Here is a 71,245-nt window from a genome sequence, read left to right as displayed (position 1 = left end):
TCCTGATTGAGCCTTGTAGAAAGGTAGAAAGGCTTTGGGGAGTCAAGAGGTGAGACACTCGCCGCAGAATACCCGGTCTCTGACCCGCTCTTGTTACCACAGTATTTATGAGAGTGGTCCATTTACGTTTCTGGTCAATGGTGGGCCCCAGGTATTAACAGTGGGGGATTCGGCAATGGTAATGCTGTTGAAAGCAAGGCCAGGTGGTTAGACTCTCACTTGTTGGAGATAGTCATTGCCTGGCACTTGTGTGGCTCAAATGTTACTTGCCACGTATCAGCCAAAGCCTGAATGTTGTCCAAGTCTTGCCGCCTGTAGGCATGGACTGCTTCATTTTCTGAGGAGTTGCAAATCCAACTGAACATTGCGAACATCAGCGAACATCCCCACTTCTTACCTTTTGATGGAGGAAAGGTCACTAATGAAGCAGCTAAAAATGGTTGGGCCTAGGACACTGCTCTGAGGATCTCTTGCAGTGATGTCCTGTGGCTGAGATGATTGACCTCCAATAAGCACAACAATCTTCCTTTGTGCTAGGTATGACTTCAGTCAATGGAGTTTCCCCCCTGATTCCCATTGACTTCAATTTTACCAGGGCTCCATGATGCCACACTCGGTCAAATGCTGCCTTGATGTCAAGGGTACTCACTCTCACCTCATCTCTGGAATTCAGCTCTTTTGTCCATGTTTGGACCAAGGCTGTAAGAAGGTCTGTAGCCGAGTGGTCCTGGCTGAACCCAAACTGAGCATCTGTGAACAGATTATTGGTGAGTAAGGGACATTTGATAACACTGTCGACGACACCTTCCATCACTTTGCTGATGGTTGAGAGCAGACTGATGGGGCAGTAATTGGCTGGATTGGATTTGTCCTCCTTTTTGTGGACAGGTCATTCCTGGACAGTTTTCCACATTGTCGAGTAGATGCCAGTGTTGTAGCTGTGCAGGAACAGCTTGAATAGAGGCGCTGTTAGTTCTGGAGCACAAGTGTTCAGCAGGACAGCAGGATGTTGTCGGGGCCCATAGTCTTTGTTGTAACCAGTGCATTCAGTTGTTTCTTGATATCATGTCAAGTGAATTGTATTGACTGAAGATTGGCGTCTGTGATGGTGGGGACCTCAGGAGAAAGCTGAGATGGATTATCCGTGAGGCACTTCTGGCAGACGATGGTTGCAAACGGCTCAGTCTTGTCTTTGCACTTGTGTGCTGGGCTCTGCCATCATTGAGGATACAGATATTCATGGAGCTTCCTCCTCCCGTTAGTGGTTTAATGATCCACCACCATTCACAGTTGGATGTGGCAGGACTGCAGGGCTTTGATCTGATCCATTGATTGCGGGATCGCTTAACTCTGTCAATCAACAGAAACTGTTTCAATAATCAGAGGGCACAGAATTAAGTTGATTAGCAAAGTAACCAGAGGCGAACGAAAAAAAAGTTTTAACTCGATGAGTGATTAGGATTCAGAATGCACTGCCCGATAAGGTGGTGGAAACAGATTGAAACAGATCAAAAGGGAATTAGATAATTACTTGAAGGAGAAAAATTGCAGGGTTTATGAGGAAAGAACTGGACTAAATGGATTGTTCATTGAATGGCCTCCTTCTGTGCTTTACTATTATATGATTCTGTGGAGACCAGAACTGTGCACAGGACTCCAAGTGTTGTCTAGCCAAGGTTCCATACAAATTTAACATGCTGAACACGGATGTGGTTCAGCTGCAGGCATTCCACACTCTGAGGAGTGCAGCAGCATAGAGTGGCATTTGTGAGTTTGGTAAGTGGGTGCGTTCGGGCAAGCGGGGGTGGCAGATGCTGTTTTGTCTTGTTTTTCCAACCAGTGCTGACACTAGAGCAGCTGATAAGGAATGCGAGAGTAGGAGACGGAGGCCCAGAGACCAGCCCAACCAGCTGCAGACAAAGATATAGAGAGGTGAGAAATCGAGAGGTGACGTCAGAGTGTGGGGAGGAGCAGCGTTAGGGGCAGTCTGGGGTCAGCGGCCTACAAAGGCCCAGCGGCAGTCGGTGAGCGAGCAGTGCGGGGAGGAGGGACAAGAAATCAAAAAGTAACGTCACAGCCAAGCTGGTAAGTGGTTGGCTGATCGGCTGGTGAGTATATCTCTTTGATTTTGTGTTCTAATAGATAAGAGGATAAATTACTAAATAGCTGTTTAGTGTGTGTAGTGGGAGTCAGTGTTTTTGCTGTGTAATTTAAGGGTAACTAGTGGGATGGCAGGGCAGCTCGTTCTAATGGAATGCAACACCTGTGCCATGTAGGAATTCCTGGATGCTTCCCGCAACGGGGATGACCACATGTGCAGGAAGTGTCTCCAGCTCCTCCAACTTGATCACCAAGTCTCGGAGCTTGAGCGAGGACTGGAGGCACTGAGGAGCATCCGAGAGAACGAGAGGTACATGGAAAGCTCGTTTCAGGCATTGGTCACCCCACAGATTAAAAGGGTACATGAGGATAGGGAATGGGTGACCGTCGCACACAAGAGTATGGCGAGGCAGGTAGTGCATGAGTCCCCTGAGGCTATCCTGCTCTCCAACCGGCACTCTATTCTGACTACTGGCGAGGGCGGTGATGCTTCTGGGGAGTGCAGCCAGGGCCAAGTCCACAGCACCATGGGTGGCTCAGCTGCACAGCGGGGGAGGAAGAAGACGGGAAGGGCTATAGTGATAGGAGACTCAATAGTTAGGGGAGCAGATAGGCGCTGCTGCAGCAGCAAAAATGACATCAGGATGGTGTGTAGCCTCCCTGGTACAAGGGTCAATGATGTCACTGAGCGACTGCAAGGCATTTCTAGGGAGGGAAGTGGAACTGCCAGTGGTTGTGGCCTACATTGATACCAACGACATAGGTAGAAAGAGGGGTGAGGTCCTGAAAGCTGAGTTTAGGGAGCTAGAAGTAAGATTGAAAGCCAGGACCTCAAAGGTGGTAATCTCGGGATTACTGCCAGTGACACGTACTAGTGAGGGTAGAAATAGGAAGGCTAATCAGATAAATATGTGGCTGGGGCATTGGTGTAGGAGGGAGGGCTTTAATTTCCTGAACAATTGAGACCGCTTCTGGGGTAGGTGGGACCTGTACAAGTCGGACAGGTTACACCTCAACAGAGACGGGGCCAATGTTCTCGCGGGTGGTTTTGATAGTGCGGTTGGGAGGGTTTTAAATTAGCTTGGCAGAGCTAGTTAGAGTGGGTGAGAGCTCAAAGGAACAGAACCCCAAGAAAGGATGCAAAAGGCAGGAGGCAACAGAGCAGAGTAGCACTGGGGTAAGTGTAAACCATAAGCTGATAGGAAGGGACAATATGTTTGAATATAAAGGGGCTGCAGGAGGGGTCAAAACTAAAAATCATGGTTTGAAAACTAGTATTAAAACACTCTACCTAAACGCACGTAGCATTCGAAACAAAGTAAATGAGTTAACGGCACAAATCATGACAAATGGGCATGATTTGGTGGCCATTACAGAAACGTGGTTGCAGGGTGGCCAAGACTGGGAGTTAAACATACAGGGGTATCTGACAATTCAGAAAGATAGACATGAAGGGAAAGGAGGTGGGGTAACTCTGTTAATAAAGGATGATATCAGGGCAGATGTGAGAGACGATATTGGCTCAAATGAACAAAATGTTGAATCATTGTGGGTGGAGATTAGAGATAGTAAGGGGAAAAAGTCACTGGTGGGCGTAGTTTATAGGCCCCCAAATAATAACTTCACGGTGGGGCGGACAATAATCAAGGGAATAATGGAGGCATGTGAAAAGGGAACGGCAGTCATCATGGGGGATTTTAACCTACATATCGATTGGTCAAATCAAATCGCACAGGGTAGCCTTGAGGAGGAATTCATAGAATGCATACGGGATTGTTTCTTAGAACAGTATGTTACAGAACCTACAAGGGAGCAAGCTATCTTAGATCTGGTCCTGTGTAATGAGACAGGAATAATAAACGATCTCCTCGTAAAAGATCCTCTCGGAATGAGTGATCACAGTATGGTTGAATTTGTAATACAGATTGAGGGTGAGGAAGTAGTGTCTCAAACGAATGTACTGTGCTTAAACAAAGGGGACTATAGTGGGATGAGGGCAGAGTTGGCTAAAGTAGACTGGGAACACAGACTAAACGGTGGCACAATTGAGGAACAGTGGAGGACTTTTAAGGAGCTCTTTCACAGTACTCAACAAAAATATATTCCAGTGAAAAAGAAGGGCGGTAAGAAAAGGGATAACTAGCCGTGGATAACCAAGGAAATAAAGGAGAGTATCAAATTAAAAACCAATGCGTATAAGGTGGCCAAGGATAGTGGGAAACTAGGAGATTGGGAACATTTTAAACGACAGCAAAGAATGACTAAGAAAGCAATAAAGAAAGGAAAGATAGATTACGAAAGTAAACTTGTGCAAAACATAAAAACAGATAGTAAAAGCTTTTACCAATATATAAAACGGAAAAGAGTGACTAAAGTAAATGTTTGTCCCTTAGAAGATGAGAAGGGGGATTTAGTAATGGGAAATGTGGAAATGGCTGAGACTTTAAACAATTATTTTGCTTCGGTCTTCACAGTGGAAGACACAAAAACCATGCCAAAAATTGCTGGTCATGGGAGTGTGGGAAGGGAGGACTTTGAGACAATCACTATCACTAGGTGGGTAGTGCTGGACAGGCTAATGGATCTCAAGGTAGACAATTCCCCTGGTCCTGATGAAATGCATCCCAGGGTATTAAAAGAGATGGCGGAAGTTATAGCAGATGCATTCGTTATAATCTACCAAAATTCTCTGGATTCTGGGGAGGTACCATCAGATTGGAAAGCAGCTAATGTAACACCTCTGTTTAAAAAAGGGGGCAGACAAAAGGCAGGTAACTATAGGCCGGTTAGTTTAACATCTGGAGTGGGGAAAATGCTTGAAGCTATCATTAAGGAAGAAATAGCGGAACATCTAGATAGGAATAGTGCAATCAAGCAGACGCAACATGGATCCATGAAGGGGAAATCATGTTTAACTAATTTACTGGAATTCTTTGAGGATATAACGAGCATGGTGGATAGAGGTGTACCGATGGATGTGGTGTATTTAGATTTCCAAAAGGCATTCGATAAGGTGCCACACAAAAGGTGAACTGCAGAAGATAAAGGTACATGGAGTCAGAAGAAATGTATTAGCATGGATCAAGAATTGGCTGGCTTACAGAAAGCAGAGAGTCGGGATAAATGGGTCCTTTTCAGGTTGGAAATCGGTGGTTAGTGGTGTGCCACAGGGATCGGTGCTGGGACCACAACTGTTTACAATATACATAGATGACCTGGAAGAGGGGACAGAGTGTAGTGTAACAAAATTTGTAGATGACACAAAGATTAGTGGGAAAGCGGGTTGTGTAGAGGACACAGAGAGGCTGCAAAGAGATTTAGATAGGTGAAGTGAATGGGCTAAGGTTTGGCAGATAGAATACAATGTCGGAAAATGTGAGGTCATCCACCTTGGAAAAAAAAACAGTGAAAGGGAATATTATTTGAATGGGGAGAAATTACAACATGCTGCGGTGCAGAGGGACCTGGGGGTCCTTGTGCATGAAACTTTTTTTGGGAGTAAACAAAACATTAAACCGTGCCCCCCCAATCTGGGGGAAACACCAACCATTTACAAGGCTTTTTTTTTTCCCCTCCAAGTGCCCCCTATAAAAGGGGAGGGGGACACTAAAAGCACCGACAATTAAAACAAATTAACTTAAAAACATAAAATCAAATTAAAATTTGGTTGCCGGGCGTGATGATGCACTCCAGTCCCTCCAGTGCCCAACTCTCGTGGAAGGCCGCGAGCGTACCGGTGGATACCGTGTGCTCCATCTCCAGGGACACCCTGGTCCGGATGTAGGCGCGGAAGAGAGGCAGGCAGTCTGGCTGAACGACCCCCTCGACCGCCCGCTGCCTGGACCGGCTGATGGCACCCTTGGCCGTGCCCAGGAGCAGTCCTACGAGGAGGCCATCGGACCTACCCGCTCCCCTCCGCACAGGGTGCCTGAAGATCAGGAGTGTGGGACTGAAGTGCAGCCAGAATTTCAGGAGCAGCCCCTTTAGATAGCAAAACAGGGGCTGCAACCTCGTGCACTCAATAAAAACATGGAACACGGACTCTTCCAGACCGCAGAAATTGCATGCGGCCTGGGAGCCCGTGAACCAGCTTAAAAATTTATTGCATGGCACTGCTCCGTGCACCACCCTCCAGGCCAAGTCCCCGATAAATAGTGGGAGGACCCCCACGTAGAGTGCCCTCCATCGGGGACCCCCGACTCCTCCGGACGGCAAGATGGTACGCCATGGCGTGTCCAAACGGCAGGCGAGGATGGCAAAGTTGAGAGTGTGCAGGAGCAGCCCATACAGGAAACCCCTCCGCGTGGAACTGAAAGGCACGGAGGGGATTTCCCCGAGGTGGCTCAAGTTGTGAGGCGCCGGCCCCCGAGGGAGGTTCCGGGGTTTGGCGCCGATGAGGAATTCCGTCCGGACGGGGGTCAGTTCGGACGGGATCTCCCCACGTGCTTGAGCCTCCTCGATGCACCTAACGGAGTCGGGGCCCAGAGCTCTTTTTAGCGACTCGATGGCATCGGCCGCGCGGCGGACGTTGGCAGAATTTAGGCGCTGCGCCAGCGTGTCTGGTGCCATCCAGCCCGCTCCTCCGCCATCGAGCAGGTCCCTGACCCTGGTCACCTCACCAGCCACAGCCCTCTCGTCCGATCGCCACCCAAAACCTCGGTCGTGGAGGTACGGATTCCTGAGCAGCGGCTCCTGCAGGACGGCCGCCACTCCAGCCGGCGGAGAGCTGCGCTTGGTGGAGACTTTGTTCCAGATCCTGATGAGTTCCTTGTAAAAGACAGGCAGCTTCCGGAGGGCAGTCCTGACGCCCCCCACACTCACAAACAGGAGCTGCGTGTCGTAGTTGTGGCCGTGCTGCTGGCGGAAGAAATACATCGCCAGAGCACGCCACCTAGGAGGGGGCTCAACGTAAAGGTATCTTTGCAGGGTCAGAAGACTGAAAGTCGCAAGCTGGGCGCTGACGCACACCAACGACTGACCGCCCTCCCCAAGCGGGATACTCAAGACCGCGGCAGAGACCCAGTGCTTCCTGTTGTTCCAGAAGAAGTCCACCAGCTCCTTCTGTATCTTGGCGACAAACGCAGGGGGAGGGGTCAAAGTGACCAGCCGGTACCACAACATGGCGGCCACCAGCTGGTTTATGACTAGCGCTCAACCCCTGTAGGACAGCACTCGGAGCAGTCCTGTCCAGCGCCCTAGGCGAGCAGCGACCTTGGCCTCCAGCTCCTGCCAGTTCGCCGGCCAGGCTTCCTCGTCGGGGCTAAGGTAGGCTCCCAGATAGAGGAGATGGGTCGTGCTCCAGGCAAAAGGCCTGAGCTCCTCCGGCAGGGAGTCCACCCGCCACTGACCCACCAGGAGTCCGGAACATTTCTCCCAGTTGATTCTGGCGGAGGATGCGGCCAAGTAAATCTCCTGGCACTCACGCATCCTCCGCAGGTCAGCGGGATCCTCTACCGCGAGGAGCACATCATCGGCGTCAGCCGAGAGGACGACCTCCACGCCCGGCCCTTGCAGAGCCAGTCCCGTCAACCTCGTCCGCAGGAGGCGCAGGAAAGGCTCCACGCAGACAGCATATAACTGGCCGGACATGGGGCATCCCTGGCGCACCCCTCTCCCAAAGCGAAGGGGCCCCATCAAGGACCCGTTAACCTTAATCAGACACTCCGCGGCGGCGTACAAAAGTCGGATCCGGGCGACGAAGTGCGTCCCGAACCCGAAAGCGCGCAGAGTTCCGAGCAGATAGTCGTGATCCACCCTGTCAAACGCCTTCTCTTGGTCGAGGGATAGGAAGGCGCCCGACAGACCAGCCTCCTGGGAGTAATGGATGAGGTCCCGGACCAGATGGATGTTATCGTGGATTGTCCGGCCTGGGACCGTGTAGGACTGGTCGGGGTGGATCATGTGGTCCAGCACGGCGCCAAGGCGAGCAGACATCGCCCTGGCGAAGATTTTGTATTCCGTGCTGAGGAGGGAGACCGGGCGCCAGTTCTTAAGGAGGCGGAGATCGCCCTTCTTAGGCAGCAGGACGATGACTGCCCTGAGCCAAGAGAGGGGCATCTCCCCGGTTGCCAGACTTTCCCCCAGATCCCGCGCGTAGTCGCCCTCCAGGACGTCCCAGAACGCACTGTGGACCTCCACGGTCAGCCCGTCCAGCCCCGGGGATTTTCCCCTCGAGAGCCGGGCGAGGGCGCCGGTCAGCTCCGCCAGGCTTAGCGGAGCTTCCAGATTTTCGGCGCCCTCCGGGCTGACCTTCGGCAGGTCCTCCCACAAAACTCTACGCGCTTCCTCGCTGGACGGCTCCGGAGAGAACAGGGCCCCGTAATATTCACGGGCCCTGTTGTTGACGCCCTCCGGATCCGAGACGAGAGAGCCGTCGTCGGCCAGCAGCATCAAGAGCTGCTTACGGACACCCTGTCTTTTTTCCAGCGAGTAGAAGAAGGGGGAGCCGCGGTCCAGATCCCGCAGGAACCGGATCCGCGACCTCACGAACGCGCCTCGGGACCCGACGAGCTGCAGGTCCTTCAGCGCGGCCTTCTTCGCTTCGTACACCGTCCGCAGGGCCGGGTCCCCGACGACTTGACCGAGACGGGACTCTAGGTCGAGCACCTCTTTTTCTAGGTGCCCGACCCTGGCCGCCCGCCTCTTGGTCGACCCCCTTGCGTACTCTTGACAGAAGACGCGGACGTGAGCCTTGCCCACGTCCCACCATAGCCTCAAGGAGGGGAAGCCCCCCTGCTTCCTTCTCCAGTCGGCCCAGAAATGATGGAACGAGTCCTGGAACCGCACGTCCTCCAGCAGCCGGTTGTTAAAGTGCCAGTACGCGGACCCCGTCCTCGCGCGGAGCGAAGCGATCTCCGCCCACACCAGGTGGTGGTCCGAACACGGCACCGGCCGCATGGAGGCCGCCGGGACGCAGGAAACGTATGCCCGAGACACGTAAAGGCAGTCGACTCTGGACCATCCAACTCCAGGCCTCACCCAAGTAAAGGCGCTGGAGTCGGGGTGGAGATTTCGCCAGACGTCCACCAAGTCGAAGAACCCGACCAGGTCCCTCAACTTCTCCATCGCCGTCATGCTCTGCGGGGCACCGGAGCGGTCCCTCGCCTTGAGGGTGCAGTTAAAATCCCCCCCGAGGACAATGCAGTCACCGACGTCGACGGAGCCAAGAAGAGTGGACACCTCTTCGAAGAAGCGCGTTTGCTTCGGGCCGGGCTGAGGGGCGTACACGTTCACGAGATTGAGCGGCACGTCCCCCAGGTGAACCGTTACGTGCAGCAAGCGGCCTGGCGTGGGCTCCTCGACCCCCAAGATCTCCGGCTGAAAATGCGGGCCCAGCAAGATGGCCACCCCACTAGAAGTGGCGGTGAGGTGGCTCATGCGGACCTCTCCTTGCCATTCCAGGAGCCACGTGGCTTCGTCTCCCGGAACGGTGTGGGTTTCTTGCAGGAAGCACGCCGCATATTTCCCCTCCCGCAGGAGCGAAAAATTGTTAAATCTACGGCGTGCCTCTCTGCCGCCGTTGATGTTGAGGCTGGCTATGGTTATCTTCATGACAAAAGCATAGTGCAACCTCTACCTAACCTATTGTGGGGGGGGGGAGTGGAGTCGGTTGTTGACCTCCACTCCTTCAGCAGCCCAGCGAGGAACTTTTTGAGCCAGCGCAGCTCAAGGCCTTGCGCCTTTGATAAGGGCCCGCCCGCGGCCATGGTTTTAGCGGCGACGCGGACGGAAGCGATGAGCAGCCCCGGCTCGGACCATCTTTCCCGGGCCAAATGGGTTCGGTTGCGGCCACCCTGGCTCTGGACCAAAAAGTCCCGGAGTTCCTCTACGGGAATGATGGGGGACTCAGCGGCGGGCACGAGGAGATCCACCGCCTCACTGGCGATGGACTCGAGATCTTCACCCGCGTCCTCCACCGAGTCCCCGTCCTCCTCCGGGAGGTCGCCGCTAGCAGCCGGCCTGTCGACCGCACAAGGTACGGCAAACGGCCCGGCCGCTCCATCCGTCCCTGGCTCTGCCCCGACCCCACCCCCAGGATCGTCGGCAGAGGAGTCCCCACTGGGATCTTTTAAAAGTGGTGCTGGGTCAGGAAGCGACAGCGGAAGGGGTTCCTCCTCCGCCCCAGGAGCCGGGGAAGGCGGAGAGACCTGGTGCAAGTAATGTTCCAGGTCCTCTAAGTACCTCAGCTCCACAGTAGGGGGCGAGGGTTGTTGTTCTTCCCCCTCCCCGCTGCCACCCCCCAGCCCAGCGTGTACAGATTCATTAAAATTGCTAATACTTTGTATTTCTGCCGGGTCGAGCAAGTCCCGGGGGAAGTTGGATATTGGCTGGGCGGGCTCAGGTTCGGCCTTTTCGGCCCCGCCCGCCTCAGTCCCCGGGATGCTCGACCCGGTAGCTACGCATTCCTCCGCTGGCCCCACGGCCCCCACGACAGGCAGATCCTCCACGCCATCCCCGGGAGGCAGCGGCTGGGCAGCCTCGACTGCCTCACCCTCCCCGGGGACAGATTCCTCCCGTCTACGGCGCAGTTTGGGGGCGCTGGTGGGGGACGCGGGACACGCGGCGGACACCGACTCCTCCGCGGAGGGATGTTGTTCCCCCTCCGCCTCATTGGAGCGGCGCCTCCTTTTGTTCTTGGGGGTGCGCGGAGGCAGGGAGACCTCCATGTCTGCCGAGGCCTCCCGCTCCGCCCCCCCATTTTTCTTATCTTGCCCGCGCCCGAGCCCCTCTGCGGTATTGGTCAAGGGCTCGGGCACGGGCTCAGGGCACCCCGCGCTCGCCGATGACTGGGTTGGGCTGAGCGCCGTGGTCAAGCTTCCTGGCGCACTGAGGGGACCCGCCTCGAGATGTCTCGCCTTCCTCCGCGCCTTCTTTCCGATCGGACGCTCTCCCTCCCCCCCGCCAGAGGCCGTGAAAACAAAGGCCCCCGACGATGCCCGCGCACCTACGGCTCCCGGCACGCGGACGCTACTAGGGGGAGGGGTGGCGGCGGCGCCAGCCTTGGCCGCCTTCGGTGGTTTGGCGGCCTTGGAGGCGGGGCAGTTCTTGCAAACGTGCCCCACCTCCCTGCAGGCATGGCACCGCACACCGTCCGACGTCCAAAAGACGCGGTAGGCAGTCCCCTCTTGCACCACATTAAAAGTGCCCTCTGTCGTCTCCTCCCGCGCCAGCCGGACAAAGAGCTGGCGGCGGAAGGAGAACACGTGGCGCAGGCTGCTCTCCCTGAGGCCGAGCGGTATGGGGTTGATCCCTGACCTTACCTCCCCCAGCTGGTGTAGGTGAGGGAGGAGGAGCTCAGCGGGAACAAAGCGCGGGACGTTTGAAAGGACGACCCTCTGCGCGGTGTCCTCAAGAGGGTCCACCGACAGGAACGTCCCGCCCACCGTGAGCCCCTTTTCGAGGGCCAGGGACACCGCCCGCTCCGACCCCAGGAAGAACACAACCTTCCCAGACATCTTGGAGACTGCGACAATGGCCGAGGGGCCGACTACCCCAGCCATCGCCCGCACGCACTCCTCAATGCTCATTATGGGGTGAATGTAGCTCTTGACCCTGTTTTTCTTCGTAATTAGTCTGAATGGTGGCTGGGCAGCAGGTGGCGCAGGAGGCGCCATGGATGTGGACGCCGCCTGCGCATAAGTCTTTGCTGGCCCTGCCACCGGCGTGGATGGGGTCGCCATCACGGGGTCCCTTTAAGGGCTGCACCCACCCCAAAGTCACAGGCCTTAATGGTCTTAAATTGGCCTCTTTTGAATTTATGAGCAGAGGAGCTCTCAATGAGGCACACCTCTCCCCTAGTTGACAAGTGGGGAGGGGCCTTGCTCCCTCTGCTCAGTTGTCTTAATTATTTTTCCAATTAAGGAGGAAAGGAGCTCTCAGAGAGAGAGGGGAGAGACAGAGTGAGTGACAGAGTGAGAGTGAGAGGGGGTGGGAAAGAGGGAAGCTGTGAGGGCAGGTCTCCCCTCACAGCGATGGGTGGGTGTTTTTCTGGGGCGCACTCCCCAGATGATGGAAAGCAAAACAAGGCACAGTCTTATGGGATGGTCTTCGGGTGGGAGGAGAAGATGTCTTCACCTGGGACAGCTGGAGCCACCCAGGCACACACTCCCAACGATGTTTAATAGGGTGATTTAGTAAATCTTCAGCCAGGTAGCTCCAGCTATCCCAGGCTAGGCAATGGGGGAGGGGTGCTTCAGTGGTGTGTGGGGCCTAGCTGTAAGCAAGACCCCACACACACTTCCACACACACATACCCCCCGCGATGTTCCGGGCCTCGAAGAAAATCTTCTTTTCTCCCCCACCAATAAAACAATGTCTTTCGGGGAATGCACCAACACCCACCTGTAGAATGTTGTTGAATCTCCCTCCTTCCACACAGGTTGTTTCTCTTTTCCCACTCTCTCCAACTCTTTGTAGAAGTAAATAAATTTGTTGAGTTTTTCAGCTCTCCTCCTCTCCCTCCGGATGTTGTATTGTAGCAAGCCAGCCCTTTCCTCCTCTTCCTGGGCTGGTCTCAGGGCTCACTCCAGGCCTTCCAGACAGGAGCTAAAGCAGGGAGTTCCTTCTCTCACAGCAGCCAGGCTCCAACTGATTAGGCCACGCCACCAAAGCTCCATCATTGATCCTTGTGCATGAAACTCTTTTTCGGAGTAAACAAAAAACATTAAACCGTGCTCCCCCGATCTGGGGGAAACACCAACCATTTACAAGGCTTTTTTTTCTCCTTTTTTTTTCCCTCCAAGTGCCCCCTATAAAAGGGGAGGGGGACACTAAAAGCACTGGCAATTAAAACAAATTAACCTAAAAACATAAAATCAAATTAAAATTTGGTTGCCGGGCATGATGATGCACTCCAGTCCCTCCGGTGCCCACCTCTCGCTGAAGGCCGCGAGCGTACCGGTGGACACCGCGTGCTCCATCTCCAGGGACACCCTGGACTGGATGTAGACGCAGAAGAGAGGCAGGCAGTCTGGCTGAACGACCCCCTCGACCGCCCGCTGCCTGGACCGGCTGATGGCACCCTTGGCCATGCCCAGGAGCAGTCCTACGAGGAGGCCCTCATACCTACCCGCTCCCCTCCGCACAGGGTGCCTGAAGATCAGGAGTGTGGGACTGAAGTGCAGCCAGAATTTCAGGAGCAGCCCCTTTAGATAACAAAACAGGGGCTGCAACCTCGTGCATTCAATAAAAACATGGAACACGGACTCTTCCAGGCCGCAGAAATTGCATGCGGCCTGGGAGCCCGTGCAGCGGCTTAAAAATTTATTGCATGGTACTGCTCCGTGCACCACCCTCCAGGCCAAGTCCCCGATAAATAGTGGGAGGACCCCCGCGTAGAGTGCCCTCCATCGGGGACCCCTCCTTGTGCATGAAACTCTTTTGAGTTTACCTGCAAAACATAAAAACATTAAACGGTGCCACCCGACCTGGGTGACACAGCAGACATTTTCAAGGCCCCTTTTTTTTTTTTTGTTTTTTGGTTTTTTTTTGGGGGCGCTAAAATCAAATTTTCCAGTGCCCCCTATAAAAGGGGAGGGGGACACTAAAAGCACCGGCAATTAAAACAAATTAAACTTTAAAACGTAAAATCAAATTAAAATTTGGTTGCCGGGCGTGATGATGCACTCCAGTCCCTCCGGTGCCCACCTCTCGCGGAAGGCCGCGAGCGTACCGGTGGACACCGCGTGCTCCATCTCCAAGGACACCCTGGACCGGATGTAAGAGCGGAAGAGAGGCAGGCAGTCAGGTTGAACGACCCCCTCGACCGCCCGCTGCCTGGACCGGCTGATGGCACCCTTGGCCGTGCCCAGGAGCAGTCCTACGAGGAGGCCTTCGGACCTACCCGCTCCCCTCCGCACAGGGTGCCCAAAGATCAGGAGAGTGGGACTGAAGTGCAGCCAGAATTTCAGGAGCAGCCCCTTTAGATAGCAAAACAGGGGCTGCAACCTTGTGCATTCCATAAAAACATGGAACACGGACTCTTCCAGACCGCAGAAATTGCAGGCGGCCTGGGAGTCCGTGAACCGGCTTAAAAATTTGTTGCACGGCACTGCTCCGTGCACCACCCTCCAGGCCAAGTCCCCGATGAATAGTGGGAGGACCCCCGCGTAGAGTGCCCTCCATCGGGGACCCCTCCTTGTGCATAAATCCCAAAAAGTTAGTTTGCAGGTGCACCAGGTAATCAGGAAGGCGAATGGAATGTTGGCCTTCATTGCGAGAGGGATGGAGTACAAAAGCAGGGAGGTCCTGCTGCAACTGTATAGGGTATTGGTGAGGCCGCACCTGGAGTACTGTGTGCAGTTTTGTTCACCTTACTTAAGGAAGGATATACTAGCTTTGGAGGGGGTACAGAGACGATTCACTAGGCTTATTCCAGAGATGAGGGGGTTACCTTATGATGATAGATTGAGTAGACTGGGTCTTTACTCGTTGGAGTTCAGAAGGATGAGGGGTGATCTTATAGAAACATTTAAAATAATGAAAGGGATAGACAAGATAGAGGCAGAGAGGTTGTTTCCACTGGTCGGAGAGACTGGAACTAGGGGGCACAGCCTCAAAACACGTGAGAGCCAAATTAAAACTGAGTTGAGAAGTAATTTCTTCTCCCAGAAGGTTGTGAATCTGTGGAATTCTCTGCCCAGGGAAGCAGTTGAGGCTAGCTCATTGAATGTATTCAAATCACAGAGAGATAGATTTTTAACCAATAAGGGAATTAAGGGTTATGGGGAGCGGGCGGGTAAGTGGAGCTGAGTCCACGGCCAGATCAGCCATGATCTTGTTGAGTGGCAGTGCAGGCTCAAGGGGCTAGATGGCCTACTCCTGTTCCTAATTCTTATGTTCTTATGTTCTTATGTTCTTATGAGCTCAGAACTGCGCTAATGGTTAACTGTTTACGTACGCATCACAAAATATATCAGGTCAATGTTCACCCCACTCCATGCTAATAACATAAGAACATAATTAGGTGCAGGAGCATGCCCAATGGCGCCTTGAGTCTGCTTCGCCATTCAATAAGATCATGGTTGATCGACAACTGCACTTTCCCGCCCGATCGCCATATCCTTTGATTCCCTGTGCTGATACCTTCTGTCTCAGGGACAAGAGTGTTAGCAACTGAGCCAGGGCTTGATCAAATCTTGCAGTTATATGATGCATTGTTATCAGGGCAGCCCAACGCACTTCATAGCCAATTAAGTTTTTTTGAAGTTCAGTCTCTGTTTTGTCGCAGCCAATTTACACACAGAAAGGTCCCCCATCAGTGTGTTTACAATAGGGAGATTTGGATTTGGATGAATGTACACAGATGGATTTGTAACACTGCTCCAACTAAAAGACACAGTCAGCACCACTCAAAATAAATGCAAAGTCATATATGTATGGAGTCTCAAATTGTAATTCCCCTTCCAAATGTATTCATTCACAATACAGGGAGGGACAAGCAATGAAGGGCCGCAGCAACTGAGGGATGTGCCCACAGTCAGTCAGTCAACAGTCAGGTTGTGGATATCACCACCAGTTTAAACATACCTCATGGAAATTAGTGTGAAACCTAAATTTGAGGTGCTTGTGGTTTGTAGATTTTCAAAGTTTCTAAAACTCAAAATTATTTACATTGTAATCAAAGATGCAGCCTGGATTTTAGCCTGCTGTCCACGGCCAGATTAGGCACAATCCTTTAAAGGAGGTCCACCTCTCGCTCTCCACGGTCAAATACTATTATTTGAAGCTCATCCTGGATAAGGACAAATCCAAATCTCCAGTGCTAATCGCCTCCTCTAACATCACTTGCACCTCAATTTTCTCTTCATACTCAGTGTGAGCTTATAGACTGCTTTGCCCTAATATAGTCTTCTCAGCTGCTTCTGCCTCACGTTCTTCCACACAGGCCAATGAGGACAAAACAAGGAAAGAGAAAATATCCAAGAAAGTTGAGTATGTTCCCTTGTCTCTTACACTTGATATGTCTAACCTCACAATGCCCCATGGTTCAGTGAGTGTTAACATTCTAGAACATGGTGTCACAATAGGTCAATGTCATGCACTATTCTGTAACATTTCTAGAGTGCGGTCAGCTCGGATTAGAACTGCACAAAAAATGTTGTACATTGACCGAACTAAAGTGTTACCCACATGAATCAAGCACTTACTTTTAAAATAAACTTCCCTGCCACAAACTCTGTTCCCTAGCCACCAACTCCATCCCTCTTCCAGGCCATTATTTCATGCTGAACCAGACAGTTCATAACTTGCCATGCTATTTGACCCCGAGTTAGCTTCTGACCACATATCTGCTCTATCACCAAATCTGCCTACTTCCACCTTTGTAACATCACGTGTTTCCACCCCTGCCTCAGCTCTTCTGCTGCTGAAACCCTCATCTGTGCCTTTTTAACTCGAGAATTGACTATTTCAATGCTCTCATGTCGGCCTTACATGCTCCATGAACTTAAGCTTATTGAAAACTCTGCTGCCCGTATCCTAACACACACCTAGTCCCATTCGTCTCGAATCCCCTTGCCACGGGACCAAACTCTGTCAAGCCCGTGTGTTAACTGGTGTGCAACGGCCACCTCACGTTAAAAGAAGCTCAGGAACAGGAACATCAGGACCCTCATGGACAACCCCAACAGCAACAGACCGGAAAGCTGCACCGCAATTGTTGCCCGGGAACTCAGGCGCTTCGCCATAGACATCGCTGCCCTAAGCGAGACCCGGCAGGCAGGGGAAGGCCAACTCAAAGAACAAGGAAAGGAAAACCAGAAGCAGAATGCTGCCTCCATGGCGTAGGTTTCGCTGTAAAAAATGAGCTTGTAGGCCGTCTCAGAGACGCTCCCATAGGATAAACGAATGCCTCCTGACTCTTCGGCTCACCCTAGCCCGGAACCAGTGATTACGATTTTCCATGCATACACCCCAACACTGGAAGCTCCAGACAAGACCAAAGAGGAATTCTACTCCAGCCTCAAACAATCCCTGTCCCGAGTCCCAACGGGCGACAAGCTGATCCTCCTTGGTGACTTTAACGCCAAAGTCGGTCAGGACACAGACCTCTGGGGAGGTGTGATCGGCAGAGAAGGTGTAGGGAAAGTCAATCCAATAGCACCCTTGTCCTGATGAAATGCTTAGGAGACAGCCTCATCATAAACAATACCCTGTTCCATCAGAAGTACAAATATAAAGCCTCATGGCAGCAACCTCGCTCAAAGCACTGGTATCTGCTAGACTACGTCATCGTCCGATCGAGGGACCGCAAAGTGGTGCATATCACCCGCGCCATGACAGGACCTGACGACTGCTGGATGGACCACTGTCTAATTCGTTCTGTCATCACCATCAACATTGCCCCAAATAAACAGAAACAATGCCGCAGGAAAATCAACGCCGGAGCACTCAAAGATCCTGCTAAGAAATCCCTATTCAGCCAACGCCTCGCTACCAACCTGATGAATCCCAGTGACCCAGAGACGCAGAGTGTCCACAGTGCCTGGTCTGCCCTCAAGGCTTCCATAATTAGCACCTGTGAAGAGACACTGAGTCACTCGACCAGGAAAGACCAAGACTGGTTCAACGAGAATGACCAGGAGATCCAGGAGCTAATATGCCACAATCACAAGGCATTCTTGGACTGGAAGCAGCAACACAAATCAAGGGCATGAAAACAGATCTACAGTCTGAAGGCCGAGGTCGAACAGAAAACCCGTGACCTAAAGAACAGATGGTGGGTGGAGAAAGCACAAGAAATCCAGTAGCAAGCCGACAACCACGACTTGCGAAGATTCTTCAACGATGTCAAGATGACCGACAGCCTAAGCACCTAAGGACGTTCCCCACTGCTGGCCAAGAATGTGGAGAGGTGCTCATCAAGGACAGAGAGGCAGTCAGTGGCTGCTCGAAGAGCATTTCGGGGATCTCCTTAACGGAGGCTCTGTCTTCGACGTGAGTGTCCTCGACTTCATCCCACAGCATGCCACCCGCCACCATCTCAGCACAACCCCAGATCGGCAAGAGGTGAAAAGACCATCCGACAATTGAAGAACAACAATGCACCAGGAGCAGATGGAATCCCCGCCAAAGCACTAAAACATGGTGGAGAAGCACTACTGGCACGGATTCATGACCTCATCTTTCTTATCTGGAAGGTAGAGACCATGCCAGGAGATCTCAGAGATGTTGTAATCGTGACCATTTTCAGGAAAGGTGACAATTCCGACTGCGGTAACTACAGAGGAATCTCCCTGCTGTCGACCACCGAGAAAATCATTGTAAGAATTCTCCTCAATCGCCTTCTCCCTGTGGCTGAAGAGCTCTTCCCAGAGTCGTAATGCGGATTTCGCATACTAAAGGGCACAATGGACATGATCTTCACTGTGCGGCAGATACAAGAGAAATGGAGGGAATAGCACCAACCCTTGTACGTGGCCTTCTTTGACCTCACAAAAGCCTTCGACACTGTCAACCCTGAGGGATTATGGAGCATCCTCCTCAGATTCGGCCGCCATCAAAAGTTTGTCACACCCTGCTCCACGATGACATGCAAGCCGTGATCCTGACCAACGGATACATCACAGACCCATTCCACATTCGGACCAGGGTCAAGCAAGGCTGTCATCGCACCAACGCCCCAGGCCAGATCCAAGTTCATCCCGGGAGTCAGTCTGGTGAACCTTCGCTGCACTCCCTCAATAGCAAGAACGTCCTTCCTCAGATTAGGAGACCAAAACTGTTCACAATATTCCAGGAGAGGCCTCACCAAGGCCCTGTACAACTGCAGTAAGACCTCCCTGCTCCTATACTCAAATTCCCTAACTATGAAGGCCAACATACCATTTGCCTTCTTCACTGCCTGCTGTACCTGTATGCCAACTTTCAATGACTGATAAACCATGACACCCAGGTCTCATTGCACCTCCCCTTTTCCTAACCTGCCGCCATTCAGATAACATTCTGTCTTCACATTTTTGTCCCCAAAGTGGATAACCTCACATTTATCCACATTATACTGCATCTGCCATGCATTTGCCCACTTACCTAACCTGTCCAAGTCGCCCTGCAGCCTCCTAGCGTCCCCCTCACAGCTCACACCACCACCGAGTTTAGTGTCATCTGCAAATTTGGAGATATTACACTCAATTCCTTCAGCCAAATCATTGATGTATATTGTAAAGAGCTGGGGTCCCAGCACTGAGCCCTGCGGCACTCCACTAGTCACTGCCTGCCATTCTGAAAAGGACCCGTTTATCCGACTCTCTGCTTCCTGTCTGCCAACCAGTTCTCTATCCACGTCAGTATATTACTCCCAGTACCATGTGCTTTGATTTTGCACACCAATCTCTTGTGTGGGACCTTGTCAAACGCCTTTTCAAAGTCCAAATACACCACATCCACTGGTTCTTCCTTGTCCACTCTACTTTATATCGTCATAAAATTCCAGAAGATTTGTCAAGCCTAATTTCCCCTTTATAAATGCATGCTGACTTGGACTGATCCTGCAACTGCTTTCCAAATGCACTGCTATTTCATCCTTAATAATTGAGTCCAACATTTTCCCCACGACTGATGTCAGGCTAACCGGTCTATAATTACCCGTTTTTTCTCTCCCTCCTTTTTTAAAAAGTGGTGTTACATTAGCTACCCTCCAGTCCATAGGAACTGATCCAGAATCAATAGAATGTTGGAAAATGATCACCAATGCATCCACTATTTCGAGGGCCACTTCCTTAATTACTCTGGGATGCAAACTATCAGGCTCCGGGGATTTATCGGCCTTCAATCCCATCAATTTCCCGAAAACAATTTTGCGCCTAATACGGATATCTTTCAGTTCCTCCTTCTCACTAGACCCTCGGTCGCCTAGTACTTCCAGAAGCTTATTTGTGTCTTCCATCGTGTAGACAGAACCAAAGTATTTGTTGAATTGGTCTGCCATCTCTTTGTTCCCCATTATAAATTCACCTGAATCCAACTGCAAGGGACCTACATTTGCCTTCACTCATTTTTTTCTTTTCACATATCTATAGAAGCTATTGCAGTCAGTTTTTATGTTCCCGGAAAGCTTCTTCTCGTATTATATTTTCCCCTCTTAATTAAACCCTTTGTCCTCCTCTGCTGAATTCTAAATTTCTCCCAGTCCTCAGGTTTGTTGCTTATTCTGGCCAATTTATATGACTCTTCCTTGGATTTAACACTATCCTTAATTTCCCTTGTTAGCCACGATTGAGCCACCTTCCCCGTTTAATTTTTACTCCAGACAAGGATGTACAATTGCTGAAGTTCATCCATGTGATCTTTAAATGTTTGCCATTGCCTATCCACCATCAAACCTTTAATTATCATTTGCCAGTCTATTCTAGTCAATTCATGCCTCAAACCATCCCCAAGTTCAGGACCCTAGTTTCTTAATTAACTGTGTCACTCTCCATGTTCATAAAGAATTCTACCATGTTATGGTCACTCTTCCCCAAGGGGCCTCGCACAACAAGATTACTAATTAATTCTTTCTCGTTACATGTCACCCAGTCTAGGATGGCCAGCTCCCTAGTTGGTTCCTCGACATATTGGTCCAGAAAACCATCCCTAATACACTCCAGGAAATATTTACTGGACATCCTGTTCCAACAGAAGACATTCACCACTCTCCTCACCTCTTTCCATTTGTGCTTTTCCCGTGGACAGTCAAACATCAAGAGAGATTAATCATTACCAAACACAGGAAAAAACAAATATTCCCTTCACACCAGTGGGATAATGTCTACACAACCAACACTACACACAGTGTTTCTCTCTCTCTTCCCACAATCCCTCCAATCCCTTCAGCTTGACACAAACATCCTGCCCTTTAACCTCTGCGGATAGAACAGATTACCACAGCACATGTAAAATACATCGAATGTACTGGTACAAATAGGTGCCTCCTCAGATATTTAAGACATTAAAGAAAACACACTCAGTTAACCATCATTTCAAGTTTGCATGAATCTAATAATAGGGGTGAGGCAAACCCAATATAAAGGGACCTGGATAGGTGTGCTGCTGGTGGAAAATGGTATTTAATGTGGGAAAATGCAAGAGAATGAGACTAGGGTAGGGAAATCAAGAGTGGCAATATAAACTGAATAGTTCTTGGCCACAAGCCACCAAAATGGGAGTTGAGTCTGGGGATCCCAAAAGCAGATAGCATGGAGATTTTACGCATGATTGAGATAGATATCGGCGGACTGGGTGACTGAGAACTTTTAGTATCAGGGATCAGATGGACTCAGTCTGTAGCACTCTCATCTCACAGTCAGAAAATTATGGGTTTGAGTCCCCACTTCAGAGAATTGAGCACAAAATCTCGGCTGACACGACAGTGCAGAAATGAAGGAATGCTGCACTGTTGGAGATGCCATCTTTTGGATGAGATGTTCAACCGAGGCTCCGTCTGCCCTCTCGGGTGGACAGAAAAGATCTCATGGTCCCATGGCACTATATCGAAGAAGAGCAGGGGAGTTATCCCCGATATCCTGGCCAATATTTATTCCTCAACCAACATCACTGAAAATAGATTTTGTATTCATGATCACATTGCTGTTTGTGGGACCTTGTTGTGTGCAAATTAGCTCCGCATTTCCTACAACAGTTACTGTGCTTCAAAAAGTACTTCATTGGCTGTAAAATGCTTTGGGACATCCTGAGATCATGAATGGCACTATATAAATACAAGGCTTTCTTTCTGGACTGCAGTCTATCTCATTGTTACTACAATTTCATGGTAATAAAACATGAACTGTACATCCCATATTCCCCTCCACATCTAGCTGATGTGTGTACAGGTACTCAATAAACTTAGAAGTGATGGAGTATCTGAGCACTTGTGTTTGACACATTCATCACAAGCACTTTTCATGCACCTGACACACTGTTGGTTGCTTTGCAGACTCACTGAAGGGCAGTTTTCGGTGGCAGGCGGATGAGAGGGCTGTGTTTGTCAAGGTGACCAGAGTCAGGGACATACTGGATGGCGGAGGAGCGGATTGGATGGCGCCAGAGGAGCTGGTATGGTGCCTATCCTGGGCCAAAGTCCGGCGCGCGGCCAATGCCATCGAGTCGCTAAAAACAGCACTGCATTCTGACTCTGTTACGTGTGTCGAGGAGGCCCAAGCACGTGGGGCGATCCCATCCGAACTGATCCCTCTCTGGACAGAATTTCTCATCAGCTTCAAGCCCGTCCTCCCTTTATTCTTTGGGGACTTGGCCTGGAGGGTGTTGCATGGAGCAGTCCCATGCAATCGATTTTTAAGTCGGTTCACGGACTCCCAGGCCGTCTGTAATTTCTGCGGTCTAGAGGACTCCTTGTTCCATATCTATGATGAATGTATGAGGTTGCAGCCGCTCTTTCAATATTTGAAGGTACTGCTCCTCAAATTCTGGTTGCACTTCAGTCCCACGATCCTGATTTTTGGGCATCCTGTGTGGAATGGAGTGGGCAGGTCGGAAGGCCTCCTCGTAGAATTGCTCCTGGGCATGGCCAAAATGGCCATTAACCAGTCCAGGCAGCGGGCGGTCAAGGGGGTCATTCAGCCTGACTGCCTGCCTCTCTTCTGCGGTTATATTCGAGTGAGGGGTGTCACTGGAAATGGAGCACGCGGTGTCCACGAGTACGCGCGAGGCCTTCCGCGAGAGTGGGCACCGGAGGGACTGAATGCATCATCACTCCCAGCAACCAAATTTTAATTTGACCATTTATTGTTTCGAAAGTTTTATTGGTTAATTTGTCAGTTCTAGTGCCCCTTTAAAGGAGGCACTTGATTTATTGTTTTACAAAAGTAGTTGCAGACTCACTGATCTGTTTGGATGTTGCATCAAACCGGCAGATACCTGCAAATGACCAACCCACAGAACCATTCAGAACTATTAAAAAGACACTGACTCGCAAACAACAGAGGATGTCAAGGTGGCCATTAACTGGTCCGATCAGAGCGTGGTCGATGGGCTAATCTCTCCGTCTGCCTGCCTCCCTTCCACGGCTATGTCCGTACCCAGATGTCCCTGGAGAGGGAGCATGCGGTGTCTGCCGGTATACTTGAGGCTTACCGTCATCGGTGGGCACCAGAGGGACTGGAGTGCAGCGTGGATACAGGGAACTAAATTATAATTTGAAAGATTTTTGTAGTATCCTTACACACTACTATAAATTCACACGAGGCACATTCTGCAGACAAGGTCACTCTGTGACCCAAACCTTTATTCACAGGACCAAGAAGTGATGACCCTGCGTGGGACCTCCCTTTATATACCTGGATGACCAGGTGAGGAGTGTCTCCCACAAGAACAACCCCTGTGGTCAAGGTGTGCATTTCTTGGGTGTATACAGTATGCAGTGTTGTTACATGAAGGTTACAGTTACATGAAGGTTACATATATGACATCACCTGCCCCCCAACATTTTATTGGGTCAAAAATTAAGTCGTTCGGGCAGTCGACGCTCTCTCGTGGAGCGCTGCAGTTGGGGCTCTGGTTGTTGAGCTTGGCATGAGCCTCTGTCACCTGTGGTGATTCCGGCTTGTCTGTGCTGGTTGTAGGAACTGTGCCTGCTGCTGAAGGTTATTGTTGCTCATTCACTGGCGATGGTGTTGGCAGCATCTCATGATTTTCCTCAGATTCCTCAGTGTCCATGCTGAACCGTTTGTTTACTTGGTCCAGATGCTTGCGGCATATCTGTCCATTGTTAAGTCTGACCACTATTATCCTATTCCCCTCTTTGCCAAATACAGTACCCTCAAGCCACTTGGGCCCCAAAGCGTGATTAAGAACAAATACAGGGTCATCGATTTCTATACATCTCCCCTTTGAGTTACGGTCATGGCACTCATTTTGGGACTGGCGCTTGCCCTCAACAATGTCTGACAGGACTAAATGAATGAGGGACAGCTGAGCTTTAAGTGTACGTTTCATGAGTAGTTCATGACTCCTATGACCGAATGCGGTCGGGACCTGTAGACCAGCAGGAGGCGCGATAGGCGGCATTGAAGGGAGGGTCCTTGAATCCGGAGGATGCCTTGCTTTATGATTTAGACTGCATGTTCCGCCTGGCCTTTGGAAGGCGGATTGTGCTGACATGTTTGATGCCATTACCCGACATGAACTCCCGGAATTCATAGCTAGTGAAATACGGGCCGTTGTCGCTAACCAGAATGTCCGGCAAGCCGTGAGATGCAAAGACCGCATGCAGACTCTCCACAATGGTGGATGTCATGCACAAATTCAATATGATGCACAAATTCAATATGATGCACTCGATCTATTTCGAGTATGCATCAACAACAATGAGGACCATTTTTCCCATGAATACGTGACTATGGCCTGGTGTTCCAGGTCTGAGTCAATTCCCGGCCACCATACATGTGACCGGGCAATGGCCTTCATTAGCACAATGCCTGGGTGCTCGCTGTGGAGTTCCCTGATGAATGCTTCCCTTCCCTTCTGGGGCATGACTACCCAGCTGCCCCATGGTAGGCAGTCGGCTTGGATGGAGAGCTCATCCACTCGTCTGTGAAACGGTCTGACCTCCTCGGGGCATGCTCCGTGTGTGGGCACCCAATCCCCAGTCAAGACACATTTCTTAATCAAAGATAGGAGGGGATCTCTGTTGGTCCAGATTTTGATCTGGTGGGCTGTGATGTGGGAGCCTGCGCTGTCAAAGGCATCGACAGCCATGACCATCTCAGCGCTTTGCTCCGCTGCCCCCTCAGTGGTGGCCAATGGAAGCCTGCTGAGTGCGTTAGCGCAATTTTCAGTGCCGGGCCGGTATCGTATGGTGTAGTCATAGGCAGCCAGCGTGAGAGCCCATCGCTGTATGCGAGCTGACGCATTGGCATTGGCAGCTTTGCTGTCTAACAACAGGGATGTTAATCGCTTGTGGTCCGTTTCGAACTCGGACCTTCTGCCGAAAAGGTACTGGTGCATCTTTTTCACCCCGTAGACACATGCGAGTGCCTCCTTTTCAACTATCCCATATCCCCTTTCTGCTTGGGAGAGCGACCTGGAGGCATAAGCCACAGGTTGGAGTTAGTCCTCATCATTACTCTGCTGCAAACCGGACCCAACCCTATAGGATGATACATCACATGTCAAAACCAATTTCTTACAGTGGTTGTACAGGGTCAACAGCTTATTAGAACAAAGCAGGTTTCGCGCTCGATTGAAAGCCCGTTCCTGACAGTCCCCCCAAAACCAATCGCAATCCTTACACAGGAGCACATGTAGCAGCTCCAACAATGTGCTTAAGTTCGGCAGAAAGTTCCCGAAATAGTTCAAGAGTCTCAGAAATGAACGCAACTCCGATGTGTTGCCGGGCCTGGGCGCACGACGAATCGCCTCCGTTTTGGATTCGGTGGGCCGGATCCCATCTGCGGCAACCCTCCTGCCCAAAAACTCGACCTCTGGGGCCAAAAACATACACTTGGACTTCTTTAGTCGCAGGCCTACCCGGTCCAGTCGGCGTAGCACCTCTTCCAGGTTGTGGAGGTGTTCCTCAGTGTCTCGACCCGTGATAAGGATGTCGTCCTGAAATACGACTGTTCCAGCGATGGATTTGAGCAGGCTTTCCCTGTTCCTTTGAAAGATAGCGGCCACTGATCGAATGCCAAACGGACACCTGTTGTAGACAAACAGCCCCTTGAGCGTGGTGATGGTGGTCAGTAGCTTGGATTCTTGGCAAGTTCCTGGGTCATGTAGGCTGAAGTGAGGTCCAACTTGGTGAACAGCTTGCCGCCTGCCAGCGTGGCAAAAAGATCCTCCGCTGTCGGAAGCATGTTTTGGTCTTGTAGTGACACTCAGTTGATAGTGGCCTTGCAGTCGCCACAGATCCTGACTGAGCCATCCGTTTTTAGTTCAGGGATGATGGGGCTTGCCCAGTTGCTGAATTCAATGGGCAAAATTATATCCTCTCTTAGCAACCTGTCCAACTCACTCTCAATTTTCTCCCGCATCACATACGGCACAGCTCTGGCTTTGTGGTGCACTGGTCTGGCATCTGGGGTGATGCGTATCACTACTTTGGTACCTTTGAAAGTCCCGACACCAGGTTGAAATAGGTTGAAATGACATGTACAATGATATGTAGAATGATGTGTACAATGATGTGTAGAATGATGTGTAGAATGATGTGTAGAATGATGTTGTGTAGAATGATGTGCAGAATGATGTGTAGAATGATGTGTAGAATGATGTGTAGAATGATGTTATGACTCAAATTTCTGTAGGACCTGTGAGCATGAACTTCGCTCCACAGATGAAATGGTGTGCACATCCCCCCATTTCCAGTTCATCTCGGCTGGCCAGCTTCTCCCCAAAAGTGTGGGACTATTTCCAGGGACAATCCAGAGTGGCAGCCGGTTCTCTGATCCATTATATGTAAACAGCAACATTGCACTGCCTAGCACTGGGATGATCTCTTTGTCGTACGTCCGTAATTGCGTGTCAATGCGTTCCAGTTTGGGTCTGCTAGCTCTGAGTGGCCGTAGTTTCTCGAATTGTTGGACACTCATAAGTGACTGGCTGGCCCCTGTGTCCAGCTCCATGTGTACCGGGATGCTGTTTAAGAGGACTTTCATCATCATAGGTGGCGTTTTTGTAAATGAGCTGTGGATGTTCGCCACATGAACCCGCTGAACTCCAGCGTCCATTGCTTTGTCCCAAGCATCAATCTGCCTTGCAGACCCCTCTTGTGGTTCATCTGCCTCGTAAATTAGCCTCGCTGTGGGCTCCCTGCACATTCTGGCTAAATGTCCGCTGAAGTTACAATTTCTACAGATAAATTGTTGAAACCTCCAGGTTTTTGCAGCAAGTCTGCCCCTGCACCTCCAGCATGAGCTGAGATCGTTGTGAACAAAAGAGCTGTGACCAGGCATTCCTCTCTGATTGGCTCTTTGATTACTCTTGAGCACTCTGTTAGTGGGAGTCAATGGCCCCATCCTGGGACGTATTGTCCACTGTGATGGTGCAAATGTCCGTTCAACCTAACATTGTCTCTGTTGAGGACCCACTCTAGAGTCTGTTGCTGCCTGGGTGGTATCGAATTGTCCTTGCCTGCCTGCGGGGTTCTGAGTCGCGTTTACAAAGTTAACTCCCTGATCCATCGCCACGTTGGAAGCAGAGTTGCGCGCGTATATTATCTTGGTTTCCTCCTCCACCGCCATGAAGGTCTGAGCCATCAATGCCGCCACTTCCAAGGTCAAGTCCTTGGTCTCAATTAGCTTTCTGAAAATCCCGGAATGACCAATGCCCTCAATGAAGAAATCCCTTAACATCTCCCCGCTGCAGACGTCTGTGAACTTACGGAGGCTGGTCAAGCGCCGAAGGTCCGCAATGAAGTCCGGTATGCTCTGTCCTTCTCGACGTCGGTGTGTATAGAATCGGTGTCGGGCCATGTGTATACTGCTCGCCGGTTTGAGGTGCTCACCGATCAGTTTGCTGAGCTATTCAAAGGTTTTGTCCGCCGGCTTCTCGGGTGCGAGCAGATCTTTCATCAGCGCGTAGGTCTTAGGTCCACAGCTGGTCAGTAGATGCGCCCTTCGCTTGTCAGTCACTGCATCTCCCAGCCAGTCCTTCGTGACAAAACTCTGCTGGAGCCTCTCAACGAAATCGTCCCAGTCCTCACCAACACAGTACCGTTCCTCTGTGCTACCAGTGGCCATTCTCGTGAGTCGTTGATTCCCGTTTCTCGTTGCCAAATGTAGTGTCCTTACACACTACTATAAATTCACACGAGGCACATTCTGCAGACAAGGTCACTATGTGACCCGAACCTTTATTCACAGGACCAAGAAGTGATGACCCTGCGTGGGACCTCCCTTTATATACCTGGATACCAGGTGAGGCGTGTCTCCCACAAGTTCACCCCCTGTGGTCAAGGTGTGCATTTCTTGGGTGTATACCGTATGCAGTGTTGTTACATGAAGGTTACAGTTACATGAAGGTTACATACATGACAATTTTTATGTTAGTATTGTCATAATTTGGACTTATTGTTTATTCCCCCTTATAAAGGAGGCACTTATGGTTTAAATGTTTACAATAGCTGATTTAATCATCCCAATTAGGGCAATGGGCCTATCTGTGAATTGGCACAGGCTCGATGGGCCGAATTGCTTTCTTCCCTGCTTGAACCATTCTATGGGCCCAAGTTTCCACATGATTTGCGCCTGATTTTTAGGAGCAACTGGTGGAAAACGGACTATCTTAGAAATCGCAATTCTCCACATTTTTTTTTCTGCAGTTCTAGTCAGGTAGAACAGTTCTGCTTTGGAACAGAATTTTTTCTTCAAAAGGGGGCGTGTCCGGCCACTGACGCCTGATTTCAAAGTTTCCACAGTGAAAACGTACTCCAAACTAAAGTAGAATGGAGCAAGTGAAGATTTTTGTAGAACAGAAAAAACCTGTTCTACACATTAAAAAATCAGGCGCTGGTTACAAATTAGGCATCCAGAACGAGGTGGGGGGGGAAGGGAAGTCATTAAATTCTATAATAAATCCTTATTTATACTTATACAAATATTATATAAATAAATCCAACCTGAATAAACATTTATAAGCAAAGAAAAGATTAAATAAACCATCTTCCTACCTGTGTGAATGTGCTTCAGCCAGGGAGAATTCTGCAGCCGTTCATGCCGCTGAGCGGGAGCGGGGCGGGGGGGGGGGGAGAAAGCCATTCGTGCCGCTGAGTGGGAGGGGGGGGGGGGGGAGAAAGCGGTTTGTTGCCACGGAGGGGAGGGAGGGGAAGGAGACAGCGGCTTGTTGCCGTGGAGAGAGGGGAGGGAGGGGAAGGAGACAGCGGCTTGTTGCCGTCGAGGGAGGGGAGGGAGGGGAAGGAGACAGCGGCTTGTTGCCGTGGAGGGAGGGGTGGGAGGGGAAGGAGACAGCGGCTTGTTGCCGTGCAGGGGAGGGGAGAGAGGGGAAGGAGAGAGCCGTTTGTTGCCGCGGAGGGGAGGGAGCGGAAGGAGACAGTGAGAAGGGTAGCCTCAGTGCTGATGTGCTGATGGCAATGTGATTTTATTAAAAAATGTTCAAAAATTAAACAGCTACAAAGAACTACAAAAATGGCCGAGTGCCAATGTTTTTTTTCACACTCAGCATGCGCGAACGCTCCAATGCGCATGCGCAGCGTTGCCGGCAGGAAAAAAACTAATTTAAATAGTATCCGCCCCCTCCCACTTACAAAATCGGCGCGAGTATAGGCTCCGCCCCCCTGGGTGCCACACCAAACAGACAAGGAGCTGCAAAGCGCTCGAGAATAGCGCGTTTTTTTTCTGGCGCCATTTTAGGCGTGAAAAACGGGCGCCCAGCTCGGAGGGGCGCCCGTTTTTTATCCTGTGGAAACTTGGGCCCGATGATTCTATGAATTGATTAGCCTAAAGATTAAACCTGTGATTCTGGATATTTGAACTGTGTTTGAGGAAAGTTAGGACAATTGAGATCCTCATTGAGTTGTCAGCCAATGATGCTCATTCTTCAAAGATCTGACTGGCTCTGGGAGTCCATCCCCCCTCCTCCCTTTACGTGATTGGTGCTCTGAGAGGCTGCAATATCTGATTGGACAATTATCTAGGCTGCCGCGCCCTCGATTATCCAGCAGTATAAATACAGGAGTTTGAGGTTAGTTAAATCTTAGTTTAGTACTTCATCAAAGTTTAGACTTCAATATAAAAAAAAATAAGATGGCTGCTCAAGTGTGTCAGAACTACCACCAGGACTGTGAGGATGCTGTCAACAAGCAGATCAACATGGAGCTCTATTCCTCCTATGTTTATCTCTCTATGGTGAATTTTGTATATTTGACCACTTCACAATGGAGACTATGTAATGAGAATTGACTAAATTTTATGCTGTATTCCTCACTCCCTGCCCCCCCACCTGCCACTCCAAACTATGCCCAGGTGGATTCATTTTTGAAGCTATAATGTAATGCAATTCATTTTCATGTATGTTCCTTCATCCACTTATCTCTTTCTTGCAGTAGCTCAACTATATTCTGAGTATATTGAATCTTAGCGACTCCATTTCCTGGGCTCTTGTGAGCTGTAAATTCTGAATTCGTATCCTCAGTCTAAATCACTCCATAGACTTTCATGGCTTAAGGCTGAGATTTTTGTTGGATAAGGGTAAATGGAATTAAACTACAGATGAGCTATAATGAAATTGAATGTGGAGCAGGATTGAGGAGCTGAATGGCCTACTCCATTTTTCCTAGTATTTTTCTCCTGTAATTTTAAGGACCAGTTTGTACCCTTCTGTCTTTTCTCTAAGCGTTATTGGTTTTAAAGACTTCAGCAATTGTCCCTACTCAGTGGATCTCCTCTCTCCTCTCTCCTCTCTCCTCTCTCCTCTCTCCTCTCTCCTCTCTCCTCTCTCCTTTCTCCTCTCTCCTCTATCTCTCTCTCTCTCTCTCTCTCTCTCTCTCTCTCTCTCTCTCTCTCTCTCTCTCTCTCTCTCTCTCTCTCTCTCTCTCTCTCTCTCTCTCTCTCTCTCTCAGGCAATCACAAAGTACCTCAAATTCTGAGGGCTTCTGGTTCTCCTCCGAAATACCTTGTCTAGTGTTGAAGGTGCCAAATTAATGCTGCTTCTGGTAGATTTTGTTCCTTGGGATGAATGTAGCCTGTAAAACTGGGCCAGTTTTTCTCCTCTTGTGTACTGTGACCACATCTCCTACTTTTAAGGGGTCTGATTAGAGTTCTAATAGTTCTTCTTAACTAGCCTGCAGAAAATATATCTGGGTTAATAAACAATGATTGTGATTCTGGTGATAAGGGTATACATTTTGTTGAAGTTCCTTTACTAATTTCCAGAGCTACAATGAATATTGGGTGCTAAGATGAAGGTTCCAGTTTTGAGCTAGTTCAATCAAAGCTGAATTGGTGATCATGGAATGATGCAGCACAGGAGGCCATTCAGTCCATTGTGCCTTGCTGACTGATGGGTGGAGCGATACAACTTGTCCACTCCCTGCATGTTCCCATAGCCCTGTCCAGTATTTATCCAATTTCTTTTTGAATGTTGGCACTTAATCTGTTTCCACCACCCTTTCATGCCTTGCATTCATCTTTTTAAAAAAAAAAAAAGTAGTAATTCCACTGGTTCTTTTGCAAATCACGAAGTTTCCAGATTGTTTGTTGTAAAATTGTCCACTGTCTGTTTCAGGTTAGTTAAGTAGATAGTTTCCATTACAAGGCCCAGGATAATGGGTCTGCCATGCAATATCCAACTATTCCTCCTCTGATCTATCTGCAGTCCTTCTACTTTGACCAGGATGATGTTGCCCTGCGTCACTTTACGGAGTTCTTCAAGGAGCAGTCACATGAGGAACGTGAGCATGCTGAGAAACTGATGAAATTCCAGAATCGGCGTGGAGGGCGGATCATCTTGGCGGACATCAAGGTTGGATACAATAAACTTATGGTCTTCTATCTCAGTCCCCTTGGACTGATTGGAACCAAACAATATGCAGCATAAACAAGCCATTTGCTAAGCTGGTCTTTGCTGGTGTTTATACTCCAGCGAGCCTCCTCACACCTTGCTTCATCTCACCCCCTCAGCATATTCTATTCCTTTCTCCCCATGCACTTGCCTAGCTTCCCCCTTTAAATATTCTCTTTAAATTCCCTCTCAATATAACTCCAGTGGTTATGATGGCCGAGGCCATCACATTGGTTCACGGTAATGTAGACTTTTGATTGCATCCCTAATTTTGTTCTCTTCTTTTCTCATGTTTGCTTAATTCAGTGTAAGTGAACTGTTAAAATGTTCTTTCTTTCCAGAAACCAGAGCAGGATGAGTGGAGCAATGGTCTGGAGGCGATGCAGAGAGCTCTGCAGATGGAGAAGAATGTGAACCAGAGTCTGCTGGATCTGCACAAACTCTCCACTGGGAGGACAGACCCTCATGTAAGTTTTTATTTAATGATGTGGGCTTGGGTTGAGAAATTGTTGTCCTTGAGTCTAATTAAAAGATCTCCATGCACAAAAGATTGTTTTGTTTTGGGGGGGTGGAGGGAAAGTTGGCCTACTGTGGACAGTGACTTGTAAATGTATCCCAATGATCTGAGGATCGGAGCACCTATTGTGCAGTAAGTTTAATCTAATGATGCAGTAATTCCATCAATCTCAATTGCACCACTTGACTATCCTCCAGTCCAAGAGAATTAAAATCTCAACTCCAGGGGATGCTCTGATGATCCTTGATATCTGCTACTGGTCATAACTTGTTTCCTCCTTCAGTTGTGTGACTTCCTGGAGACCCACTACTTGGATGAACAAGTGAAGATGATCAAGAAGCTTGGAGATCACATCACCAACCTGAAGAGACTGGGAGCCCCTGAGAATGGTGTTGGAGAGTACCTGTTTGACAAGCACACCCTGGGGAGGGGGAGTGACTAAACTGAATGATTGATCAAGCTTATTGTGTTTAGTACTTGTATTTATATAATTGGCAACCCTGTCCTCTAGGGAATGATGGCTTGTGACTTTGTACAAAGAGATGCGAGAGCTGGGTTCCTGATGTGAATTGTAACATAACAGTAAATAAACTGTTCAACATTGGACTAGGTTTTGTCTTCTTGTATGTTTGTGGTTGCTTATGTTTCAATTTATATAATTTGGTTTGCATCAAAGGATTTAGTATGAAACTTTATACATTAATGAACCGCGAGTTGGCCGGGGTTTGCATGCTGTTTTACAGCTTAGTATTTCCAACAATGTCTTTGGCTCTGTCAAACTTTACAGGTGCCCATGTTCTGGATCTATTAGCATATCTTTCTAGCTTCCCCTTAATTTCATTTGTGCTCTTTGCATTCAGTTAATACTGCAGGTAGCTCAGTAAACTGAACGTACCACTGCTGCTATGGACTTCCTGTTAAACTATGTGGGCAAAGAGCAAGTAACTGCAGTAATGTCTGAGCTCATGGTCCACATTTATTGCCTATCTCCAATTGCCCTTGGAGTGTCATCTGGTACAACTGAGTGGCTTGCTAGGCCATTTCAACGGGCAGTTAAGAATCAACTACCAGGCTATGGGTCTAGAGTTACATCAGCCTGCTGGAGTCAGTTGGCAGATTTCCTTAAAGATTACTGAGCTGGGTTTCATGATCACCAGTATTGATACTGGCTTTTATTTTTAGATGTATTGCATTAACAAAATTTAAATTATACAATAGCCAGCAGAGGTTTTTGTCGCTTGGATCATTAGTTTAAATATAGCAAAAATATAAGCTTTCTGGAAGGAATAAATGTTTAAAGAAAAACACTGACATTAAATACTTATCCTGCAACTCTTCCCCTGCTTGGCCTGTTCCATCAACTTATAAACCCAATACTAGCAGCTTCCCCCATGTCATTTATTCAACCAGCATTGTAACCCATGTATAATCTGATCTAAGTTGTACACTGAGAACAATGACCATTAGGAATAAAGGACAGGTCACAGACTGACCTTCTCTCAAGCATAGGCCTCATGTGCATTTATACTGAACAGTAAGGACGTATCAATGGCAATGAGAAACTGGGATTTAAACCACGCAAGCTTGGCCATTAGCAGAACAGACGAGCGGTACTGTGTTATGGAATAGTTGGGACAGAGAATCAACATTGTTAAAGCAGCACACAGTTCTCCAGGCAGACAAGGGCAATCAGGCATGCCCCAATATGTAGTCGAACCCAGAGGGGGAGTTTGACAGAGACAATGGCAAGATGAACGGTGATTCATGCAATTGCAAGGGATAATGGGGCCATCAACACCTATTAATGGCGCACTCAAGGACAGCCACAGGGGCAGTCAGGGACGATCGACTGGCAAGGGACCTTTTGTTTCCAACAACAGCTCATGTTGGAGGCATGGAGGCACACACTCAGCCGGAGTTGCAGAGATGAGCAAAATAATTGCAGAAATGAACGCTGGGGGAAATCGCTGGAAGCTGAAGTTCAGAGAGTTCATGTGGAGTATGTATACAGTTCATACACCAAGACGCCACCGATAATGATGAAAGTGCTCCTCAATGGCATCCCAGTATCAATGGAGCCATGGGGGCCAGCCAGTCCCTGATGGGTATCAAACAGTTCAAAAAGTTGTGGGCGTCCAAGGCCAGGAGGCCAAAATTATCGCCGATTGACGCGCAGCTACAGACATACACAAAGGCAGCGCCACGATAGTCATGACCCACAAAGATTCGGAGAACAGGTTGCCACTCTGGGTTGTCCCGGGAGACAGTCCCGCATTACTGCTGAGGAGTTGGCTTGCTGTCATGAACTGGAAATGGGGTGATGTCAATGCAATTTCCTCTGTGGGGCGAGTATTATTCTAATGATCCTGGACAAATTTGACTAATTATTTCAACCCGGCATTGGCACTTTCATGGGGGCCAAGGTAGTGATTCACATAAACCCGGATGCCAGGCCAGTACACCACAAGGCCAGAGCGGTGCTGTACGTAATGCAGGAAAAGATAGAAGGCGAAGTGAACCGCCTGCTGAGGGAAGGCATCATCTCGCCAGTTGAATTCAGTGACTGGGCGAGCCCGATTGTGCCGGTGCTCAAGGCGGATGGGTCGGTCAGGCTATGTGGTGATTACAAGGCCACCATCAATCGGGTGTCACTCCAAGACCAGTACCCGCTACCGAGTGTGGAGGACCTCTTTGCGACGCTATCCGATGGCAAACTTTTTTCAAAATTGGACCTGACCTCCGCTTACATGACATCACCTCCCCCCACGGACAAATAGAGACCCGCTATTGTCTCTAGTCAAGAAATGTGTCCTGAATGGGGACTGGGCAGCCACGTACAGGGCATGCCCTGAGGAATTTAAACCATTTCACAGGTGCAAGGATGAACTCTCGATTCAGGCCGATTGCCTACTGTGGGGAAACCGCGTAGTCATGCCCCAGATGGGCAGAGAGGTGTTCATCAGGTTTCTCCACAATGAGCACCCGGGCATTGTCATGATGAAGGCAATTGCCAAGTCACACGTTTGGTGGCCAGGGATAGACGCAGATCTGGAACTTTGTGTTCGCAGGTGCAACACGTGTGCCCAGCTGGGCAATACGCCCAGGGAAGCCCCCCTTAGCCCCTGGCCATGGCCCGCCAAGCCTTGGTCACGCATCCATGTGGACTACGCAGGTCCTTTCATGGGAAAAAATGTTTTTGGTTGTAGTAGATGCCTACTCCAAATGGATCGAGTGTGACATTTTAAATTCAAGCAGAAAGTCTACGGGCAATGTTCACCGCCCATGGTCTACCAGACATCTTGGTCAGCGACAATGGCCCGTGCTTCACAAGCACTGAATTCCAGGACTTCATGGCAGGCAATGGAATTAACCATGTCAGAACAGTACCGTTCAAGCCGGCCTCAAATGGCCAGGCAGAACGAGCAGTGCAGATAATCAAACAGGGAATGCTCAGAATCCAAGGGGGTTCCCTACAAAGCCACATATCATGCCTCCTGTTGGCCTATAGATCCCGACCACACTCACTCTCAGGGGTTCCACCCGCAGAGCTGCTAATGAAAAGGACGCTCAAAACCCGGTTTTCCCTTATACACCCCACCATGAAAGAAATTGTCGAGAGCAGGCACCAGTCACAATATGACTACCATGACAGGAATGCGAGGGCGCGATGTATTGATGTAAATGACCCTGTTTTTGTCCTCAACTATGCTGCAGGGCCCAAATGGCTCACAGGCACTGTGATTGCCAAAGAGGGAAATAAGATTCTGGTCGTTAAACTTACCAATGGAAAAATCTGCTGCAAACACGTGGATCAAACAAAAAGGAGGTTCAGCAACCCCATAGAAGAAGCAGACGAAGAACACGATATAGAATTCACTCCACCACAGGTGACCGAACATCAGAACCAAAGGGAGGAGAGCCCAGTCACTGTGGGCAGTCCGGATAGGCCTGAGGCACCGCAAACAGCAGACACTCAGGCCAGCATCCAACAACCGAAGCCCCAACTCAGGCGCTCTACAAGAGAGCGTAAACCACTTGAGAGACTCAACCTGTGATCCCAATAAGACTTTGCTGGGGAGGTGATGTTGTGTATTCAACCAGCATTGTAACCCATGTGTAATCTGACCTAAGTTGTGCACTGTGAGAACAATGACCACTAGGTGGTGAACTTGTGTGAGACACTCTGAACCTGGACCTTCAGATATCAAAGGGGAAGTTCCACCCACTTTCATCACTTGAGTGCTAAGGAATAAAGGACAGGTCACAGACTGACCTTCTCTCAAGCATAGGCCTGGTGTGCATTTATACTGTATAGTAAGGATGTATCACTCCATATTTGTATTTAGTCCTGTTGTGCATTTCATACCAAACAGCAATCATCCTTTCCAAATCCTCCTGGATTTCCATTTGTCCCCTTCTCATGCATGAATGGATTCAAACGTTGTTGATGCTGGAGCTGCAATAATTCAGTGTTTACAAGTGAATTAAGGACTTTGCTGAGAACTGCACTGGGTGTAATTATATTGTAATCTTTAGTCTATCCATGTTAATGTTTTTTTTTAATTCTGGGATGTGGGCATCACTGGCAAGGCAAGCATTTATTGCCCATGAGAATGTGATGGTAAGCCACCACCTTACAGGCCTGTGGTGAAGGTACACCGACAGTGCTGTTATGGCAGGAGTTCCATGATGTTGACCCAATGGCGATATATTTACAAGTCAGGATGGTGTGTAACTTGGAGGGGAACTTGCCGGTGGTGTTGTTCCCATGTGGCTGCTGCCCGTGTCCTTCTAATTGGTAGAGCTTGTGGATTAGTAGGTGCTGCTGAAGAAGCCTTGACAAGTTGCTGCAGTGCATCTTGTCGATGGTACACACTGCAGCCACGGTGCACCGGTGGTGGAGACAGTGAATGTTGAAGGTGATGGATGGGGTGCCAATCAAGCGGCTTCTTTGTCAGGGATGGTGTCGAGCTTCTGGGGAATTGTTGGAGCTGCATTCATCCACGAAAGTGGAGAGTATTCCATCGCACTCCTGACTTGTGCCTTGTAGATGGTGGAAAGGCTTTGGGTTATCAGGTGAGACACTCAACGCAGAATACCCAGCCTCTGACCAGTCTTGTTCCCAGAGTATTTATGTGGCTGGTCCAGTTAAATTTCTAATCTTATACGCTACTGATCTTCGGGCATCCTGTGCGGAGGGGAGTGGTTAGGTTGGAAGGCCTCCTTGTTGGACTGCCCCTGGGCATTGCCAAGGTAGCCATTAATTGGTCCAGTCAGCGGGCGGTTGAGGGGCTTGTTGAGCCCAAACGCCTGCCTCTCTTCCGCGGTTACGTTTGATCCAGGTTGTCCCTGGAGATGGAGCACGCGGTGTCCACCAGTACATTCGTGGCCATCCATGAAAGGTGCGCACTGCCGGGACTGGAGTGTATCATCACCCCTGCCAACAAAATTTTAATTTGATTGGTTTAATGTTCAAAATTTTAATTTATTAATTTGTCGGTTCTGGTGCCCCTTTTAATAAGGGGGCACTTGAATTAAAGTTTTACAAGAATAGTTGTAGAGCTGTTGACATGCCATGGTGCGCCATCTTGCTGTCTTGAGGAGGCGGGGGTCCCTAATGGAGAGATCCTATGTGGGAGTCCTCCCTTTATTAATTGGGATCTTAGCCGGAGTGTGTTGCACAGGGCAATCCCGTGCAATAAGTTTTTCTGTTGATTCACAGACTCCCTGGCCACCTACAATTTCTGTGGTCCAGAAGAGTCTGTGTACAGTGTGTGAGGTTGCAACCCATCTTGCATTATTTGAAGGGGCTGCTCCTTGATTTTTGGCTACACTTCAGTCCCACGCTCCTGATCTTTGGCCATCCTGTGCGGAGGGAAGAGAATAGTTTGGAAGGCCTCCTCGTGGGACTGCTCCTGGGCCTGGCCATGGTGGCCATTAACCTGCCCAGGCAGTGGGCGGTCGAGGGGGTCGTTCAGCCCGACTGCCTGCCTCTCTTCTGCGGCTACGTTCGTGCCAGTGTGTCCCTGGAGAGGGAGCACACGGTGTCCACCGGTACGCTCGCAGCCTTCCATGAGAAGTGGGCTCCAGAGGGACTGGAGTGCACCATCACCCCCGGGAACAGAATTTATACTAGGTATGTCTAACCTCCTAATGTCCCATGGTTCACCGAGTGTTAGTATTCTAGAATATGGTGTCACAATAGGTCAATCTCTTGCACTATTCTATAATATTTCTAGAGTGCGGTCAGCTGCACACCAATCTTTGTTATATCCATTCAATAAAAGTATTACAACACAAATCAGGTACTTATTTTTAAATAAACTTCCCTGCCACAAACTCTGTTCCCCAGCCACGGACTCCATCCCTCTTCCTGGCCACTATCTGAGGCTGAATCAGACTGTTCACAACCACGCCATTCTATTTGACCCTGAGCTGCGGTTTCAACCCTATATACTCTCCGTGGTGGACATGACCCTTGATGGTGTCCGTTCCATTTCCCGCAGCTCTAATCTCACCCCTTGCCCTCCCTCCCAGAACCATAATACAGTTACCCTTTCACCCCACCAGCCATCACATTCAATGGATAATCATCCACCATTTCTGCCACCTCCCATCACCAAACACATCTTCCCTTCCCCTCCCCTTTCAGCATTCCTAAGGGACCTCACCCTCCGTGACACCCTGGTCCACTCTTCAATCACCTCCAAACACCCTCCCTTTCCTATGGCACATTCCTGTGAAGGACATGCAACACCTGCCCTTTTACCTCCTCCCATCCCACTGTTCAGATCCCCAAACACTTCTTCCAGGTAAAACAGCAATTTACTTATACTTCTTCCAATTGAGTATACTCTATTCGCAGCTCACGATGTGGTCTCCTCTACACTGGGAAGAGCAAATGCAGATTGGGTGACCGCTTTGCGAAATACATCTGTTCAGTCTTCAATTGTGACCCAGATTTTGAGATCATCTATCAAGTTAATTCTCCGCTCCACTCTCACTCTGACCTCTCTGTCTTTGGCCTCTTACACTGTTCTAGTGAAGCTCAACATAACCTCCTCAGCTTTCTATTAGGCACATTACAACCTTCTGGACTCAACATCGAGTTCAACAATTTCAGATCATAACCTCTGTCCCTATTTTTTTCATACGGCATCTGTTGATTCTGCTGCACCCATTTACACCTCTTCTAGACACATGTTTTGTTCCTTTACTTGTCCCATTACCATCTCCATTTGCTTTGTACTTTCATACCTTTTGTCATTTAATCACTCCGGCCTTCCACCCTATCACAGACCTTCCCTTTTGTTCTTTCCTCCCCTCCCCCACCCTTTCCCCGCCACTGCACTTACTTAAAATCTGTTGCATCTCTCACTTTTTTCAGTTCTGATGAAAGGTCATCGACCTGAAATGTTAACTCTGTTTCTCTCTCCACAGATGCTGCCTGACCTGTTGAGTATTTCCAGCAGTTTCTGTTTTTCTTTCAGATTTCCAGCACCCGCAGTATTTTGCTTTTATTCCTTTTCTTCTTTTTAATAACTGAGCGCATTTTCAGATCAATGTCGTGTGACCTTGCATTAAACAAGAACTACTTCTGCTGAGAAATAGGTTGTGATCTTGATCAAATCTGATTTGCTTGGGCATGTGGCTGTTTTAATCTCTTCCCCTCCAGAATACTGCCTTTGGTTCAGTGGTGGCCTAAGATGGTCATAGCTACAATTCTAATCTTAGCCTTTAACTGGTTTTAAAGTTGGGTGAACTGAAGAAAGAGATTTCAGTGTAATCTGGTCACAGTAAGACCTTTGCCCCTCATATTTGAACCACTTTGCCAAGGGTGTGCTGTTACTGTACAGAGTCTGCACCTTCTGAATATACAACCCAAGAATTACTGCTGATAGGCTTTCTATTTTGGGAACACTAGGAAAGTGATCGCTGAAGCAGGTATCGATCCAAAGCAACAGGAACGCTGGATGAGTCCTCACTGAGTTTACGTATCGTGTGGAAAGGAAGAATTGGTAACACAGTTAGATATCTTAATGAAAACTGCTAATCTATATACTACCAGCCTCTGTGAACTAGGCCAATGGTCATGGAGAATGATTTAACATTGTGCAGTTTTCTCTTTGAGTCATATTCATCGAAATGTAATTGTTGACGATAATGGACCAAAATAGTTCATTTGCAATTAATGGATATGAGCCTTTCCCATCAGTTATAAATTAAATAAACTGTTGTTTGAATTCAAATACCGATGGTTACCAGGACATAATACGTGCAAAATTACATCAGTCTCATTGCAGCCTTTAAACTGTCCTGACTCAAAGAGTCATATGTTAGGGGTACAATAGTGCGGTGGTTATGTTACTGGACTAGTAATCCAGAGGCCTGGACCAATAATACAAGGAATGTGAGTTCAAATCCCACCATCATTTGGATTCAGTTTAAAATTTAAAACAAACTGATATCAGTAACCATGGACTTTTCGGATTGTTGTAAAAATCGAACTGGCTCACTTATTTCCTTTTAGGGAAGGAAACCTGCTGTCCTTACCCAGTCTGGCTTATAATTTCTGTGGTTGATTCTTACATAAGAACATAAGAACATAAGACATAGGAACAGGAGTAGACCATATGGCCCCACGAGCCTGCTCTGCCATTCAATAAGATCATTGGTGACCTGACCATGGACTCAGCTCCACTTCCCTGCCCTCTCCCCATAACCCCTTATCCCCTTATCATTTAAGAAACTGTTTATTTCTGTCTTAAATTTATTCAATGTCCCAGCTTCCACAGCTCTCTGAGGCAGCGAATTCCACAGATCTACAACCCTCTGAGAGAAGAAATTTCTCCTTATCTCAGTTTTAAATGGGCAGACCCTTATTCTAAGATCATGCCCTGTAGTTCTAGTCTCCCCCATCAGTGCAAACATCCTCTCTGCATCCAACTTGTCAAGCCCCCTGATAATCTTATACGTTTCGATAAGATCACCTCTCATTATTCTGAATTCCAATGAGTAGAGGCCCAGCATTCTCACCCTTTCCTCATAAGTCAACCCTCTCATCTCCGGAATCAACTTAGTGAACCTTCTCTGAACTGCCTCCAAAGCAAGTGTATCCTTTCGTAAATATGGAAACCAAAACTGCACACAGTATTTTAGGTGTGGCCTCAGCAATACCCTGTAGAGCTGTAATAAGACTTCACTGCTTTTATACTGCATCCCCTTTGCAATAAAGGCCGATATTCCATTGGCCTTCCTGATCACGTGCTGTTCCTGCATACTATCCTTTGGTGTTTCATGCACAAGTATCCCCAGGTCCCGCTGTACTGAAGCACTTTGCAATCTTTCTCCATTTAAATAATAACTTGCTCTTTGATTTTTTTCTGCCAAAGTGCATGACCTCACACTTTCCAACATTATACTCCATCTGTTAAATTTAGCCCATTCACTTCGCCTGTCTATGTATTTTTTTGTCCTCCTCACACATTGCTTTTCCTTCCATCTTTGTATCATCAGCAAACTTGGCTACATTACACTCAGTCCCTTCTTCCAAGTCGTTAATATAGATTGTAAATAGTTGACGTCCCAGCACTGATCCCTGCGGCACCCCACTAGTTACTAATTGCCAACCCGAGAATAAACCATTAATCCTGAATCTGTTTTCTGTTAGTTAGCCAATCCTCTATCCATGCTAATATATTACCCCCAACCCTGTGAAATTCTATCTTGTGCAGTCCATTTTTATGTGGCATCTTGTCAAATACCTCCTGGGATTCCAAAAACACCACATCCACTGGTTCCCCTTTATCCATCCTGTTTGTTGCATCTTCAAAGAATTCCAGCAAATGTTCTCTGAAGTGACCGAGTAAGGCGTCTCTCAACCATTGAGTACCTGAACATGGTTCAAGAAGGAGACTCACCAGCGCCTTCTCAGGGCAACTAGGGATGGGCAATAAATGTTGGCCTTGCCAGCAACATCGAAACTTGGGCATGTGGCAAACTCAGATGAAGTTCTAAGCAATGAGACTAAATCTCCAGCAGTTATTCCTATAGTTACCTGGCTGCTTTCTCCATCTCTTCAGCCTGTCTTCCCCTTGCTGTGCAACACTTGGCTCAAGCTCCTGCTCTTTGTATCAATCTTGTTTTATATTTCCCAACCTCTCTCTGCGCTCAACTCTAACACATGGTCTAACATGGGAGATGAAACTGGGATCACCGGAGGCAGATAAATTGGAGATTTCAAAGATGATTAAGTTAGTTATTGGCAGAGAAGGTAACTGAGAGCTTTTAGTTTCGGGGATCAATCAGTTGGACTCAGTGGGTAGCACTCTCGTCTCTGAGTCAGAAGGTTGTGGGTTGAAATCCCCACTCCATAGACGTGAGCACAGAATCTCGGCTGACACTACAGTGCAGTAATGAGGGAGTGCTGCACTGTCAGAGTTGTTATTTTTCAGATGAGATGTTCAACCATGGCCCTGACTGCCCTCTGAGCTGGACATAACATATCCCATAGCAATACTTTGAAGAAGAGCAGAGGAGTTATCCCCGGTGTTCAGGTCATATTTATTCCTCAACCAATGTTACTGAGAACAGATAATGTGGTGATGTTCACCTTGCTGTTTATGGAGCCTTGCTGCATGCAAATTGGCTGCCACATTTCCTACATTACAATAGTGACTCTGCTTCAAAATGTACTTCATTGGCTGTGAAGCGGTCAGGGACAGTCTGGGATTGTGAAAGGCGCTATATAAATGCAAGTCTTCCTTTTTGGCCTGCAGTCTATTCCATTGCTTCTAAAATTTAATGATTAAAAAACATGAACAGAACATCCCATGGTCCCCTCCACATTCGAGCTGATGTGTGTACAGGTGCTCACTGAACTTGGAAGTGATGGAGTATCTGAGCACTTGTGTTTGACACATTGATCACAAGCAATTTGAATTCATCTGACCCACTGTCGGTTGCTTTGCACACTCACTGATCTGTTTGGATGTTGCAGCAAATCCGCAAATACCTGCAAATGACCAACCCACAGAACCATCCAGAACTATTAAAAAGACAGTAACTCGCAAACAACAAAGTATTCAATAAAACTTTCAAGGTGGCCATTAACTGGTCCAGGCAGAGCACGGTCGATGGGGTGTTCTCTCCACCAGCCTGCCTCTCTTCCGTGGCTATGTCTGTGCCCGGGAGCACGCGCTGTCTGCCGGTATGCTGGAGGCTTTCCATGACCGGTGTGCACCAGAGGGACTGGAGTGCAGCGTGGATACAGGGAACTAAATTATAATTTGAAAAGTGCTTGTTAGTTTTGTCATATTTGGAACTTATTGTTTATTCATCCCTATGAGGGAGGCACATGGTTTAATTTTTTCCCAATTGATTAGCCTAAAGAGTAGAGGATTCCTTTCAACCTGTGATTCTGGATATTTGAACTGTGTTTGAGGAAAGTTAGGACAATTGAGATCCTCATTGAGTTGTCAGCCAATGATGCTCATTCTTCAAAGATCTGACTGGCTCTGGGAGTGCATCCCCCTCCTCTCTTTAGTTGATTGGTGCTCTGAGAGGCTGTAACTTCTGATTGGGTAATGAGGACTGTCACTCATCATCTAACCTGCCACACCCTGGATTATCCAGCTGTATATTTAAGGGGTTTGAGGTTAGTTAAATCTCAGTTTGTTGCTTTAACAAATTTTAGATTTGTGATAAGAAATCAAGATGGCTTCTCAAGTGTGTCAGAATTACCAGCAGGACTGTGAGGATGCTGTTAACAAGCAGATCAACATGGAGCTCTATTCCTCCTATGTTTATCTCTCTGTAGTGAGTTTTGCATTTTAGATTAATTCACAATGGAGACTATAATGTGAATTTACTAAATTCTGTGCTGTATCCAGTCCACTTATTGGTCCTAATTTTGGCCAGCCCATTTTTTTGGCGCACTGACCCTTTTATGCGCTGACTTTGTGCTGGAATAGGTGACAAAAAAACTAACTTGGTATCTTGATCCCACTGCCGTGTATCCCAGGTCCTGGCGCGGCATCCATGGTGGAGTTACAGCCCTGTGCTGAAAACACTGCTGATAGTTGTCGCATGCGCAGTGGAGTTTGCGTGCATGCTCCTCGCCCTCCCAGCGTGTCCTGTAAGCTGTCAGCAGGACCCGATGGTTCTTTCTCTCCCTCTCACCGCCCCCCAGCCGTGGCCGAATGGTCGCCTATGTCTGAGTGCAGCCCAGGCTGGCAGAACCCTACCCAAGATGCTGCTGAGCCCACCATTCCCCTCCCTCCCGATACATCTTTGCCGACCGCCCCTATCCCACGCAGAATGGCCTCCTGTACCGGCTGGCCCGATGCCTTCCCTGGCCCAAGGTAGGATTTACTTCAAATATTTAATTATTCAATTGTTTACCTGAATTCTTTATTTTTAGTTATTTTAACTTTGAACTTTTTTTTTTTATTTGTAATGTTTGGTGCTTGGGTGTAGGTCCTTACTTACTTACCTGTGCCGATTTCTTAACTGCCCACAACGTTTTTCAGAGCTGGCCACATACGCTGACCTAAGTCGATTTCGTTTAAATGTTAGTTGGCCAAAGTGGCATAAATGGCCAAAACTGGTGTAAGTGTCTGGGGGGGAAAAAAAAATCGTACCTCACTAAGTTACTCCTGGGGAAAATCGGGTTATTTAATTTTGTGTCAGAAAAACCAACTTGCTCCAAAAAAATTGATGCAAGTGATGGCCAAAAGTGGGCCCATTCTACGTATCCTGGGAACTTGAGCTTGAAGTTTGCGGAGAATATTCCGCACTCCATACATGGAATTCAGTATTTGTATTCTTACTCTAAATCACTGCATGGTCTTTCTCGACCTTTGCAATGAGGGGATGTAATCTTAAAATGAGTTGCACCATGTCGGAGGGAAGTCGGGAAGTAATCGTACCTGCAAGGATGGTGGAAATCTAGGATACTTTCATTTGCATTCACCGCATCCCCTGCCCCCGTCCACACGGAAAAATCAAAACTTTGATGCTGTGCTGTGGTTTTTCATTGGGTTAAAATTTCAGTGTAACTGTGAACCCTTGATAGAAAGCAAAATATTGAGGTTGAATAATGATGATGATTATGATGATGATTCTGCAATATAATACTGAAGTACTCTTCTGATCCCTCCATAGTCCTATTACTTTGACCGGGATGATGTTGCCCTGCGTCACTTTGCTGAGTTCTTCAAGGAGCAGTCACATGAGGAACGTGAACATGCTGAGAAACTGATGGAATTCCAGAATCGCCGTGGAGGACGGATCATCTTGGCGGACATCAAGGTTGGATTTAATAAATGAGTGGCTTTCTGGATGGCTCCCCTTAGACTAAATGTTCCAAATACATTCTAAAGCAATTATTTTCAATTTACAGGACTCTGGCCATTCGGCCAAACTGGTCTTTGCCGGTGTTTATACTTCAGCGAGCCTTCTCCCACATTGCTTTATCTAACCCTATCAGCATATCGTTCTATTCCTTTCTCTCCATGCACCTGCCTTGCTTCCCCTTAAATACATCTATGCTTTTTACCTGATCAATATGATTCCAGTGTTTGTGTTAGGTTAATGGCAATTTTAAATTCTAACCCATAGATTCATGTTAAAGGAGACTTTTGATTGAACCCCTAATTTCCTTCAATACTTTCTAATGTTTGTTTAATCTATCATAAGTGCAACGTTTGAATTTTTTTTCTTTCCAGAAACCAGAGCAGGAAGAGTGGAGCAATGGTCTGGAGGCGATGCAGAGAGCTCTGCAGATGGAGAAGAATGTGAACCAGAGTCTGCTGGATCTGCACAAACTCTCCACTGGGAGCACTGACCCTCATGTAAGTTCTTGAGCTTTCTGGTAAGTTGGAGGTTGTGGAACCTTGCTGTTTTGGGGCCGACTTTGAAGATCTCCATGCCTAATATCTTTATGCAGGTGTCTCTTTTTTTGTTTGGAAAGGTAAGGAGGAAGTTGGCCTACTGTGAACAGTGACTAGTAAATGTGTCTCAGTGATCACAGGATCTGAGTATCTATTGTGCAGTATGTTTAATCTAGTGATGCAGTAATTCCATCAATCTCAATTGCACCACTTGACTATCCTTCAGTTCAATAGGATTAAAATCCAAATTCTCCAGGGAAAGCTGACATTCTGTGATATCTGCTGCTGGGCATAACTAGTTTCCCTCTTTCAGTTGTGTGACTTCCTGGAGACCCACTACTTGGATGAACAAGTGAAGATGATCAAGAAGCTTGGCGATCACATCACCAACCTGAAGAGACTGGGAGCCCCTGAGAATGGCCTGGGAGAGTACCTGTTTGACAAGCACACCCTGGGGGAGTGTGACTAAACTGACTGCTGGGATCAAGCTTATTGTGTTTAGTGCTTGTATGTATAATAACTGGGACCCCTGATCTGTCGGGAATGATGGCTTGCGATGTTGGACAAAGATCTGTGAGACCGAGGCTCTATGTAAATAAACTGTTCAACATTGGACTGGGTTTTGTCTCCTTGTATGTTTGAGTGGTTATTTTTAATTTAACATAATGTGATTTACATCGGACAAGAATTACACGGAGTTGTGCAAAGTGTTATGAGATTCAGTTCTATGAAATTTGGTTATTCTCTGGGGTTTATTGAGTTTTATAATAAGACGTGTGTTGCAAGATTTGAAATGTACGAGGGTGTGTTCAGACCATTAACAGCCACAGGCGATATTGTCTGAGAGTTTTAGGGAGTGTCTTAAATTGGTTGGAGTGGGAATGGCAGAGCGTCGGATCTAGATAGTGAATTAAAAATACCTATTCCCACTAGTGAACTGCCATTACATAACTGATAACTCCATACAACAAAATAAAAGTTGCTGTAACTTGTGTTAAACACTGGGCATGTTTCCCACTAAATTAGTCTCTCCATTTCAGATCAATGAAGGAAAAAGTCCTGGATTAGCATGTATTGGCCCTGGAATTAGCAGTTTGTAGTTAGTAACAGCTGAAGATCCTGTTCAGTTATTATTGCAGGTAGTTCAGAAACTGCACTCTCCACTGCTGCGGTAGACTTTGTTAAGCTTTGTGGACAGAGCAGCAACTGCTGTACAGACCAGCAATGTCAGAGTGCATTGAACCCTGGGGACTACAATTGGGTGAGGAGGGAAAGCAACAGGTGCCATTGGCTCACTGTCACAGCTTCATTGGTAAGTGTGGATAGCTGAGTGTGGTGGTTGTGGGACAGATTCTCTTCTGCCTGCTCCCATCGTGATCAAATAAGTTGCCAAAATACTCAATGCTCACATGAATAAGGTATGGAAGGACTGCCAGTGCAGCTTGACTCCATTTCCCAGAGTCATACTCTAGCCCCTTTCCCTCACTCGCAGATCCACGATGCATTTCATCTTGTCCTCGCCTTCCCTACCTGCATCCTCTCCAGAGCAATCCTACTAGCAAATGCATCTTCCCTTTCCCTCCCCTTTCAGCATTGTGAAGTGACCTCTCTGACTGTGACACTCTGGTCCTCAATCACCCCAAAGCCCCCTCCCTATCCCATGACACATTCCAGTGAAAGTGCAGGAGATGCAACACCTGTCCTTTTACCTCCTCTCTTCCCACTGTTCAGAGCACCAAACACCCCTTCCAGTTGAAACAGTGAATTAATTGTACTCCTTGCATTTTATTATACTCTATTCGCTGCTCACGATGCGGTCTCCTCTACAGAGGGGAGATCATATCCTCTTTTCTTCTTAGACAGTCCCTCGGAGTCGAGGATGACTTGCTTCCACACTCAAAATGCATTCTCTGGTGACTGAAGAGTTCAATGTGATATGTAAATTCTCTGCCGCAGGTGGGGCAGACGGTGGTGTGCAGGAACGGGAGGTTGGGGTGCTTGGGTTGCTGTGCGCTCCTTCCGCTGTCTCTGCTTGGCTTGAGCTTGCTCTCGGCGAAGATACTTGAGATGTTCAGCGCCCTCCCAGATATGTTTCCTCCACTTTGGGTGGTCTTGGGCCAGGGATTAGCAGGTGTCGATGGGGCTGTTACAATTTATCAAGGAGGCTTTGAGTGTGTTCTTGAAGCGTTTCCTCTGCCCAACTGGGGCTTACTTGCCATGTTGCAGCTCCAAGTGTTTTAGGAGTCTCGAGTCAGACATACGGATGATGTGGCCTGTTCAGCGGAGCTGATCAAATGTGGTCAATGCTTCGATGTTGGCATGAGTGAGGACACTGATGTTGGTGTACCTATATTGCCAATGCATTTGCACAATTTTGCGCATTCAACGGTGGTGGTACTTCTCCAGTGTTTTGAGATGCCTGCTGTACATAGTCCATGTGTCTGAGCCATATAGAAGGGCGGTTATTACCACTGCTCTGTAGACCATGAGCTTGGTGCTGGGTTTGAGGTCCTGATCTTGAAACACTCTCTTCCTCAGGCAACCGAAAGCTGCACTTAAGGCACATTGGACCTCGTCGTCAATGTCTGCCCTTGTTGAGAGTCGGCAGTGGGGAGACCAAATATAGATTGGGTGACCGCTTTGGAAAACACCTCTGTTCAGTCTGCAAACTTCCGGTCGCCTGTCACTTTAATTCTCCGCTCCCTTCCCACTCTGACCTCTCTGTCATCGGCCTCTTACACTGTTCCAACAAAGCTCAACATAATCTCCTCAGCTTTCTATTAGGCACGTTATAGCCTTCTGGACTCAGCATCGAGTTCACCAATTTCAGACCAAAACCTCTGTCCATATCTTTTTCAGCTGGTAGCTGTTGATAATCCTGCTGTACCCATTTACACCTCTTCTAGACCCATCTTTTGTTCCTTTACTTGTTCCATTACCATCTCCTTTTGCTTTGTACTTTCACACCTTTTGTCATTTAATCACTCCGGCCTTTCACCCTATCACAGACCTTCCTGTTTGTTCTTTCCTCCCCTCCCCCACCCCTTTCCCTGCCCCTTAAAATCTGTTACATCTCTAACTTTTTCCAGTTCCGACAAAATGTCATCGACCTGAAACGTTAACTCTTTTTCTCTCTCCATACATGCTGCCCGATCTGTTGAGTATTTCCTGCATTTTCTGGTTTTTTTCAGATTTCCAGCCCCCGCAGTATTTTGCTTTTGTTCCTTTTCTTCTTTTAAATAACTGAGCATATTTTCAGATCAATATCGTGTGACCTTGCATTAAACAAGAACTACTTCTGCTGAGAAATAGGTTGTGATCTTGACCAAACCTGATTTGCTTGGGCATGTGGCTGTTTTAGTCTCTTCCCCTCCAGAATACTGACTTTGGTTCAGTGGTGGCCTCAGATGGCCATAGCTACAAGTCTTATCTAAGCCTTTAACTGGTTTTAAAGTTGGGTGAACTGGAGAAAGAGATTTCAGTGTAATCTGGTCACGGTAAGACCTTGCCCCTCATGTTTGAACTGCTTTGCCAAGGGCGTGCTGTTACAGTACAGAGTCTGCACCTTCTGAATAGACAACCCGCAAGAATTACTGCTGATAGTCTTTCTAATTTGGGAACACCAAGAAAGTATTCGCTGGAACAGCTATCGATCCAGAGCACAAGGAACGCCGGACGAGGCCTCACTAAATATACTATCGTGTGGAAAGGAAAAATTGGGAACATAGTTGGATATCTTAACGTAAACTGCTCATTTATACACTGGACATAACTACCAGCCTCTGTGAACTAGGCCAATTTTCATGGAGAATGAAAAGAGGAGATTCAGCCTTTTTTCAAGCTATATGTTAGGTGTACAATAGTGCAGTGGTTATGTTACTGGACTAGTAAACCAGAGGCCTGGACCAATAATGTGAGTTCAAATCCCACCATCATTTGGATTCAGTTTAAAATTGAAAACCAAGGAGTTTTAGGATTGTGATAAAAATCCAACTGGCTCACTAATTTCCTTATAGGGAAGGAAACCTGCCGTCCTTACCCAGTCTGGCCTTATATGTGACTCTATTTGCACAATAAGGTGGTTGATTCTTATCTGCCCTCTGAAGTGACCGAGCAAGTCGTCTCTCAACCATTGAGTACCTGAACATGGTTCAAGAAGGAGTCTCACCAGCGCCTTCTCAGGGCAACTAAGGATGGGCAATAAATGTCGGCCTTGCCAGCTACATCCAAACTTGGGCATGTTCCAAACCCAGACGAAGCTCTAAGCAATGAGACCAAATCTCCAGCAGTTCCTCCTATAGTTACCTGGCTACTTTCTCCATCTCTTCAGCCTGTCTTCCCCTTGCTGTGCAGCACTTGGCTCAAGCTCCTGCTGTTTGTTTTAATCTTGTTTTATATTTCCCAGCCTCTCTCTGCGCTCAGCTCTAACACGTGGTCTAACACGGGAGATGAGTCTGGGAACACTGGAGGCAGATAACGTGGAGATTTCACAGATGATTGAGATAGATATTGGCGTAATGGGTAACGGAGAGCTTTTAGTGTTGAGGATCAGTCAGAGACTCAGTCGGTAGCATTCTCATCTCTGAGTCAGAAGGTTGTGGGTTCAAGTCCTCACTCCAGAGACGTGAGCACAGAATCTCGGCTGACACTACAGTGCAGTAATGGGAGAGTGCTTCACTGTCAGAGTTGTCGTCTTTTGGGTGAGTTGTAAAATCGCTGCCCCGTCTGGCCTCTGAGCTGGACATAAAAGATCCCATAGCACTACTTTGAAGAAGTGCAGGGGAATTATCCCAGGTGATGTGGCCAATATTTATTCCTCAACCAATGTCACTGAAAACAGATAATGTGGTCATGTTCACCATGCTGTTATTGGAGCCTTGCTGTGTGCAAATTGGCTGCCACATTTTCTACATTACAACATTGACTGTGTATCAAAAAGTACTTCATTGGCTGTAAAGCGCTCAGGGACATCCTGAGGTTGTGAAAGGCGTGATAAAAACACACGTCTTTCTTTTTGACCTGCAGTCGATTTCATTGTTTCCAAAATTTCATGATAAAAAACAAGAACTGAACATCCCATTGTCTCCTCCACATTCGAGCTGATGTGTGTACAGGTGCTCACTGAACTTGGAAGTGATGGAGTATTTGAGTATTTGTGTTTGACACATTGATCACAAGCAATTTGCATTCATCTGACCCACTTTTGGTTGCTTTGCACACTCATTGATCTGTTTGGATGTTGCATCAAATCCGCAGATACCTGCAAATGACCAACCCACAGAACCATCCAGATCTATTTAAAAGACACTGACTCGCAAACAACAGAGAATTCAATGAATCTTTCAAGGTGGCCATTACCTGGTCCAATCAGAGCACAGACGATGGGGTGTTCTCTCCGTCTGTCTGCCTCTCCTCCGCGGCTATGTCCGTGCCCGGGTGTCCCTGGAGACCGAGCACGTGGTGTTTGCCAGTATGCTGGAGGCTTTTCTTGACCGGTGGGCACCAGAGGGACTGGAGTGCAGCGTGGATACAGGGAACTAAATTATAATTTGAAAAGTGCTTATGTTAGTTTTGTCATGTTTGGAACTTATTGTTTATTCCCCCTTATAAATGGGGCACTTACGGTTTAAGTTTTTCCCAATTGATTTGTCCAAAGAATGGAGGATCCATTTAAACCTGTGATTCTGGATATTTGAACTGTGTTTGAGGAAAGTTAGGACAATTGAGATCCTCATTGAGTTGTCAGCCAATGATGCTCATTCTTCAAAGATCTGACTGGCTCTGGGAGTCCATCTCCCCTCCTCCCATTACTTAATTGGTGCTCTGTGAAGCTGCAACTTCTGATTGGGTATTGAGGACTGTCACTCATCCTGCAGGCTGCCACACCCTGGGTTGTCCAGCAGTATAAATACAGGCATTTGGGGTTGGTTGAATCACTACAGGAGTTTGAAGTTGGCTGAATTGTAGTTTGTTGTTTCCACAAAATTTAGATTTGTGGAAAATAATTTTGATGGCTTCTCAAGTGTGTTAGAACTACCACCAGGACTGTGAGGATGTTGTCAACAAGCAGATCAACATGGAGTTCTATTCCTCCTATGTTTATCTCTCTGGTGAGTTTTGCATTTTAGACCACTTCACAATGGAGACTATGGAATGTGAATTTACTAAATTCTGTGCTGTATCCAGCCCACCTATTCGGAGTATCTTGAATCTTAATGGCTCTCATTTCTGGGCTCTTGAGCTACTTGAAGTTTATTCCAAATACATTCTGCATTCAATGCATGGAAATCAAATTTTATGTCCTCATTCTAAATCACTCAATATAACTCCTGTGGTTGTGATAGCTTAATGGCAATTTTTTATTCTGACAAATAGGTTCATGGAAAAGTAGACTTTTGATTGCACCCCAATTTCCTTTAATACTTTCTAATGTTTGTTTAATCCATTGTAAGAGAACTGTTAGAACTTTCTTTCCAGAAACCAGAGCAGGATGAGTGGAGCAATGGTCTGGAGGCAATGCAGTGAGCTCTGCAGATGGAGAAGAATGTGAACCAGAGTCTGCTGGATCTGCACAAACTCTCCACTGAGGACAGACCCTCATGTAAGTTCTTAATGTTTTAATGTAAGTTGGATGTTGTGGAACCTTGCTGTGCTTGGGCCTAATTAAAAGATCTCATGCCTAATGGCTTTGTGTTGGTATCTGTTTTGTTTGGGGAACAGTGGGAAGGGATGGGAGAAGTTGGCCTACTGTGGACAGAAGAAAATGTTCCAGGATCTGAGCACTGACTGTGCAGTAAGTTTAATCTAATGATGCAGTAATTCCATCAATCTCAATTGCACCACTTGACTATCCTCCAGTTCAAGAGGATTAAAATCCAAACTCTGAAGCAGAAATTGACATTCCTTTATATCTGCTGCTGGACATAACTAGTTTCCCACTTTTGCAGGTGTGACTTCCTGGAGACCCACTATTTGGCTGAACAAGTGAAGATGATCAAGAAGCTTGGAGATCACATCACCAACCTGAAGAGCCTGGGAGAGTACATGTTCACAAGCACCCTCCGGGAGAGTGACTAAATTGACTGATGGGTTCAAGTGTATTGTATTTATATAATTAAGACACAGCCTGTAGGCAATGATGGCTTCTGACTTTGTACAAAGAGCTATGAAGCAAAATGTAATGACTGTTCAATATTGGACTGGGTTTTGTCTCCTTGTATGTGGGAGTGGTTGCTTATCTTTCAATTTAACAGAACCAGAATTACACTGAGTTATGCAATAGTGTTAGGGGATTCAGTTTCATCAAATTTTGTTTGTGTGACTTATGTTGAACTATGTTTGATATTTAGACATAGGTTGCAATGTCTAAAATGTTCAAGTGGCTATTAATGGTCTGACCACATTCATGCCATGTTGACTGAGGAACAAAGCATAATCAGCTGTAGGGTTTTATGGAGTGTCTTAAATTGGTCTAGTGAGGGAATGCCAGACTTTAGGATTTAAAGCTGAATAAAAATACATGTTCCCACTAATGAACATTCTCTTGACTGTTAAATGAAAATTCAATATATGTAACATGTTAAACCCAGCAGCATTTTCCAGTAAATTGGTTTTACTGTTTCAGTCTATGGAAGAAAATGACCTAGACTAGCATCCTATTAAATAAAGTTTGTATTCAGTATTTATTGCAGATCCTGTTCAGTTATAATTATAGGTTGTTCAGTAACTGAACTGACCACTGCTGCTGTCTACTGTGTTAAACTTTGTAGGCATAGCAGTAACTGCTGTATAGACCAGCAATGTCTGACTGTATTGAACCCTGGGGACTACACTTGGGAGAGGAGGGAAAGTAACAGGTATCATCAGCTTGCTGTTATAGCTTCATTGATTAGTGTGGCTATGCCAGTGCATTTGGTTCTGGGACAGATTCTCTTCTGCCTGCTCACATTGTGATCTATGCTCATGTGAATAAGATAGTGGATGATTACCTGTGCAACTGTACTCCCAAAAAAAAATATAATCCTTCTGGCAGAGGGAGTAAATGTATTTCTTCAAATGTACAAAGCAAAAGGCCCAAGATTTTAAACACTAGGCTCTGGAAAAACATTTGCCCCAATAGCAAATGTCTGAATTCATCAAGCCAATGTATCCAGTTGTATTTATGCCCATATTACATTTCATATCAAATAGCAATCATCCTGTCCAAATCCCAGTGGATCTCCATTTCTTTGCTTCAACCCGGTGAATGCATTCAAATGTTAATGCTGAACTCCAAGCCATCGTCAACACCCTCACCGAGGCGTACGAAAACATAGGCCTTACACTAAACATCCGTAAGACAAAGGTCCTCCACCAAACTGACCCCACCACACAGCACTCTCCCCGGTCATCAAAATCGATGGCACAGCCTTGAACCATTTTCCACATGTCGGGAGCCTACTGTCAGCACAGGCAAACCTCGATGATGAGATCCAACACAGCCTCCAGTGCGCCAGCGCAACCTTCAGTCACCTGAGGAAAAGAATGTTTGAAGACCAGAACTTTAAAACTGGCACCAAGCTTGTGGTCTACAGGGCTGTAGTGATACCTGCCCTGCTATGTGGCTCAGAGACATGGACTATTACAGCAACCAGCTCAAAATACTGGAGAAGTACCACCAGCACTTCCTTCGCAAGATCCTGCAAATCTATTTGGAGCAAAGACGGATCAACATCCATGTTCTTGCTTAGGCCAACATTCCCCCGCATCGAAACACTGACCATGCTCAATCAGCTCTGTTGGGCGGGTCACATCGTCTGCATGCCCGACACGAGACTCCCAAAGCAAGTGCTCTGCTCAGAGCGTTGTCACGGCAGGTAAGCTCCAGGTGGGCTAAGGAAATGGTTCAATGACACCCTCAAAGCCTCCTTGATAAAGTGCAACATCCCCACCAGCACCTGGGAGTCCCTGGGCCAAGGCCACACAAAGTGGAGGAAAAGCATCCGGGAGAGCGCTGAGCACCTCGAGTCTCATCGCTGAGAGAAAGCAGAAACCAAGCGCAGACAGCAGAAGGAGCGTGTGTCAACCCAGGCTCCCCATCCCTGCTTTCCTTCAACCACGATCTGCCCTACCTGTTACAGAGACTGCTGGTCCCACATTGGTCTATTAAGCCACCTGAGAACTTACTTTTACAGTGGAACCAAGTCATCCTTGTTTTTGATTCTGGATCATTAGTCCAGGCCTCTGGATTACTTATATAAGAACATATGAAATAAGAACAGGAGTAGGTCATTTGGTCCCTCGAGTCTGCTCTGCCATTCAATAAGTTCATGGCTGATCTGATCATGGCCTCAACTCCCCTTCCATGCCCTCTCCCCATAACCCTGGCCTCCCTTATCATTCAGAAATCTGTCGATTTCCACCTTACATATATTCAGGCTCCCGAGATATGGGAAGTGGTCCACATTGTGCAGGGCCGTGTCGTAGACGTTGATAACATGGGGAGCAGTGTTGTGCAGTGAGGATAGCATATCTTGGGATCCTCCTATCAACAAGAGCAGGCATTGATGACGAGATCCAACACCGCCTCCAGTGTGCCAGTGCAGTCTTCGGCTGCCTGAGGAAAAGAGTGTTTGAAGACCAGGCCCTCAGAACTGCCACCAAGCTCATGGTCTACAGGGCTGTAGTAATACCCGCCCACGTGTATGGCTCAGAGATATGGACCATGTACAGTAGACACCTCAAGTCGTTGGAGAAATACTACCAATGATGTCTCTGCAAGATCCTACAAATCCCCTGGGAGGAGAGATGCACCAACATTAGCGTTCTCGACCAGGCCAACATCCCCAGCATTGAAGCACTGACCACACTTGATCAGCTCCGCTGCACAGGCCACATAGTTCGCATGCCAAACTCGAGACTCCCAAAGCAAGTAGTCTACTCGGAACTCCTTAATGGCAAATGAACAAAGGTGGGCAGCAGAAGCATACAAGGACACCCTCAAAGCCACCTTGATAAAGTGCGACATCCCCACTGACACCTGGGAGTCCCTGTCCAAAGACCATCCTAAGTGGAGGAATTGCATCAGGGAGGGTGCTGAGTATGCAGAAACCAAACACGTGTGGCAAACCTGTCCCACCCACCCCTTCCCTCAACGACTATCTGTCCCACCTGTAACAGAGTCTGTGGCTCTAGTATTGGACTGTTCAGCCACCTAGGAACTCATTTTAAGAGTGGAAGCAAGTCTTCCTTGATTCCAAAGGACTGCCTATGATGATGATGATTACGTATATTCAGTGACCCAGTCTCCACAGATCTCTGGGGTAGAGAATTCCAAAGATTCACAATCCTCTGAGAGAAGAAATTCTTCCTTATTTCTGTTTTAAATGTGCGTCCCCTTGTTATGAAACTCTGCCCCCTAGGTCTAGATTTCACCACGAGGGGAAACATCCTCTCTGCATCTACCCTGTCAAGACACCTCAGAATCTTATTCGTTTCAATAAGATCACCTTTCAATCTTCTAAACTCCAATGAGTATAGGCCCAACCTGCTTATCCTTTGTCCATGTGACAACATCTTCATCTCAGGAATCAACCTCATGAACCTTCTCTGAACTGCCTCCATTGCAAGTATATCCCTCCTTAAATAAGGAGACCAAAGCTGTATGTAGTACTCCAGGTGTGGTCTCACCAACGTCCTGTACAGTTGTAGCAGGACTTCCTTACTTTTATACTCCATGCCCTTTGAAATCAAGGACAACATTCCATTTGCTTTCCTAATTAAATGCTGTACCTGCATGGTAACTTTTTGAGTTTCATGTACAAGGACTCCCAGATCCCTCTGTACCGCAGCATTTTGTAATCCCTCTCCATTTAAATAATCATTTGCTGTTTTATTTTTCCTACCTATTTATTCAGTAGCATAACCACTATTCTACCATACCCCAAATAGGTATTCTATTGAGCTTGGGATTGGGACCCCTCCCACACCACCTCATGGTTGATTAATCTGCTAACACTCACTGACTAGGCTGCCACATGACTAAGGAATTGGGCAAGGATTAAATGCATTAAATGCATAAAGGAAAACACCCAAGTTAAATAGATACTTCTCTGAAACTCTTCCCCCTGTTGTCCCCACCCATACCTGTTGAATCAATTTATCATCATCATCATAGGCAGTCCCTCAGGATTGAGGAAGACTTGCTTCCATTCTTAGCATGAGTTCTTAGGTGGCTGTACAGTCCAATACGAGAACCACAGTTTCTGTCACAGGTGGGACGGATAGTCATTAAGGGAAAGGGTGGGCAGGGGGCCTGGTTTCTGCTGCCTGCGCTTGATTTTTGCATGCTCTCAGCGACGATACTTGAGGTGCTCAGTGCCCTCCCGGATGCACTCCTCCACTTAGGGCGGTCTATGGCCAAGGACTCCCAGGTGTCAGTGGGGATGTTGCACTTTATCTGGGAGGCTTTGAGGGTGCCCTTGTAACGTTTTCTCTGCCTGCCTTTGGATGTTTGCCATGGATGAGTTCCAATTAGAGCGCTTGCTTTGGGAGTCTCATGTCTGGCATGCCAACTATTTGGCCTGCCCAACGGAGCTGATCAAGTGTGGTCAGTGCTTCAATGCTGGGAATGTTGGCCTGGATGAGGACGCTAATGTTGTGCATCTGTCCTCCCAGGAGATTTGTAGGATCTTGCGGAGCCATCGCTGGTGGTATTTCCCCAGCGACTTGAGGTGTCCATGTCTCTGAGTCATACAGGAGGGCACTGAGCTTGATAACGGTTTTGAGGGACTGATCTTCAAACACTCTTTTCCTCAGGCAGCCGAAGGCTGCACAGGCGCACTGGAGGCGGTGTTGGATCTATCATCAATGTTTGCTCTTGTTGATAGGAGGCTCCCGAGATAGGGGAAGTGTTCCACGATGTCCAGTGCCACGCCGTGGATCTTGATGTTTGGGGGGCAGTGCTGTACGGCGAGGACAGGCTGGTGTAGGACCTTTGTCTTACTAATGTTTAGCGTAAGGCCCATGCTTTCATACGCCTCGGTAAATACGTTGACTATTTCCTGGAGTTCAGCCTCTGTATGTGCATAGACGCAGGTGTCGTCCACGTACTGTAGCTCGACGACAGATGTGGAGTGGTCTTGGAGATGGCGAAGGTTGAACAGCTTCTCACTGGTTCTGTAGTTTAGCTCCAATCTAGAGGGGAGCTTATCAACTGTGAGGTGGTGCATGGCAGCGAGGAAGTTTGAGAAGAGGGTTGGGGTGATGAGGCTTCCCTGCTTGACCCTGGTCCGGACATGAATTGGGTCTGTGATGGATCCATTGGTAAGGATCATGGCTTGCATGTCATCATGGAGCAGGTGGAGTATGGTGATGTACATTTGGGGGCATCTGAAACGGAGGAGGACAATCCATAGACCTTCGCGGTTGACAATGTCAGGTCAAAGAAGGCCATGTATAAGGGCTGGCGCTGTTCCCTGCATTTTTCCTGCAGCTGTCGCGCTGCAAAAATCATGTCCATTGTGCCCCGGAGGGGACGAAATCCGCACTGCGACTCTGGGAGGAGCTCCTTGGCCACGGGGAGAAGACAATTGAGGAGGACTCTAGCGACGACTTTCCCAGTGGTTGATAGCAGGGAGATTCCTCTGTAGTTGCCACAGTTGGACTTGTCCCCTTTCATAAAGAAGGTAACGATCACTGCAACTCTAAGATCTCCTGGCATGCTCTCCTCCCTCCAGATGAGAGAGATGAGGTTGTGTATTCATGCCAGTAGTGCCTCTCCGCCATACTTCAGTGCCTCAGCACGGATTCCATCTGCTCCCATAGCCATGTAATTTTTTAGCTGTCTTATGGCCTTTTCTACCTCATGCAGTTTTGGGGTCTCACTGAGGTGGTGACAGCTAGCATGCTGTGGAATGGAGTCGAGCACACTCGAGTCAAAGGCAGAGTTTCGGTTGAGGAGATCTTCGAAGTTTTCCTTCCAGCGGGCCCTGACTGCCTCGGTGTCCTTGATGAGTGTTTCCCTGTTCTTAGCCAGGAGTGGGGTGAGGCCTTGGGAGTTTGGTCCATTTGTGGCCTTGACTGCGGTGAAGAATCCTCGCACATCATGGCTGTCGGCCAGCTGCTGTATCTCCTGTACTTTCTCCATCCACCACCTGTTCTTTAGGTCCCGGATTTTTTGTTGGACCTTAGCCTTTAGCCATCTGTAATGCTGTTTTGCTGCTCTTGAGTTGGGTTGCTGTTTAAGGCTCAGAAATGCCCTGCGTTTGCAGTCTATTAATTCTTGAATCTCCTGATCATTCTCATCAAACCAGTCCTGGTATTTCCTGGTTGAGTGACTAAGCATCTCCTTGCAGACACTGGTTATGGAGGCCTGGAGGGCAGACCAAGCGCTGTGGGCATTCTGTGTCTCGGGGTCATCAAGGCATGCCAGGTTAGCTGTGAGCCACTGACTGTAAAGGACTCTCTTAGCTGGGTCCTTAAATGCTCCGGCATTGACTTTTTTGCGACACTGCTTCTGCTGCCCCCTTTGCTTTGGGGCTATGTTGATGACAATGATGGATTTGATTAGGCAGTGGTCCGTCCAGCAGTCGTCAGTTCCTGTCATGGCACGGGTGATGCGCACATCCTTATGATCTCTGGCTCAGACGATGATATAGTCGAGCAGGTACCAGTGCTTGGAGCGAGGGTGTTGCCACAATGCCTTGTATTTATCTCTCTGGCGGAACAAGATGTTGGTGATGACCAGTTCATGCTCTAGACATTTTGTCAGGAGTGTGGTACCGCTGGAGTTGGCTTTCCTTCTCTGCCAATCACACCTCCCCAGAGGTCTGTGTCCAAGCCAAGCCTGGCATTGAAGTCGCCGAGGAGGATCAGTTTTTTGCCCGCGGGAACGCACGTCAGGGATTTTTCGAGGTGAGAGTAAAAACCATCTTTGACCTCATCAGTTGCAATGAGTGTCGGGGCGTACAAACTGATGACTGTGGTGCACTGGTTCCAGGATAGGGTGAGTCGAAGCATCATGAGGCGTTTGTTAGTCCCGCAGGGGGAGTCTTTGAGGAGGTCACCAGCTCGTTTTTGATGGCGAAGCCGGCTCCGTGGAGGCGGTGTTCTGCCTCTGGTTTCCCTTTCCAGAAGAAGGTGTCACCTCCACCTTATTCCTTAAGCTGGCGTTCCCCTGCCCACCGGGTCTCGCTTAGGGCTGCGATGTCGATATTGAAGCGTCTAATTTCCCAGGCAATTATGGTGGTGCGGCATTCCGGTCTGTCTGTTGGGGTTGTCCATGAGGGTCCTGACATTCCAGGTCCCGAACTTCATGTTAGAGGAGTGGAAGATGCCGGTGCGTGATTTCTTTTAACATGGGGTGATCATTGCACGCCGGCTGAGCGAGGTCTTGGTCCAGTGGCAATACGGTCCAGGACGACTGGAGACCAGGCACTGCTATATGGGCCGAATGGCCTATGGCGAGGTGTTGGCCACAGGCTCGGTGCTGGGTAGTGCCATTGGTGGTAGGTGGTCCAAGATTTATTTGGGGGCAGGGATTGGGGGGGGGGCAGTGGTGCACTGGGGTTCAGAATGCTGGGGCAGGGGGGTCATAGCCATTGTACTCACCAGGTGCTGGAGGAGGAGATAGGACCAGGCCATCAGTGGGGAAGGAGAGGTCCAGGACAAGAGGTGGAGGCCCAATAGCCAGGTCCAGCCACCCAGTCACCACAGGAGGTCCAGCTGGGAGCTGCAGGTCACGTAGAGTTGACCAGCTGCTGTAGGAAGTCCAGCCGGAAGGTCCAGGTCGCAGCTCCACCATAAATGTATCCATTTGTATTTCATCCTGTTGTGCATTTCATACCAAATAGCAATCATCCTTTCCAAATCCTACTGGATCTCCATTTGTCCCCTTCTCGTCCATGAATGGATTCAAATGTTGTTGATGCTGGAGCTGCAATAATCCAGTGTTTACAAGTTAATTTAGGAATTTTACTGAGAACTGCATTGGGTGCAATTAAATTGTCTCCTTTAGTCTTTCCATGTTAATGTGTTTTTTATTTGTTGCGGAATGTGGGCGCCACTGGCAAGGCTAGCATTTGTTGCCCATCACTAATTGCCCTTGAGAAGGTTGTGGTGAGCCACCATCTTGAAACGCTGCAGTCCTTGTGATGAAGGTACTCCCATAGTGCTGATAGTGAGAGTTCCATGATTTTGTACCAGCGACGATGAAGGAATGGCGATATATTTCCAAGTCAAGATGTGTGTAACTTGGATGGGAACTTGGACGGTGTTCCCTTGTGCCTGCCCTTGTCCTTCTGGTTAGTAGAGTTCGCGGGTTGACAGGTGCTGCTGAAGAAACCTTGGTGAGTTGCTGCAGTGCATCTTGTAGATGGTACACACTGCAGCCATGGTACGTTAATGGTGGATGCAGTGAATGGTGAACGAGGTGGATGGGGTGCCAATCAAGTGGGCTACGTTGTCATGAATGGTGTCGAGCTTCATGAGTTTTATAGGAGCTACACTCATCCAGGCAAGTGGAGAGTATTCCATCACACTCCTGACTTGTGCTTTGTAGATGGTGGAAAGGCTTTGGAGAGTCAGGAGGTGAGAAACTCGCCGCAGAATTCCCAGCCTCTGACCCGCTCTTGTTACCACAGTATTTATGTGACTGTTCCAGTTAAGTTTCTGGTCAATGGTGACTCCCAGGTGTTGATCGTGTGCGATTCTGTGATTGTAATGCTCTTGAATGTTAAGGGCATGTGGCTAGACTCTTGCTTGTTGGAGATAGTCATTGCCTGAACCTTCTGTGGCACAAATGTTACTCGACATTTATCAGCCCCACACTGAATCTCATCAAGGTGTTGCTGCATTTGGGCATGGACTGCTTCATATTCTGAGGAGTTGCGAATGGAACTGAACACTGTGCAATCATCAGCAAACCTTTCCACTTCTGACCTTATGACGGAGGGATGGTCATTGATGAAGCAGTTGCTGATGGTTGGGCCTAGGACACTGCCCTGAGAAACTCCTGCAGTGATGTCCTGTGGCTGAGATAATTGATCTCCAACAACCACAACCATCTTCCATGGTGCTAGATATGACTCCAGCCAGTGGAGAGTTTTCGCCCTGATTCCCATTGACTTCAATTTTACCAGGGCTCCTTGATGCCACACACGGTCAAATGCTGCCTTGATGTCAAGGACCGTCACTCTCACCTCACCTGGAATTCAGCTCTTTTGTCCATGTTTGAACCAAGGCTGTAATGAGGACTGCAGATGAGTGATCCTGGGCAAACCCAAACTGAGCATCAGTGTTCAGAATATTGGTGAGTAAGTGCTGCTTGATAGCACTGTCCACTACACCTTCTATCACTTTGCTGATGGGTGAGAGTAGACTGATGGGGCAGTAATTGGCTGGATTAGATTTGTCCTGCCTTTTGTGGACAAGACATACCTGTGCAGTTTTACACATTGTCAGGTAGATGTCAGTGCTGTAGCTGTACTTGGAACAGCTTGGCTAGAGGCACTGTTAGTTCTTGCTGTATCCAGTGAGCTCAGCCGTTTCTTGATATCGCATGAAGTGAATTGAATTGTCTGAAGTTTGGCTTCTGTGATGGTGGGGACCTCAGCAGGAAGCTGAGATGGATCATACATGAGGCACTTCCGGCTGAAGAAGGTTGCAAATGCTTCAGGCTTGTCTTTTGCACTCGTGTGTTGGGCTCCTCCATCATTGAGGATGGGGATATTAATAGAGCCTCCTCCTCCTGTTAGTTGTTTAATGATCCACTATCATTCAAGACTGGATGTGGCAGGATTGCAGAGCTTTGGTCTGATCCGTTGATTGTGGGATCACTTAGCTCTGTCAATCATCAGAAAATTTTTCCAATGGCAGAAGGATCAATTATCAGAGGCACAGAATTAATGTGATTTGCAAAAGAACCAGAGGCAACATGAAGAAATTTTTTTTAACTCAATGAGTGATTAGGATTTGGAATCACTGCCTGATAGGGTGGTGGAAACAGATTCAATTGTTGAACGAGCAGGCACAGATTCGATGGGCCGAATGGCCTCCTTCTCGCATTCAGCTCTTTTGTCCATGTTTGGACCAATGTTGTAATGAGATCTGGAGCCGAGTAGTCCTGGCTGAACCCAAATGAGCATCAGTGATCGGGTTATTGGTGAGTAAATCACAGTCTATGACACCTTGCATCACTTTGCTGATAATTGGAAGTAGACTGATGGGGGCGGTAATTGAACGAATTTCCTTTGTCCTGATTTTTGTGGACAGGACATACCTGGGCAGTTTTCCACTTAGTCGGGTAAATGCCAGTGTTGTAGCTGTACTGGAACAGCTTGGCTAGAGGCACGGCTAGTTCTGGAGCACAAGTCTTCAGCACGAAAACCGGAATGTTGTCGCAGCCCATAATCTTTTCTATCTCCAGTGCACTCAACCATTTCTTGATATCACGTGACGTGAATTGAATTGGCTGAAGACTGACCTCGATGATGGTGGGGACCTCAGCAGGAGACTGAGATGGATCATCTATGAGGCAATTCTGGTTGAAGATGGTTGAAAACGCTTCGGCCTTGAGTTTTGCACTGACGAGCTGGGCTGCTCCATCATTGAGGACGATGATATTCATGGATCCTCCTCCTGTTAGTTGTTTGATGGTCCATCACCATTCACGACTGGATGTGGCAGGATGCAGAGTTTTGATTTGATGCATTGATTGTGGGATTGTTTAGCTCTGTCTATAGCATGCTGCTTCTCTTGTTTAGCATGCATACAGTCATGTGTTGCACCTTCCCCAGGTTGGCACCTCTATTTAGGTACAACTGGTGTTGTTCCTGGCATTCTCTTCTGCACTCCTCCTTGAACCACGTTTGGTCCCTTGCCTTGATGGTAATGAGTGAACGATGTGCCGGACCATGAGGTTACAGATTGTGTTGGAATTCAATTCTGCGGCTGCTAATGGCCCACAAAACCTCATGGATGCCCAGTTTTGAGATGCTAGATCTGTTCAGAATTGATCCCATTTAGCATGGTGGTAGTGCCACGCAGCATGATGGGGGGTGTCCTCAGTGAAGCCCGGACCTCATCTCCACAAGGACTGTCTGGTGGTCACCGCTACCAATGCTGTAATGGACAGATGGATCTGTGACAGGTAGATTGAGGAAGACGAGTTCAAATAGCTTTTTCCCTTCTGTTGGTTCTCTCACCACCTGTCGCAGGCCCAATCTGGCAGCTATGTCTCTCAGCTATTCCCATGCTTGATCTGAACCCATGAGACTTCATGTGATCTAGAGTCAGTGTTGAGGACTCCCAGGGCCACTCCTTCACGATTGTATAGCACTTTGCCGCCACCTCTGGTGGATCAGTCCTGTCGGTGGGACAGGACATACCCAGGGATGGTGATGGAGGAATCTGGGACATTGGCTGAAAGGTATGATTCTGTGAGTATGAATATATCAGGCTGTTGCTTGACTAGGCTGTGAGACAGCTCTCCCCATTTTGGCACAATTCCCCAGATGTTACCTTAAATGCGCCGACTTTGCACGCTGGAAACGGCGCTGGTAAAATGTCGCCCCATCCTGGCCGCTCTTCTGAGTCCCTGGAGTCCCAGCGTGGTGTGCATTATGCAGTGGGGGGGGCGGAGCAACAGGCCAATGCAGAAAGCACTGCAGGCAGCTGCGCACATGCGCAGTGAAGTCTGCGCGCATGCTCCTGCCCTCCCAGCGTATATTGCGGGCTATAAGCAGGACCCGATGAGCACATCCCCTATCCCTGTCCGAAGGGACGCCCCGTTCTCGCCACACCCTATCCCCGGCCGAGTGGCCTCCAGCACCGGCCGACCAGCCCACTTAGATCCCGGGTGAGGTAGGACTTCGGTTTTAGTTATTTTTTTATTGATGGTTGTGCTTGAGAGTTTTGATTGTGGGGGAGGAGAGGAGGAGATTTTTTTTTGGGGGGGAGAAAGAATGGCGTGGGTAGGGGAGAAAGTGTATTTTGATGGGGGGGAGGGGGCAGAAAGAGTGTTTTGATCGGGGGGGAGTGAACTTTAAAAAGCAAACTTGATTCTGGCATAAAGGTAGGACTTCTATTTTTTTATTTGTTATTGATTAATTGCTGATTACTTTTTGTAGTTTGTTTAGTGCTTTGTAAGTCTTGGTGCAGGTCCTCAGCTTCCTTCTATTTTTTATTGTTATTGAATGCTTATTTTTGTGCTTTGTTTAGTGCTTTGTAAGTCGTGGTGCTTTAAATGTACTAACCTGCGCTGATTTCTTAACTGCCCGGAATGTTTTTCAGAGCTGGCCACATACGTTGACCTAAATCGATTTGGAGTAAGTTTTTGCTGGCCAAAGTGGCATAAATGGCCAAAACTGGTGTTAGTGTCTGGGAACGCCACCTTTTGAAAAAAAAACTGAACTAAAAAAAATCGTACCTAACTGACTTACACTGAAGCAAATTTTGGGGGAAAATGGCATTTTTTAACTTACGCCAGAAAGAACAACTTACTCCAAAAAAATTGATGCAAATTATTGCCAAAATTGGGCCCACAACCACTATATTTCGATGTTACAACAAACCCACAGATACCTGCACATGACCAACCCAATGAACGATGGCGATCCTCATACACGCACTGAAACATCCAGAATTATTAAAAAGACACTGACTCGCAAACAACAGAGGATTCAATTAACCTTTCAAAGTGGCCATTGCCTGTCCAGGCAGAGCACGGTCGATGGGGTGTTCTCCCCGTCTGCCTGCCTCTCTTCCGCGGTTATGTCCGTGCCCGGGTATCTCTGGAATGGGAGCACGCATTGTCTGCCGGTATGTTGGAGGCTTTCCGTGACCAGTGGGCACCAGATGGACTGGAGTACAGCGTGGATACAGGGAACTAAATTATAATTTGATAAGTTTTTATGTTACTTTTGTCACATTTGAACTTATTGTTTATTCCCCTTTATAAAGGGGGCACTTATGGTTTAAGTTTTTCCCAATTGATTTGCCGAAAGAGTCGGAGATTCATTTAAACCTGTGATTCTGGATATTTGAACTGTGTTTGAGGAAAGATAGGACAATTTAGATCCTCATTGAGTTGTCAGTCAATGATGCTCATTCTTCGAAGATCTGACTGGCTCTGAGAATCCATCTCCCCTCCTCCTATTACTTGATTGGTGTTCTGAGAGGCTGCAACTTCTGATTGGGTATTGAGGGCTGTCACTCATGATCTAGACTGCCACACCCTGGATTATACCGAAGCATAAATACAGGCATTTCAGGTGAGTTACATCCTAGTTTTTTGTTTCAACAAAGTTTAGATTTGTATTAAAGAATCAAGATGGCCTCGCAAGTGCGTCAGAACTACCACCAGGATTGTGAGGATGCTGTCAACAAGCAGATCAACATGGAGCTCTATTCCTCCTATGTTTATCTCTCTATGGTGAGTATTGTACATTTGACCACTTCACAATGGAGACTATGTAATGTGAATTTATTAAATTCTGTGCTGTATTCAGCCCACCTATTCTGACTATCTTGAATCTTAATAACTCACTTTCCTGGGTTCTTTTGAGCTTGTGGTTAAGTTTATTTGGAATACATTTTATTATAAATTACTCCATGGACTTTCTCTACCTTTTTTTTTAATTGGAGGATGTCATCATAAAATTAGAGCTTGGACATTTAGGAAGGAAGTTTAGAAGTATTCTTTCCTGTAAAGGTGGTGGAAATCAGGAACACTTTCTTTCCCATCCTCCCACACCACTCAAAAAAAGGATTTGATGCTGGGCCAAGCTTTATTTTTGGGCAAGGGCATAAAACTATTGTTTCCATGACTATACATACAAGTTCATTGAGCCTTTGAACCTTTGAAAGAAAGCAACATTTTGAGGTTGAATTTATGTACAGTGCACATGATAGGTCTATGATACAATACTCTTCTGATCTCTCCATAGTCCTATTACTTTGACCGGGATGATGTTGCCCTGCGTCACTTTGCTGAGTTCTTCAAGGAGCAGTCACATGAGGAACGTGAGCATGCTAAGAAACTGATGGAATTCCAGAATCGGCGTGGAGGACGGATCATCTTGGCGGACATCAAGGTTAGATTTAATAAATGAGTGGCTTTCTGTCTGGCTCCTCTTAGACGAAATGTTCCCATATGTGCTAAAGCAATTGGTTCCAATTTACAGCACACAGGCCATTCAGCCAAATTGGTCTTTGCTGGTGTTTATAACTCCACACGAGCCTCCTCCCACCTTGTGTCATTTCACCCCATCAGCATTTTGTTCTGTTCCTTTCTCCCCATGCACTTGCCCTTAAGACAAATAGCATTGATGTATTTATCAATATGGCTCCAGTTGTTGTGATTGCATGATGGCAAATTTAAATTCTAACATATGTTCATGTTAAAGTAGAATTTTGATTGGACTCCTAATTTCCTTCAATACTTTCTAATGATTATTTACAATTGATGATATAAACTGTTTGGAACTTTTTCTCCAGAAACCTGAGCAGGATGAGTGGAGCAATGGTCTGGAGGTGATGCAGAGAGCTCTACAGATGGAGAGAAATGTGAACCAGAGTCTGCTGGATCTGCACAAACTCTCCACTGGGAGCACTGACCCTCATGTAAGTTCTTAATGATTTAATGTGGGCTTTTGGTTAAATTGGAGGCTGTGGAACCTGGCTGTCCTTGGGCAGAATTAAAAGATCTTGATGCATAAAGCGTTGTATGGGTTTGCTGAGCAGTGGGAGGTTGGCCTGTGGACCATGACAAGTAAATCTGTCCCAGTGATCCCAGGATCTGAGCACCTATTGTGCACTAAGTTTAATCTAATGAAGCAGTAATTCCATTAATCTCAATTGCACCACTTGACACACCTAGAGTTCAAGATGACTAAAATCCAAACTCCTGAAGGGGAAGCTGACATTCCTTGATATCTGCTGCTGGACATAACTAGTTTCCCTCTTTCAGTTGTGTGACTTCCTGGAGACCCACTACTTGGATGAACAAGTGAAGATGATCAAGAAGCTGGGAGATCACATCACCAACCTGAAGAGACTGGGAGCCCCTGAGAATGGCCTGGGAGAGTACCTGTTTGACAAGCACACCCTGAGGGAGAGTGACTAAACTGACTGACTGACAGGATCTGTTTCATACTTGTATTTATATAGTTTAGACTCCTGTCCTGTAGCAATTAGGGTTATAACTTTATACAAAGAGCTGTGTGACCTGTGTTCTTGATGTGAAATGGAATATAACTGCAAATAAAATGTTCAACATTGGACTGGATTTTGTCATCTTGATGTTTGAGTGGTTGCTTATTTTTCAATTAACATAACATGGTTTACATCAAACAAGAATTATACTGAGTTGTGCAACAGTATTATGGATTCTGTGCTATGAAATTTGTTTTCCTATGGTGTATATCCTTGTGATAGTTAGATACTCAGACATGGGTTCCTCACTCTGAGCTCAGAACGGTGTTATGGTTATGTACGTATCACGAAATATATTGGGTCAATGTATACCCCACTCCATCCTAATAACAAACGAACATAAGTAGGAGCCTGCCTAATGATGCCTTGAGCCTGTTCTACCATTCAATAAGATCATAGTTGACTGTTAACTGCAGAGATGAGTGGCTGAGCCAAGGTTAATCAAATCTTGCCTTGATTTGATGCATTTCAATCAGTACAGCACAAATCACTTTATTGCCATTGAAGTTGTTTTGCTGTTCAGGCACTGTTATTTTACTAGCCAATTTACACACACAAATGTCCCCCCATCGGTTTCTTTACAATGGGGCAATCTGGATTTGGATGAATGTACAACGGTGGATTTGTAACACTGCTCCAACTATAGGAAACACTCAACCCTACTCAAAATAAATGTAAAGGTCTGGAAGCTCAAATTATCATTCCTCTTCCAAATGTATTTGTTCGCAATACAGGGAGGGACAAGCGATGAAGGGTTGTAGCAACTGAGGAATGTGCCCACAGCCAGTCAGTGGAGAGTCAGGTTGTGGATATCACCACCAGTTTAAATATACCTCATGGAAATTAGTGTGAAACCTAAATTTAAGAGGCTTCTTGTTCATAGATTTCCTAACTCTTACTTCAGTTTAAAAAAAGTCAAAATTATTCACATCCTCTTCAAAGATGCAGCCTGGATTTTAGCCTGCTGTCCACTGCCAGATTTGGGACAATCCCCACAAGAGGGTCCATCTCTCTCTCTCTCTCTCTCTCTCTCCATGAACAAACACTATTATTTAAAGCTGATCCTGGATAAGATCATAATTTTCCAGTCTGCTCTGGCTATAGGTGTGATGCTAGAGGACTGTGAATGTACCTCTGTTTAGAAAGGGATTGACTGAGTAATTACAGGCCAGTCAGCCTAATCTCTGTGCTATCTTCTCTACGACATCACAAACACACACTTAGAAGATGGCTTCAACACAGCAACTTGTCAGGTGACCTGTCACCTGTTGCTTTTATTGTATTTTCAGCAATGGCTGCAATACCACAGTAGTCCACTCGATGGAGCTCTTTATTACATTTCTCCCTCCTTAATGAATTAATTATAACAAAATAATCATCATACATAACTTGCATAGTTATACATAACAAAAGATATGGACTTATTTTGCCATATTTACAAATCAAACTTCTCTTGTTTTCGGTTTTGAAGAAGATACCTTCGCTCTCGAACAGAACTTCCCAAACTTGGGGCCCAAGTTTCCACACGATAAAAAATGGGCGCCCGTTTTTTGCGCCTAAAACGGCGCCAGAAAAAAAACGCGCGATTCTGGAGAGCCCTGCAGCTCCTTGTCTGTTTGGCGCGGCGCCCAGGGGGGCGGAGCCTACACTCGCGCCGATTTTGTAAGTGGGAGGGGGCGGGTACTATTTAAATTCATTTTTTTCCTGCCGGCAACGCTGCGCGTGCGCGTTGGAGCGTTCGCGCATGCGCAGTGTGAAGGAAACATTGGCACTCGCCCATTTTTGTAGTTCTTTGTAGCTGTTTAGTTTTTGAACATTTTTTAATAAAAGCACATTGCCATCAGCACATCAGCACTGAGAAGGCTGCAGGAAGCCTCAGAAAGTTGAGGCAGCCGTTTCCCGACGACCTCCCCTTTTGCTGTCGGGAAATGGCTCCTCAATTTCTGAGGCTTCCTGCAGCCTTCTGTCTCCTTCCCTCCCTCCCGCCCGCTGTCTGGAACGGCTTCCTCCCCCCCCCCCCCCCGCTGCGTTCGGTCGGTCGGTCGGTCCCCTCCCTCCCTCCCTCCCGCTGTCTGGAACGGCTTAAACTCCCTTCGCCCCCCCCCCGCCCCCGCGTTCGGTCGGTCGATCCCCTCCCGCCCGCCCGCCGGCCGTCTGGAACGGCTTCCTTCCCCCCCCCCCGCCCCGCGTTCGGGAACGGCTGCCTCGTTTTGTGAGGCTTGCTGCAGCATTCTCCCTGCCTGAAGCACTTTCACACAGGTAGGAAGAAGGTTTATTTAATCTTTTCTTTGCTTATAAATTTTTATTCAGGTTGGATTTATTTGTATAATATTTGTATAAGTATAAATAAGGATTTATTGTAGAATTTAATGACTTCCCTTCTCCCCCCCTCCCCCCCACCTCGCTCTGGACGCCTAATTTGTAACCTGCGCCTGATTTTTTAATGTGTAGAACAGGTTTTTTCAGTTCTACAAAAATCTTCACTTGCTCCATTCTAAGTTAGTTTGGAGTACGTTTTCACTGTGGAAACTTTCAAATCAGTGGCCGGACATGCCCCCTTTTGAAGAAAAAATTCTGTTCCAAAGTGGAACTGTTCTACCTGTCTAGCACTGCAGAAAAAAAAATGTGGAGAATTGCGATTTCTAAGATAGTCCGTTCTCCACCAGTTGCTCCTAAAAATCAGGCACAAATCATGTGGAAACTTGGGGACATGGTGTCAAACTTAGACTCATTCTCGGCTGAGCCTCAGGAAAGTTTTCGTCCAAAGAATGCCCTTCATCTACATTTGAATTCTCTACAACTTCAGACTGGTTGTCTGACTGACTCAGACTTAAATTCTGACTTTCTCTTGGACGTGTTTCAAGTATATCTGATGTAGGATTTGCTGCTGGCACTCTGCTTGTATCAAAACTATCTGATAAATCGGAAATAATCAAATCATTCCAACTTTCAACTGCTTCCACATCTGTAGGTAAACTATGATCAATGTGAACAAATCTAACCTTTCCATGATCAAACATCTTTATCAAATATGTGCGAGGACCACATATCTTCACCACCCTCCCTGGTAACCACTTTAACCATTTATGGT

At 47.7% G+C, this 71,245-nt stretch overlaps 3 protein-coding genes across 3 annotated transcripts; all 3 read left to right on the top strand.

Annotated features, from left to right (window-relative positions):
- The first annotated feature begins 29,798 nt into the window (after positions 1-29,798).
- Positions 29,799-32,513, top strand: LOC139262643 (ferritin heavy chain B-like). The gene is made up of 4 exons (XM_070877795.1): positions 29,799-29,900; positions 31,369-31,515; positions 31,896-32,021; positions 32,355-32,513. Exons 1-4 carry the CDS (start codon positions 29,799-29,801, stop codon positions 32,511-32,513), a joined length of 534 nt encoding a protein of 177 aa, XP_070733896.1.
- An 11,273-nt stretch (positions 32,514-43,786) lies between these two features.
- Positions 43,787-53,040, top strand: LOC139262642 (ferritin heavy chain B-like). Its single transcript, XM_070877794.1, has 5 exons — positions 43,787-43,888; positions 45,236-45,382; positions 45,799-45,924; positions 46,277-46,422; positions 52,911-53,040. Exons 1-5 carry the CDS (start codon positions 43,787-43,789, stop codon positions 53,038-53,040), a joined length of 651 nt encoding a protein of 216 aa, XP_070733895.1.
- Positions 53,041-66,271: 13,231 nt separating this feature from the next.
- LOC139262641 (ferritin heavy chain, oocyte isoform-like) lies at positions 66,272-68,065 on the top strand. Its single transcript, XM_070877793.1, has 4 exons — positions 66,272-66,373; positions 66,888-67,034; positions 67,438-67,563; positions 67,910-68,065. The coding sequence occupies exons 1-4, from the start codon at positions 66,272-66,274 to the stop codon at positions 68,063-68,065; spliced, it is 531 nt and encodes a 176-aa protein (XP_070733894.1).
- The last annotated feature ends 3,180 nt before the right edge of the window (positions 68,066-71,245 follow it).

This window comes from Pristiophorus japonicus, chromosome 4, assembly GCF_044704955.1.
Source record: "Pristiophorus japonicus isolate sPriJap1 chromosome 4, sPriJap1.hap1, whole genome shotgun sequence".
Taxonomy (NCBI): domain Eukaryota; kingdom Metazoa; phylum Chordata; class Chondrichthyes; family Pristiophoridae; genus Pristiophorus; species Pristiophorus japonicus.
This window is presented reverse-complemented; position numbering and strand designations above follow the sequence as displayed.

Excerpts from the sequence above, each read along its gene's own strand:
- LOC139262643 (XM_070877795.1), top strand. The coding sequence starts at position 29,799 with ATGGCTGCTCAAGTGTGTCAGAACTACCACCAGGACTGTGAGGATGCT. Across the intron at positions 29,901-31,368 it reads CCTATGTTTATCTCTCTATG|TCCTTCTACTTTGACCAGGA; the intron begins GTGAATTTTGTA and ends ATCTATCTGCAG. Across the intron at positions 32,022-32,354 it reads CTGGGAGGACAGACCCTCAT|TTGTGTGACTTCCTGGAGAC; the intron begins GTAAGTTTTTAT and ends TTCCTCCTTCAG.
- LOC139262642 (XM_070877794.1), top strand. The coding sequence starts at position 43,787 with ATGGCTTCTCAAGTGTGTCAGAATTACCAGCAGGACTGTGAGGATGCT. Across the intron at positions 43,889-45,235 it reads CCTATGTTTATCTCTCTGTA|TCCTATTACTTTGACCGGGA; the intron begins GTGAGTTTTGCA and ends ATCCCTCCATAG. Across the intron at positions 45,383-45,798 it reads TCATCTTGGCGGACATCAAG|AAACCAGAGCAGGAAGAGTG; the intron begins GTTGGATTTAAT and ends TTTTCTTTCCAG.
- LOC139262641 (XM_070877793.1), top strand. The coding sequence starts at position 66,272 with ATGGCCTCGCAAGTGCGTCAGAACTACCACCAGGATTGTGAGGATGCT. Across the intron at positions 66,374-66,887 it reads CCTATGTTTATCTCTCTATG|TCCTATTACTTTGACCGGGA; the intron begins GTGAGTATTGTA and ends ATCTCTCCATAG. Across the intron at positions 67,564-67,909 it reads CTGGGAGCACTGACCCTCAT|TTGTGTGACTTCCTGGAGAC; the intron begins GTAAGTTCTTAA and ends TCCCTCTTTCAG.